This window comes from Dasypus novemcinctus, chromosome 18 (assembly GCF_030445035.2).
Source record: "Dasypus novemcinctus isolate mDasNov1 chromosome 18, mDasNov1.1.hap2, whole genome shotgun sequence".
NCBI lineage: Eukaryota > Metazoa > Chordata > Mammalia > Cingulata > Dasypodidae > Dasypus > Dasypus novemcinctus.
Genome location: NC_080690.1, coordinates 55,019,282 through 55,082,608, shown reverse-complemented (window position 1 = coordinate 55,082,608; position 63,327 = coordinate 55,019,282). Strand labels below are relative to the sequence as shown.

The 63,327-nt window shown below is 50.9% G+C and overlaps 3 protein-coding genes and 1 pseudogene across 8 annotated transcripts; 2 read left to right on the top strand and 2 right to left on the bottom strand.

Moving 5' to 3' along the window:
• Positions 1-3,155: 3,155 nt before the first annotated feature.
• APLP1 (amyloid beta precursor like protein 1) lies at positions 3,156-12,122 on the bottom strand. 4 transcript variants are annotated; one of them, XM_058279270.2, is made up of 17 exons: positions 11,892-12,122; positions 10,873-11,016; positions 9,981-10,113; positions 9,707-9,819; positions 9,223-9,356; positions 8,938-9,122; positions 8,413-8,591; positions 7,971-8,045; positions 7,202-7,360; positions 6,995-7,123; positions 6,343-6,442; positions 5,435-5,542; positions 5,148-5,171; positions 4,884-4,954; positions 4,631-4,693; positions 4,358-4,501; positions 3,156-4,242 (listed from the first exon to the last, which is right to left on the bottom strand). In XM_058279270.2, the coding sequence occupies exons 1-17, from the start codon at positions 12,036-12,038 to the stop codon at positions 4,144-4,146; spliced, it is 2,007 nt and encodes a 668-aa protein (XP_058135253.1). In that variant the 5' UTR covers positions 12,039-12,122; the 3' UTR covers positions 3,156-4,143. The 4 variants fall into 4 exon arrangements, with proteins under 4 accessions (XP_058135253.1, XP_058135255.1, XP_058135254.1 ...); XM_058279272.2 differs by having other exon boundaries at positions 8,413-8,519; positions 11,892-12,083; XM_058279271.2 differs by lacking the exon at positions 5,148-5,171 and having other exon boundaries at positions 11,892-12,083.
• A 993-nt stretch (positions 12,123-13,115) lies between these two features.
• On the bottom strand, positions 13,116-24,208 carry KIRREL2 (kirre like nephrin family adhesion molecule 2). The gene is given in 18 exon segments (XM_071208990.1): positions 13,116-13,655; positions 13,658-13,694; positions 13,964-14,002; positions 16,915-16,980; positions 17,298-17,401; positions 17,641-17,751; positions 18,261-18,480; positions 18,648-18,748; positions 19,607-19,739; positions 19,824-19,951; positions 20,247-20,395; positions 20,537-20,642; positions 20,861-21,011; positions 21,363-21,523; positions 21,696-21,845; positions 22,404-22,553; positions 22,773-23,022; positions 24,200-24,208. Coding segments are annotated over 18 exon segments (2,094 nt in total). The 3' UTR covers positions 13,116-13,626.
• Positions 24,209-26,554: 2,346 nt separating this feature from the next.
• NPHS1 (NPHS1 adhesion molecule, nephrin) lies at positions 26,555-48,879 on the top strand. Of its 3 annotated transcripts, XM_058279268.1 has the most exons (29): positions 26,555-27,024; positions 27,117-27,332; positions 27,409-27,531; positions 27,738-27,866; positions 28,369-28,450; positions 28,816-28,919; positions 29,099-29,226; positions 29,311-29,482; positions 29,663-29,820; positions 29,983-30,127; positions 30,215-30,339; positions 31,729-31,915; positions 32,096-32,225; positions 32,314-32,486; positions 32,931-33,071; positions 33,152-33,292; positions 33,793-33,914; positions 34,800-34,971; positions 35,067-35,223; positions 35,319-35,470; positions 37,328-37,439; positions 37,523-37,704; positions 40,196-40,252; positions 44,740-44,859; positions 44,999-45,023; positions 45,132-45,207; positions 45,355-45,448; positions 45,546-45,661; positions 48,166-48,879. In XM_058279268.1, the coding sequence occupies exons 1-29, from the start codon at positions 26,922-26,924 to the stop codon at positions 48,295-48,297; spliced, it is 3,774 nt and encodes a 1,257-aa protein (XP_058135251.1). In that variant the 5' UTR covers positions 26,555-26,921; the 3' UTR covers positions 48,298-48,879. The 3 variants fall into 3 exon arrangements, with proteins under 3 accessions (XP_058135251.1, XP_058135250.1, XP_058135252.1); XM_058279267.1 differs by having other exon boundaries at positions 29,663-30,127; XM_058279269.1 differs by lacking the exons at positions 45,546-45,661; positions 48,166-48,879 and having other exon boundaries at positions 29,663-30,127; positions 45,132-45,267; positions 45,355-45,425.
• Positions 48,880-59,102: 10,223 nt separating this feature from the next.
• On the top strand, positions 59,103-59,224 carry LOC111765692 (small nucleolar RNA SNORA70; annotated as a pseudogene).
• The last annotated feature ends 4,103 nt before the right edge of the window (positions 59,225-63,327 follow it).

The window sequence follows — 63,327 nt, the reverse complement described above, 5'->3', positions numbered from 1 at the left end:
GAGAGGGAGCTTTGATCCCACAGGGCTGGTGGATGGAACTCTCATGCCCGCAGGTGTAGACTCCCTCGGTTCCTTGGTGTGGTGGTTGTCCCTCCTCACCTCCCTGTCAGCTGACCTGGTTAAGTCCAACAAACTGGAGAGTAGGTGCTGCAACACTGTTGAGACTCAAAGGCCAGGTGGCACATGGACAACCCAGAGATTCAAATCTCCTGGGCATCCAACAACCCCAGCGCCAACCACAGGTTCAATAAAAGGGACAGAAGAGGCATGTGTAGAGAAGTCACATCTGAGTCCAACTCTATCACACTCAGAAGAACAAATTCCAAATCAGGGCCCACTGGCAAGGCACTGAACTCTGGCGCCATCTGCCATGACCATAGGACCTGGGTGTCTCCGTAGCCCTCAGGAGCACCACTACAATTTAGTTTCAATAGTATACAAAAACCCTGCTCCTATACATCCATCCTTCCTCCTTATATTGTCATAGATTACATATGTGCCTGTTAGCATATATTTGTAATTATTATTTTGTGCATTTGCCTTAGAAATCGTATAAAAAATAAAGATTTACAAACCAAAAAATACAGTAATACTGGTGTTTATATTTGCCTATTAGTTACCTTTATCAGTGTTCTTTATTGCTTCATGTAGTTTTGAGTTACTGCCTAGTCCTTTCATTTCAACCTGAAGGACTCCCTTTAGCATTTTATGTAGAGTACATCTTCCAGCATTGAATTCCTTTAGCTTTTGCTTGTCTGGGAATATCTTAATTTCTTCTCAATTCTTGAAGGATAATTTTGCCAGATATAGAATTTGTGTGTGCTCTTATATGTACTCACTTTGTGGCAGGTGGCCATAGTGAATTTGGTAGGTACATGGTGAGGCAGGATAGAATAAGGACCAAAGCAGGAGAGGTGGAAAACTTAATAAATTTCCACACTAACATCACTCAGTAGAAGAAAAAAAAACTGAAGCAGCATCCTGCTGGACTCATGCAGGCATGTTATCAGGAGGCAGCTTATAGCATTCACCCATCAGCAGCAGAAGCAGCCCTGGCAGCTTGTGCCTGCTGACATGTACAAACAAGGTATGGGAATGCAGCTTGCAGTGTCCACTCAGCAGAAAAAAAGAGAAAAGAAATTCCCACACCACCCACCTATTTTCATAAGCCTCTCATACAGAAAACTCCAGCAGGGCTCAAGAGAATTAACCAGGAGCCAATCACTGGACAGCAACCCCTAATGCCCTAAGATAATCAAATCACCCAATAGAGTTTCCCTGCTTTATCTCAAATATGTCAATCAGTATATTGGAGTCCTGGAGCCCTGGAGTCCTGTACTTGCATAAAACAGGGGACCCCAGGGCATAACTTAGCATTTCTCTCCTTGAGAATGCCCACCTTCCACTCTGAAGGTGAACTTCTATTCTCTTGCTTCCCCCCGCCTCCAATAAATTTTCTGCTTGCTTGATTAATTTGTGGCTCATCTTTGAATTCTTTCTCACAATGAAGCCAAGAACCTAGACACTGTCTCCTATAGCAATGGCGTATTTAAAAGATTCCGAGAAAAGCTTGTTTGGTCTTCTTTTTTTTAAAGATTTTTAAACATTTTTTATCCTCTCCCCCCTTGTTATTTGTGCTCACTGTCTGCTCTCTGTGTCCATTCACTGTGTGCTCTCTGTTTCTGCTTGTCTTCTCTTTTGGAGGCACCAGGAACCGAACCTGGGACCTCCCATGTGGGAGAGAGGTGCTCAATCACTTGAGCCACCTCCACTTTCTGCTTTGTGGTCTCTCTCATTGTGTTTCCTTGCTGTGTAATCTTGTTGTATCAGCTTGCTGTGCTAACCCATCGTGCCAGCTCATTGTCTTGCTCATCTTCTCCAGGAGGCACCGGGAACTGAACCCAGGACTCCCATGTGGTAGGTGGGAGTTCAATCACTTGAAGAACATCTGCTTCCCTGGACTACATCTGGCAGTCAATTGTGTGGCATAGTTTAATTTCAGTATTTTTCCTTTATGTTACATAAAATAATAGTATAACTTATTGATGGCATCTTAGATTCTGTTGAAATATGAGGTGTACACATACACAGCACCATCATGGTACTAACAGGATAGAATGTTTTTAAAATTATTTTGAATTATTAAAAGAATTAACAAAATCAGTTTTAATGGGAAAAGAAGGGTGGCTTAAGAGTACAAGAGCCTCAAATGAGCAATAGCAAAGTTATTTTTCCTGCTACAATTTCAATAATAACAGTGCTTTTATAAATTACACTCTATTTCTACTAAAATGTAAGCACTATTAAGGAATTATCCACTGAGCATGTTGAGCAAAATGGCCTTTCATTTCCTGTCCCACCTGCTTGGAGTTCCTTACCCAAGTGTTAGCCTGTTAATTACCCTATGTGGAGAAAACACAAAAAGGCGTTTTCCCCCCTGCCTGTGTTAGTGAATGAATTCTGCTAGGGTCATCTTAGTGTAAATGAAGTTATAACCAGTATGAAAATAGTGCAACCTGGGTTTTCTAATGAGGCTGCAGCATTGTATCCAACTCGCATCATGAATGCATCTTCCTCCTCACATCTACCAGATGTATATTTAACATACACAAATGTATTACATGTATACATTATGAAGAGCCACTGCGTGTTCATAAGGCTCTTTGGGAGAATCAGTGCTCCTTCTATAAACAACCTGTCAGAAAATCGAGTGGGATATTGATGACATTAGAACATGGCACACTACTGCCATCTGCTGGGAAGTTATGGTAAAAATACAAATGTACAATTTCTGGGAGAAAGGAGTCACCTGGAATTTTGCAGTGCATAACCTGAACACGATATGGGACAGCCTGGAGTTATTAAACAGCAGGTTAGCAGAGTGGACAAGGGTATGGACATTGGAGTCAGGCCTCCTGGGTTGAATTTCCAGCTCCAAGCCTTCCTAAATGGTGACCTTGTGAATCTGTGATGTAACTTCTTTCTGCCTCCATATCCTAACTTTCATGGGGGCGGACATGATGATTAAGTGTTCCAGTGCATGTAAAGAACTCAGAGCAGTGCCTGGCACAGGGTGAGTGCCATATGGGTGTTTGCAGCCAGATCGGTTTTTTCTTTTTAATTTATTTAACAAACATTTGCTAAGTGATACCATATTGTTTTAAAATTTATTTAACAAAGACTTGCTAAGTGGCAGGCACAGTTCTAACATCTCCACAAATCCTCATACCAACTCTTGGGACAGGTAACAGCTGTTTGTAGGGGGCTAACACCAACACATCACAAAATGGGACACGTGAGGGTATAAGTTCCAACAGATGTTTGCAGACATCATATCCCCCTCTCCAGGATATGTGACAGGAATTTCTATGCCCCAGGATATTCCACCACTTCCCTAAAAGATGGAGACTTTGGGAAATGAGAAACACATGTTCAAGATTCCCACACCCGCATCGGACTCAAAGGTTAGGGTGTGTGACTGCGTGGGAGGGCGGGGAGGGACAACTTGCCACAGGCCAGCCTCTCTGGGCTCCACCCTGGAACCAGCAGGTGGAGGCCTAGAAGTCCCGGCCGTTCAGCACCACGGAAAGCTCCTCAGTGACGCCGGGAGCGCAACGCCCGATCTCTGGGTCCTTGCCCTGCGCTCCAGCCCTGGCTCTTCCCATAGGACCCGCCCAGATCTAAAGATCCCTCATCCAGTTTCCAGGGGTGAAGGAGGCCTGGGCAGGGATGGGTTAGCGCTAAGGGCGCCCAGAGCTGCGATTACACCCTGATTCCCCACAGAGACACAGTCTGACCTGGTGGGGGAAGAGGACTTTATTGGGACGTTTAGTAGGGGAAATGTGTGAGGGTGAAGTCCAGGGAACAAGAGACACTAGGACCAAGGTGCGGTCACCTTAAAGAATCATAAATTAACCTACAAAATAAATTAAGGTGAGGAGGTCCCAAGGGGTGGGGGATGGCTAGGGATGCAAGGGGATTTCTTAGGGATGGAATTCGGATCGGCAAGTGGAAGTGAGAATTTCCAGCCCCCACCCAAGGGTCTGAAATGAACTTGTCAAGCCCTGCAGGCTGGGAGTTGGGGTTCTGGGGCTCCATGGAAAGGGAGGGTCTGGGTTCAGTCAAAGGGGTGAAGGAACTGCTTCAGGGTCGTTCCTCCAGGAAGCGGTAGGTGGGGTTCTCATAGCCATGACGCTGTAGTTCGCGGAGCTGCTGCTCCTCCAGGGTCAGCATGGGGTCCACCTGCAACAGGGGCAAGGGAGGTGCAGTGGGGCATGGAGACTTGACCCACTGATATCAAAGCCCATCCCTGCTAGGCCCTGGAACCTTCCCTTTCCCACCGCGTGGCGTGCCTCACCTCCACCACGCCATGGCTAATAGCCCCATAGGGCTTCTTCCTGCGCAGGAGCAGCATGGCGAGAAGGACCAGGGAGCCCCCTCCTGCTGCCATTATCAGCAGCCCGGACACAGCCTCCCGGGACACGCCTGCCCCAGCCGGTGCCTGTGGGGAGAGATGGGGCAGAGGTCAGCTTGCAGGTTCCTCCAGGGTCCTGTGTGGCCTTGGGAGTCACAGCCTGGCCACTGACCTCTGACCTTTCCCCTTTGATACCCGAGATATCCCCCCTCTTACCAGCTCATCTCTCTGAATCTCCGATGAGTGGAAAGGAAACCCCCTTGGAACAGAAGCATTCACCTGGGGGAGCAGGAGGTTTCAGGGACCCAGGAGTCTGGGCCCCAGATCCCTCCTCTCCAAGGCCCCAAGAATGCATCCCCCCAGCCCTGTCCTTCCCTAGGACCCCAGAGTCCATGACCCCAGACCCCTCTCAGACCCTGGAGTCCAGGCTCTCAGCCTGCCGCTCAGGACTCAGGTCTGATGAACTTACCTTTCGTTCATACTGCTCCAGGGGGGACAGCTTCTCACTCCCAGCAGATGCAGCATCTTTTTCTGTGGACTCTGACCCCCCCCCCAAGTCCGATGTCATTCTTGAGTGTCCAGAGGGGTGCTACCCCAGCACATGAAGAGGGGGTCAGAAAGGGCCCCGGGCTCCACCAAGATCTGGGGTTCCCAACGTATGGACCATTTTCCATTCTAGGTACAGGGGTTCAGTGAGATTCAGTGCCTGGGGTCTAGTCGGTGGGGCACTCACCTTTCGGAAGGGCCATGGGGGTATCTGGTAGCAGCCAGAAGGGGCAAAGCAGGTGGAACAGTGAAGACAGGAGGGTGTCAGCAAAGAAAGGGTGGGGAATCCCCAAAGCCACCCTTCCAGGGACCATGGAAGATCAGGGGTCCTATAGAAGCATCTCACCCCAACCTTAGACATTCCTCCCCATCCTCCCGTACTCACTGTAGTGGGTAGACAGGCTCAGATGTTAAAATGAGGCTGGGGGGGGCATATCCCCCAGGCTGGGGTTGTCTATATCTGGACTCACTCACCATCCTTGGCATCCGGAGACTGTAGCCCACCCTTGTCCTCACTGCTGCCCCCAGGGGCAGGGGCTTCCAACTCGTTAGGACCCAGGTGTTCAGAGTGGAGGAGTTCCTCTGAGGGGAACAGGCAGAAAGGTGGCTGAGGTGATGCACATGGGGACGCCACCAAACAAAAGTGGGTGAACAAAGAGCACCCTAACAGTGGAGTGAATGGGAGATGACACAGACAGCAGAGCCAGTCCCAAGTGGGGGGTAGCCATAAGTGGGATCTGAGGAAGTGGGAAACTGGATGGAGGCACTCCTGGCAGGGTGGCTGGAGGTTGAAGTTTCAAGAGAATGGATTCCTCAAAGAGCTGGAGAATCAGGGTTACGTGTGGCTATCCAGCGGGAAGTCAGAATAGATCTGCAGGATGTGGGAGGTCCCACTTCCTGGTACTGAGACTTTTGTGGAGACCCCTCCCCTTGGATCTGGACTGGGTTTGCAACTTGCTTTAACCAACAGAATGTAGGCCCAAGCCTTAAGAAGACCTGGCAGCTGCCACTTATGTGCTTTGGTACATAAGCAAAAAGTCCAGTTTCCCTGCTGGAGAGACCATGTGGAGAGTTTCCTTGAGAGAAAAGGCCCTGAGCCTACTTGGAGAGGGAGAGAGGCCCATCTGTGCCAGGGCCCCAGCTCCCAGCTGAGCAGCTGGCGGATGGCAGTTGCACGGTCAACTATTGGCAAGAGCAGCAGAAGAAACGTCCAGCTGAGTCCAGATCAGACTGCAGAATTGTGAGCAAAGAAAATGGTTTTTATTTGAGCCACTAAATTTAGGGGCATGTGTGTATGTATGTGTGATACAGTAATAGATAGGTTGGGGGTTCGGGTCTACCCTCAGGTACCTGGAATGGGGGCAGGAGTCCTAGACACTCACGGATCTGGGGCCGCAGCTCCTGGGCCAGGCGGGGATTCTGGTCCAGCAGGCCCAGGCTCTGGTTCATTCGTTCCTCGATCACCTGCAGGTGGGTCTGCACCTGTGGGGGGTGTGGGTGGAAAGGATGAACTGAGCAGGGAAGGGAAGATGGGGAAACTGAGGCAGGAGGAAGGAGAAAGGAAAAGTGGAGTCCAAGGAAAAGTAGCACATACAATGGACAGGATGTAGGTACAAAGTTCAGGAATAGGGCCCCTGGAGGAAAAAAACTGAAGGAGAAGAAGCAGGATACAAAGAAAAGGAAAAGGTCTACAGAAAAACATGATATGAGAGGCTTGGGGAAGGAAATAAGGAAGAAGGAAAAGGAGTGGTCACTAGGATAAGTGGGGCACAGAAGACAGGTGAATATAGGATACAGGGAATGTGGTAGAGACAGGAAGAGGACATAAGCAGGGTGGGAGGGGCAGGAAGTATGGAGCCAAGAGACAGGAAGTAGGGAAAGAGGGTTCTGGTGATAGAAGTTGGAGTCTAGGAACAGGAAGGGGTCCAGGGACAGAAGGGGATCTGAGGGACAGGAGAAGAGTCTGAGGGACGGGGTCGCAGGGACTGGGTCTGAGGCTAGCAGGACATTTGGGAGCTGGAAGGATCGGGGTACCTGGAAGCGCATCTGCTGGGCCTTCTCGGGGTCCACGGCTGCCACATGCTGGTAGTGGCGCAGTGTGTGTCTTTGCTCCTTCTGCTCTGCACGCAGGTAGCGCCGCAGGGCCAGCAGGACGCGCTCCGCCTGGGGAAGGGATGCAGGCTGCCCGGGCCCGCCCCGGCCCTTCTCACCCTCTGCCCTCTGCCCCCAGCGCCCGCACACCTGAGGTGGGTCCCCCTGCAGCGCGGCCAGGAAGCCCTCCAGGGCGGCCCGGCGCTGGTCGTTGATAAGGGCGATGACTCGGGTGGCGTGGGTCTCCACCAGGCGTTGCCGCTCGCCGGACACCTGCTCCTCCAGGGTCTGCAGAATGGACTGGAAGTGCTGGTGAGGGGGGTGGGCATGGGGTCGGGAGAGGTGAAGATGGGTGACAGCCTGGTTAAAAAGGGAGTCAGGAAAGGGCGGGGCTCCCGGGCCAAGTGGGGTGGGCTCTTCGGGTGCAGGCCAGGGCGAGACCAGCTCAGAGGAGGCTGACTGGAAGGGGAGGAGCTACGGGGGTCAGGTAGTAGGGGCCGGGCTAGCCCTAACTGGGAGCCAATCTGTGGGTATAAATTATATCAGGAACAAGTCCTTTAGGGAAGGTATCCCCTGGCCTGGGTGGGACCGAACTGGGGACAGGCTGTGCCCAAATGAGACTGAGAAGGGTGGGAGTAGGAGCCAGGGAATGACCACTAACGTGTATATGAGATAGGACTGCACCAAGGTGAGGGTGAGAGAGGTGGGAGCAGGAGTCACGAGGCTGGACCTACTGAGGTGGGACTGAGTGACAATCCCAGACCAGACTCGGGGCCAGACTTAACGGTGTGAGTGCATCGCAGAGGCAGAGAAGGGCCTGACTGGCCCGCCGCGGTCAGGGTGGAAGCCAAATATAGGGGTGTGGCCAAGAGAGGAGGAGCTAAGTAGGGAGGGGTGCAGCTAGATGGGGTGGGCCTACCTCGTTTAGAGCCTGTCTGTCCGCTTTCGGCAGGTTCTTGGACTGGTTGTCGGCCATGGCCCATTCACGCATCACCTGGAAGAGAGGGGGAGCCTCAGGATCCTAGAACGAACCCTGCTTCTCCTAGTGATCCTCCCAACCCCTCTTGAGGACCCTGGAGGCCCCAGACCCCTTAAGTCCCCCTGGCTCAGGGTTCCCTGGAGGAAAGACCCAGAGGAGTTTAAAGTGGGAAAGTACCATGGACCAGAGGTCCCCCAGAACAGGACAGCATCCCAGTGGGTGCTAGTGGTAGGGCTCTCTGGTGGTCTTGAGGGATGGTGTTGAGGGCCAGGAGTCAAAGGGGGCCTGAGGAGACTTTGGAGGTGCTTTTGATGGGTCCCTGGGGAGTTTTCTGGGATTTAGGGAGCTCTGCGGGGAGTCCTGGGGGCCCCAGCATCCTCACCTCATTAATCTGGCGCATCCTCCGCTCCTCCAGGTCCATCTTGGCCCGCAGGAACCCCTCGTGCTCGCTGATTTCCCCAGGCATGCCGAAATACACATCCACACCATCTGTGGGTCTCGGGGTGGGAGTCACTGCAAGGCCTATGGCCCACCTCTGGGTCCTCTTTCCTACCTGGAAAACTACATTTCCCAGAGTGCACTGGAGACAGCCATAGCTGTTGCATGGCATCATGGGAGATGTAGTCCTGGACTGGGCCAGTTCTTGCAAAATTCTGGAATCCATTACATCATCTTCTAAACTTTCCCCAAGTGACCCCTAGAACCTACCAAATGATCTCTCCACCTCCAGGTACCCCTGAAAACCCTTTTCCTTTGCATTCTTCAAAGGCTGGCCCTTTTACCTCTACTTTCTCAAAAGCTAGTCTTATTCCTCCCATTTTCCCCAAATGGGCCTTTCCCCTACACCTATCCCGACACCAAAACTTGTCCAGGGTGGAGGGAACCAGAGGTCCAGAGACTGCCTCACCTTTGCTGACCCCTGCAGGCGTGTGGGTGCTTGGGGGTGGCGCTCTCTCCTCCTCCTCTTCCTCCTCAGCCCGTGGGGGCTCCACGAAGTAATCATCTACCGGCTGCAGGAAAGATTCTTCCTCTTCCTCATCCTCACTTCCCTCCGCTCGGCCCCCCAGGGGCCAGGCCCGGGTGGAGGGGTCACTGAGGGAGCAGAAGACCTGAGGCAGTAAGAACCCGTGACCAGGCCTCCGGACTCCCATCCTCTGCCCAGGAACCTTGTGGGGGGCTTCCTCCCACTCACCCAACTGCTGGCCTAGATGGGCTGGCGGTCGTTGGAGGAGGGCAGCACACGTACTCCACACCCCGAAACCGGTCAGCTCCACAGGGCAAAAGCATGCCCGAGCCTCGAAGGACGAGGCCCTGGGAGCTGCAGGCCTGAGGGAAGAGTGGGCCCAGACACTAGGATCGTGAGGGAGCAGGGGGCACCTGTGGGGCTGGGAGCCTGGGTGCCTGGTTCTCGAGGAAGGGGATGGGGAATGGAATTCCTAAGTTCTGGTGGCAAGAGGGAGCTGGAAACCCAGAATCCTGACTCCTGGGTGAGGAGGGACTCTTGGTTGTGGCAGAGAAGGTGTATGGGACTTGCATCCCCCCGCTTTGAGCTCCTGAGGGAAGAGAGAGCTGGGGACCTGACTGTTCGGTCCTGAGGGAAGAGGGGTTGGGGGAGAGGTGCCAAGCGCATTCGGTTGTTAGAGGTCTGGAGGTGGGGGGTGGTCCAGGGTCCTGACCTCCTGCGCCTCCTGATGCCTCCGGGTGGAGCTCTCACACTGGTCCATGCGCTCCTGGTGCAAGAACCGGCAGCCTTCCGGCACCAGCAGGGCTTCGCTCACGAATTCTCCCGCTGGGGAAGGGGAGGCCTGGGTGAGACCCTCCCCCAGCCTACAACCCATCCCCACAGAGTCCACATATTCTCCTCAGAGGCTTCTCTGCCCCCCTCCCAACCCAGGCATCCAGCCACTGGGAGAACCCACCTCGGTCCCCCTACCCCAGCCTGGGACTCACGCAGGCAGCGGAAGGGCACGACTGGGTGGTGGGGGTGGGCACAACGGCCGCTCCGGGCACCCCCGCACCAACGCTCCATGGGGATGGCCTGCGTCGCCTGCTCCACTCGTGCAATCTGCAGCTCCGGGTACATCTGGGGGCACCAGTGGGGGGCAATCAACCCACTGCCCCGCCCCTGCCAGCCGCGCCTCTGGCCACGCCCCCTTTCAAGGCTCGGGTGTTCAGAAGGCTTTCTCCATCCTGGACCTCGCTTTTCTCCACAGAAATCGCCTTCCCTATCTCAGTCCCTCCCGCCCATTGGCCACGCCCCCTCGTAGCTTTCTCGGGTCTAAAGGCCGGGCCACAACTGCCTGCAAGCGCCACCCTTTAAGCCCCACCTCTCCCCTGGCCACTCCCCTACCAGGTCCCACTCCCCGTAGAGCTCCCCTTCTTTAAGCCCCACCTCTATCTCTGTTTGGCCCCGCAGTAAGTGTCCCTTCTCTTCTTCCCAGGCCTTTTCATAGCCACGCCTCCTGCCTCTGCACTCCCTCCTTGGCCGCCACCCCTTTCCCACCTTGCAGGTCCGTCAGGTCTCTTTTTGTTTTAGACCTACTTCTCCTTTGCCATGCCCACCTACAGGGCCCACCACAGATTGCTAAGCACCGCCTCTTCTTCTTCACTCGCCCCCCAGCTTAGCGGGCCGTCTTGCACGGATTTCCCCCCTGTCCTGACCTAGTTTCTCAAAACAGGTCCTGCCCTCTGTCAGCTTCGCCTCTTTATTGGCCACGTCCCCTAGCTTCCCGTGCCTCTTTAGATGCTGCTTGTTCCCCTGCCACGCCTTTTGCACGTCTAGCTTCTTAGGGGCGACCCCGCGTCCCCGCTGACCACGTCCCTCCCAGCAGGTCCCGCCCACCTGTCTGCAGTACTCCAGCACGCGCTGCGGGTCCCGGAGACAGCGTCGCGAGCGCTGTGGGTCTGGCTCCCAGCGGCCGGTGCGCAGGTCCCGGTGAAGGGTCAGGCGCCCGCATAGTCCGGCCACCTGGGCCGACCCCGGGGCCTGGGAGTGGGGTCAGCGAGGTCAGTAAGGGCCCGTAGGACGTTGGCATGTGGGTCTCCCGGCCCTTCGCTCGCCAGGCCCCAGAGGTTTGGACCCCCAGCACCAGCCCCCTCCCCCAGGCACCGCGCACCCGCCTCCGTGGAGGCACCGTTCCCCTGGAAACAGCTCCTGCAGGGCGGGGGCGCCCCAGCTCTGCCGTTGCTATGGCGACCCGGGTCCCCTGGGATTCTCGCAGCCTTGTTGCCGCGGAGACAGGCTCGGTTCCCACCCCGCCGCAGCCGCGCTGGAGCCCGAAGGGGTTAAACCTGGACGGCGGGGGAGGAGGCCAGAACCCAGGCGTTCTGGCCCCTCCTCCCGCCATCCCAGGCTCAGGCTCTCATTCTGGGTGCAAAGACGACAGGGCCTGTCTTCAGGGCCCTGCAGGCCTGGACACCAAGTCCTTGAGGACCGGAGCTACATCCTGGATCGGGATGGGGGGCTGGAGGCCTGGACTCCCAGGTCCTGGGGTCCTCATATGGGTCCAGAGCATGCCAGGGGCCTGGATCTTGAACCCAGGTGCCTCGATGTCTTGTGGGTCCTATGTTTAGGTGGGAAGGGGCTGGGGCTTCGGGGGACTGGACTTCTGGGTTCAGGGGCTCGGGGAAAGCCAGTGCCTCTGACTGGGGGAGGGGGAGAATGGGACGTCAGATGGTGGGGGAGCTGGGACCAGGGTTTCTGGTCCAGGGTTCATGCACGCCTCGGGCTGCTGGGGGGCGCCTGGAGGCTGGCCATCCGGCTGGAAAGGCTGCGTTTTCTGCCCTGGACATGTCCGCATCGGGGTCCAGAGGACCCGTCCCGCCCCTTCCCCCACTCCCCAGGACCCGGCCCGGCCTCACCTCGGCCGCGCCGGGGCTCCCACCGGCCAAGCTCCCGGCGGCGAGCTGCGCGCGCAGAAGCAGCAGCGATAGTGGCAGCAGCAGCGGCAGCGGCGGCGGGCCCCGGTGGCGGCCCAGACCGCGAGCGGCGGGGCTAGCGGGCCCCATGTCCCGGCCCTCGCGCCCTCACGTCCCCTGCGCGCCCGCCCGGCCGGCCCGGCCCCAGCGGTGACAGGAGCTCCCAGTGCCGCCGCCGCCGCCTCCTCCCGCCGCCCCCGGGCTGCGCCGGCGCCGCCAGCCCCGCCCCGCGCCGGCCCCGCCTTCGCGGCCAGGACAATAGCGCGGCGGCTCTGCGCAGCGGGGAGCAGCTCCCGAACCCCGCGTGGGGACGCGCGCCGGGCCGCCGCCCCTCGAGATTCCAGGCGTTCCGCCCCCTCGCCAGGGCCCAGCCAGGAGTCTGCTTATGGGTTTTGAGTCTTCCCAGGAATTCTCTCCCCCAGCCCTCTCCTTCCTCAGACCCAGACGCCCCCGATCAGCCTCGTCCTCCTCCAGGGATGCCAGCCTCGGAGAACACCTCCATCCTACCCCCCTCAAAAAAAAAAAGTCCTCTCTTGAAATACCAGGAATGCAGGCCTCCAAAATGTCTCCATCAAGAACATGCCAGTTGTTCCATCCCGCCCTTCCCTCAGGTCCAGGAGTCTGGGCTCCAGGTGGTGAATCCATCGGAACCAGAGACCAAGGCCCGGCCCCTCCTCCCTGGGACCCAGGTGTCCAAAGGTCCCAGGTGTCCGCACCTCTGAATGCCTTCTAGCTCAAGGATCCAGGGAAACAAAGCCCCCAGTCCTTTTCTTTAAGGATTGTCTAAGTCCAGGCCCTAGTGCCTCAGGGCAGCGGGCTCCCTCCCCACCCCTGCTCTAAGGACCCGCCTCCCCATCGCCCTCAGGACTCCTGCTTTGTCTTCTGAGTGTCCCAGGCTGATTGGGGCAGCATTGTCAGGTGTGTGCACCTGTGCGAGAGTCTGGGCATATGCCCACGTGTGTATGCTTCTATGTATGTGGCTATGTGTGTGTACCTGCATGTGTGTGGCTTGGGAGAGGTATGTAGAGTTAAGAGAGCACTGAGCAGTAGGAAGGTGCTAGAGGGTGGCTCACCTCACAGCAGGGGAATGGACGGGCCTTGGGGCAGGTTCAGGAGACCTTTTCCTTGATGGAGGGGAATGTTCCTAAGATGTATTTACTCCTTTGACCTTTTTTTATTAAACATAAATAATCTCATCCCCAGATTCTCCTTCTTCCCACAACTTCTCCTGCCCCCATGAGAATTCTCCACCCAATCCATTCTTTGGGTCCAGTTCTTTCTGGGCCTTTAAGGAAGGTAGGAGTGAAGACAGTGCATCCAGGCCGTACTTCCAATGGCCAAGCAAAGTGCCCCTCAGGGAGAGCTAGAATAGGGGTGGGGCCTGGTCTGCCCGGTGCTATCTTCCTTCTCAATGCAGGTGGTCATCTTGAAATAGCTGGTCTTTCAGTGGCTGAGGACCCCTGCCATTCCTGCCCATCTGCCATTCTGAATCTCTTACCCAGGGGAACAGGTGGGGATAAGGGCCATCTTGCTTCCTCTGGGGGCATCCCTCTTGGCTGAGCTGACTGTCCACCAGTGACCCAGACAACTGTAATGGCTTTTCCCTCCTTCCAATGTTCAGTTTCGGAAGAGTAAAGTCACCAATTTGTTCTGGTTCCTCAGAAGCCAGGACGATCCATTATGGCAAGTTGAAGATCCCAGGACTCGTCGGAGAGGTGTCACACATGAGTCTGGAGACGTGGGTGGCTGGGTGTGGGGAAGGCAGCATATGGAAACGGGGGAGTCCCGGGGGCCAGGTCTGGGGGTCCAAAGGATGTGGGTTTGATGTAGTTGGTGAACGCACGGGGATGGGGTGTGGTGAGGTAACCTGCCCGGGCTCTATAAAGTCTGCAGGGGGGCGCCATGCCCAGGTGGGGGCTGAAGTCGTAGAAGCTGGGAGTCCCTGGGTGTCCAACGGGAGAGGTGGGTGGCAGGAAGAGGCCTCCTCCAGGCGCTTCGCCAAGGCTCAGGCTCACACTGACCCCTCGGACTTTGTAGTAGCCATTGGTTGGGTCCTGAGGGGACAGATGGGACTTGGTAAGGAATGTGTGTGGTACAGAGGGGTAAGGGTCCCTGCTGGAGAGACACACTGAAATAGAGTCAGACCTAGAGAGAGACAAAAGAAACTGGAGCAGGCAGAAACCCAGAGACAGACGGACACACAGACTGGCAGAGAGGCAAAGAGAAACCAAGACAATGACAAAGGGTCAGAAGGAGACAGGCATGAGACAGACAAAAACAGAGCAAGACAGACGCAGCCTGCTGAGGAGTGGCAGTGTGGAAGGAGATGCAGAGGGAATGAGACAGAACTTGAGACCAAGACATTCTTCGTTCATTCATCTGCCTAACAGCTTTGATTCTGTCATGCCCTGTGCCACTGCTGGAGACATCTGTCACTAGGATAGACCTGGACCCTGTTCTCCTGGATATTACAGGCCATGGGAGAAATGGCAAAGCACTAGAGAGAGCCCAGAAGGGTCAGGGTTGTGCTGGGGGAAGCACAGGCCAGAGTGAGTAGAGCTGGGATGGGGGACCGTCAGCACAGAGGTGACGCTGGGATAGGGATGCTGGGGCAGAGTCATCAGGTCAGAGTGCTCATGGCTGTCAAGGGGGAAACACAGGCAGAGACAGGTCACCACGTGAGAAGGGAAGCGTCGGCTTTCTAGAACAAGAAGTATCTGAGCTTCTTCAAGAATGAATCTTAATATATTACCAAATTCAATTAATAGGAAATTGAAATATAGTGATGGGTTTGGTGAAGCAACTAGAAAGGGACCTTGAATAAAAGGGTCAACTTAGACCAGCAGAATATCTCAGCCTACATGTTGGATCAAGTATTAAAATCTGCTTTTTGACCTTGAATAAAAGGGGGAAATGGCAAAGACAAATGAGTTTATATGGCTAAGAGTCTTCCAAAAAGAGCCAGGAGGTCATCAGAGGGGTCATGTTTACACACACCTCAGCAGGACCCCAGAAAAAGCCAAAGTAGTTACAACCCTAGGTACTTTGTTCTCCTGAAGGCTACAGAGATCCACAGGGTATATAGTCATGGGCAGATGGATTTGGAGTTCTGTGCCATGGCAGAGGGCCCTACTTTGGAATTTGTGCTCCTGAGGGTGATGGAGCCGGACTCAGAGGTGAAATGCCTCTTCTGTCACTTTTACTGAACCTGTGGTTGGCGCTAGGGATGGTGCATACTCAGGAGACTTGAATCTCTGGACTGCCCATGTACCAGCTGGGCCCTGAGCCTCACCAGAGTGGCAACTCCTACTCTCTGCTTTGTTGGTCTTACTAAAATCAGCTAACAGGGAGGTGAAGATGGTCAACCACCACACCAGGGACTCAAGAGTGCCTACAACTGCAAGCAGAGGAATTGCATCCATTATCCGTGTGGAATCTAAGCCCCCTCTTGATCTAGAGGTGGAGAGGGCATCACAGAATGAAGGAATAAAATATGGACTAGAGGGGACTTACTAATATTCTACTCTAAAACTATTGTGACCAGTAATAGAAGAAATTTTAGCAACGAGGTGGAGAAAGTGGCCACAGTATTTGCTGAGAGCAGGGAGAGGGAAGTAGAGATGTGATGTGGGGGCATTTTTGGGATTTTGAGTTGTTCTAAATGATATTGCAGGGTCAGGTGCTGGACTTTATATATCCTGCCATAACCCACTGAATGTACTGGGGGAGAGTGTGAACTACAGGGTAAACTATTATCTATGTAGTGTAGCAGTGCCCTAAAATGTGTTCGCCGAGTGCAATGAGTGTGCCACAATGATGGGGTAGGTTGTTGGTGTGGGAGGAGTGGGGTGGGGATGGGTATACGGGAACCTTTTATATTTTTTAATGTAACCTTTTTTTTGTGATGTTAATATCTTAAAAAAAATACAATTTCCAAAAATGTTGAGGTGGGGAGGTGGGGGGTGGGTTATATGGGAACCTCTTATATTTTGTTTTTTTTTTTAAATGTTTTTTAATGTAACGTTCCTTGGGATCTACTAACTTTAATTAAAAAAATAACATAGAAAAAAAAAAGTATCTGAGCTGAGACCAGAGGAATGAAGGAGGAATTAAGTAGGTAAGAGAAGGTAGGAATGGTTCAGTCCAGGGGAATAGCATGCGCTGGGGGCAAGGAAAGAGAGAAGGGCTCTGGGCTGTGGACTGGGGTCAGGAGGGCTGCTCTGAGATGGAACCCCAGAAGAGCGGCAGATCTGGGGAGATTTGAGACCAGTGTGGAACCCAATGAGTGTAAGGGGCCCCGGGATGTCTTTTTTTTTTTTTTTTGGCAAACATGTATTGCTTTATTTAGTGTTTCTCTGCATTGCAGAAGTGTCAGCAGTGGGCCAAAACCCCCAGCAGGACACAAAGGTGACAGGGCAGCCCCCAGGCCCTCTAGAGGGAAGCAGCAGAAAGAGGTGATGCCCCTGCAGCTCCTCCCAAGGCCAGCCCCTTCCCCGGGCTCCCAGGCCAGGGAGGGGGGTCTGAGGCCAGCAAAGGCCCTACTCCCTTGAACCGGGGCCAAGGTTCACGGGTAGGATGTGTCACCCTAAAACATAGTACTCAGGCAGAAGTGCTCTTCCCGCCTAGCAGCACCCCAAGGGTGATCGCTGGTCAAGGAGCCAGAGGCACACTTAAGACATCATCCATCTGGAGTGTCTTAAATATGACAGAGATGGAGAAAGTGCAGACAGAATCACCCCTGGTCTAGGGCTCAGGAAGGAGGCCAGGGCTGGGACAGCTATGTGGCACAGTCCGCAGATGTGCAAACTGAGCGGGAAAGATGGGGGAGATGGCCCAGGAGGCAGGAGGATAGAGACCTGGAGGGGGTTAGGCCCAATTCTGGGGATACCAGATGGAGGAGGAGGGGACCAAGCAGGGAGAGAGCTGGAGACACAGTGACGGGAGCCCCTCCTCTCCCAACGCTCACCTTGGCCTCCAGAGCCCCCTCCTCATCCAAGTCCAGGTCGCTCTGGTCTGTATGCACGATGGGGCCCTGGCATGATGGTTAGTGAGAGGAAGTGGTCAGAGGAGCTTCTTGCCCCAGCACCAGGCCATGAAGAGCCTCAGCTGCCTGGTGGAGGCCAGGTAGGAGGGTCCAAGGGCATGTGGGAGCTGGGCCTGGAGGCAGGAGCAAGGGGAGCCTGGGCGCATCCTGGGTCTAGGGAATAATTGGGTCAGGGACATATTTGGACTTGGGGGGCTTTGGGATCTGGGGTCACTGTTGGGACTGGGAGTTTGGGAGCCCTGTGGGGTCTGGCAGTACAGTTGGGACTGGATCATGATTTGGGTCTGGGGAGCCTGGCATCCTACCCTGTCCTCGCCACTGCCTGTTGTCTCCTCCTCCCGGCCACGTGAACTGGAGCCGTTGCTGCTCCCTGGGACCCGCACCAGGTTCTTTTGCTTGGAGAAAGAGGCTGAGACCCAGCACAGTGAGGGGCGGAGATAAGTGATGGGGCAGGGTCACAGTTTATGAAGACCAATGAGAGGGAAGAGAGCGGATGCGGGCGGGCCAGGTGGGGTGCTGAGAACCAGTGAGAACCCTGCGTGACCCTGAGGGTACCTTAGGGAGGGTTCTCCCTAAGAGAGGCGGACTGGGCCAGATCCCAAAGTGGGGCAGGTTCAGTGGGCAGGGCAGGGGGCAGAGGGCTGGGGCACTGACCTTTGCTATGGCGCCAGCAGCAGAGGGCCAGCCCAGTGATGACCACGAGGAGAGTCATGGCCGCTGCAGCCACCCCGGCCACAATCCGCACAGTGGGCAGCAAGTCTGCAGGGAGAAGTGGGGGCGTCCTGAGGGGGCTTGGCAGGGGACTGAGGAGGCAACAGTGAAATAGAGGCCCAGAGATTGGGTTTAGAATCCCTAATTCAAAAGGTTGCCAAGTTTGGGGATCCTTAAGGATTGAATTCCCTAGTTTGGGGTCCCTTGGTTTAGATGCCTATGAATTAGGGGTTCCCCAAGCTTGGAAATATCAGTTTAAACTCTCTGGCTATAGGGAGTCTCAGAGTTTAAGGAGTCTTTCACTGTGCAAGTCTCAATATTTAGAGGTTCCTGTCTTAGGAGCTCCTAAAAATGCGGGGTCTTTCAGGTTAGGATTCTTTATTTGAGGGTATTTGTTTTGGAGTCTTGAGATTCAAGGAGCCCATAGTTTTGAGGCTCCCAGGGTTTGGGGGTCTGTGCATGAGAGATCCTAGTTTGGGCATTCCTAAGTTTGGGGATCCCTGAGTTTGTGGGGTTTGAGTCCTCAGATTTGGAGTCTTCAGGGCCCGGGGTCTCACCTCTACGGCCCAAGCTGACCCGGGTACCTCCCTCGCCCAGTCGGTTCCGGGCACTGCAGTTGAAGCCTCGGCTGAAGTCGGACTCCTGGGTGTCGGCGATATGGAGCACGGAGATCAGGCCCGGACCCTGTACTCCGTGAAGTTCCGGGGCTGGGAATGTCTCCACCAGGAATCGGCCCCGCGATCCCGCCGCAAGGAAGCCCTCATCCCAAGACCAGAACTGGGGACACAAAGGAAGGAGGTCACTGAAGAGACTGGGGAGGGCAGGGGAGAAGCGGGCGGGCTCTCAGGAAAGTCGGAGGTGGTCACAGCAGTTTGGGGAGTCCGAGTCGGAGGTCAGGCACCTGGCTGGTGGGTCATGGTGTGTGGGGGGGTGCATTTCCTTACCACGGCTTCTGGGGCGGGGGAGGCAAAAACTAGACACTGGAGGCGGGCGGTGCCCCTCAGGAAGGCAGGCGTAGAGTGCAGGGCGGTCACCACCGGGGGAGCTGGGATGGATATGGAGGACCAATCAGAGGAGAGGCCCCGCCCCCAAACGCTGTTCGCACCCTTGTCCCTCTTCACTAACCCCACCCAACCAGGTCCCACTCACAGCAAACTCCGAATCAATCTTCTCTGGCCTTCAGTAAGGCCCGCTGGCCTCCCCAGGCCCGCGTCTAGAAAGCGCTCCCAAGGCCACACCCACTCCCACACCTACACGCCCCTCCCTGCTCCACGCCCCACCCGCTCCCACTACGCCCCGCCCCTCCCCATCCCCCGCCACACCCGCTCCCGCTAGGCCCCGCCCCCACCCCTACCCACGCCCCACCCACTCCCGCTAGGCCCCGCCCCTCCCAACCACACGCCCCGCCCGCTCCAGCTGGGCCCCGCCCCTACCTACCCCGCGCCCCGCCCGCTCCCGCTAGGCCCCGCCCCTCCCCTCCTCCCTACCTCACGCCCCCACTCCCGCTAGGCCCCGCCCCTACCTACCCCACGCCCCACCCACTCCCACTAGGCCCCTACCTACCTACCACGCACCCCCCACTCCCGCTAGGCCCCGCCCCTCCCTACCACACGCCCCCCCACTCCCGCTAGGCCCCGCCCCTCCCAACCACACGCCCCGCCCGCTCCAGCTGGGCCCCGCCCCTACCTACCCCACGCCCCGCCCACTCCCACTAGGCCCCGCCCCTACCTACCACGCACCCCCCACTCCCGCTAGGCCCCGCCCCTACCTACCACACGCCCCCCACTCCCGCTAGGCCCCGCCCCTACCTACCCCACGCCCCGCCCCCTCCCGCTAGGCCCCGCCCCTCCGCCCCTCCCCATCCCCCACGCCCCGGGCGCCGCGGGCAGCCCCGCTTCCTCACCGTTCACCGTCAACCTCGCCTCTGCAGCGCCGCCCCCCCGGCCCGAGCGTCCCGGCTCAGCCCTGCACACGTAGTCGCCAGCATCCGCCGGCTCCACCGACCGAAGACGTAGCGTGGGCCCGGAGCCCAGCACCTGGGACCGGAGGGCGATCAGGGCGGGCCCTGGGGCGGAGCCCCGCCCGCCGCCGGCCGACCCCCGCCCCCGATCGGGCCTCACGTGCGCGCTCCCGCGGCGCGTCCAGGTGACCCGTGGGGGCGGGTTCCCGCGCCAGGCGCAGCTGAAGGACGCGTCTTCCCCGACGTCCACCGACGCGGGCTCGGGCTTTCGCTGCAGGATCGGCCCGACTGGAGGACCGAGGGGCGGGGTCACGGCCGGGGAGGGACGCGAACCGGGATCGGAACCTCAGAAACACGACGCCCTCAGGGCGAGGGGTCCCCGACGACCCCGCCCACGGGTCGCCCCGCCCACGGACCCCGCCCCGCCCCTGCCCCCAGGGCCCTGCCCAGGCGCAAACCCCGCCTACATCCTATTCCGGCCCCACCCCCTCATGGGCTGGGCCGACCCCCCGCAGACCCCCAGCTCCCGGCCCCTTTCAGCCCACCCCGCCGTGGCCACACCCACGGCCCCGCCGCGGCTCACACAGCACGTCCAGCGCGGTGCTGCGGTTGGCGCTGCCCACTGCGTTGCTGACCTCGCAGGACACGGGCTCGGTCAGAAACGAGGCGTCCGCCACGACCTCCAACCTGGGCCCGCGGGCCCCGAGCACCGGGGCGCCCCCCTTTGCCCACCTGCGGAGGTGGTAGGGCTGTTAGTGTGGGCCCCGTCCCCACTCCCCACCCCGCCTCCTCCGATGCCAACCCCAGCCCTCCCCAGCCATCTGTCCCAACCTTCCCAAGCGCCTGCTGGGGACAGGTGGCCTTCGTCCTCACCTGTAGCCGGTGACAGGGGGCTGGGCCGTGGCCTGGCACAGGAACATAACCTTTCCTCCCTCCTGTATGGTTTGTGGTTCTGCAGATAGAGACACCACTGGGGGGTCTGTGGGATGGGGGCAACAGTCAGCGTGGGTAAGGACCTGGCACACCTCCACTGCAGGCCTAGGAGTCCAGTCCAAAGCCCTTCCTCCTTCAGACACCTCAGGAGACCAGGGCCCCATCCCCTCTTGCTCCAGGCTCTTTCAGACTGAGGAGTTCCAGCACCAGCCCCCTCTTTCCCTGGGACTTCCAGCTCAGGGCCCCGCATCCAGCTGCACTCACACTGCAGAGTAAGTGTGACAGCTGTGTCTCTTCCCGCAGGTAGGGCCTGGCTTCGGGCGCGGCAGACCAAGGTGGCTCCATCATCATGGCTGGAAGGGGTCAGGGATAAGGTGCTCTCCACTGGCCCAGCTATGCCTTCCTTCAGCATGGTCTGGAGGTTTGGGATAATATTATTGATTTTATCTATCGCTTCTATAGTGCTTACTACATATCCTGCACTCTTATGGGCACTTACAAGTATTACTTTATTTAATCCTCACAATAACCTTATGAAGTGCATACAACTATTAATCCTAATATACAGATAAGGAAACTGAGGCACAAAGAGGCTACATAACTTACTGAAGACCAATCAGCTAGCAAATAACCACATACAAGGGTTAAGGAGTTCTAATCCTTGAACCCCTGCCCTCCCATATTCTCCTCTTCTTCGGCTGAGCCTAAAGTCAGACCCCAAGTTTCCTTGAGTGGGCAAGGACTGGTACAGGGACTTGAATCTGACCTGGCGAAAGGTGGCCCTATTCAACCGGACTCCATCTCGGAACCACAGCAGCTCAGGGGTGGGGTGGGCATTCCCGCGGCTCTGACAGGTCAGGTTTGCAGGAACCCCAACAACTAGAGAAAGAGTGGGGCCGCCCAGCACCTGGGGGGCTTCTGGGGGCACTGCGGGATGAGTCAGGAGTCAGAGCCAAACCTGGATCCAGGGACCCTGATCTTCCCAGCTCTTCTCGACCCCCTCCCCCGCCCCCCACCCAGGCTCCCTGGGCTCTGATCCTCCCAGTCAGCACTTGCTGCCTCCCTGGGACCCCCGGGGGCAGGTAGGCTGGGTGCTCACCCAGCACGTGCAGTTGCGCAGGTCGCGAGCGGAGACCTGCCTGTGTGGCCTGACATTCATACGACGCTTCGTCCTCCAGCTCCACAGGCCTAATGTGGAGGTTGTGCTGGCCGTTGGCTGCATCCCCTGATATCCAGTACCGGGACCACCCTGGCGTCAGGGAAGAGGCTGTCACACCGTGGTTCTGACTTCCTGGCCCCAGCTCCCATCCCCAGACACCTCTCACCTGAACACTGGCCGGATACTCCCTGGTAGGACACTACTAAAAAGTGGGCACTGGGCCCAGAGAGACTCTAACTCTCTCCCAGCCTAGAGTCACTGGAAACTTGGGAGTGGTAAAACCAGAAAGTAAAGCAAGAAAACGATCGCTATAAAAGATAGGTTCTAGACATTACCTCTGGGATGAGGAGGGAGAGCGCTATGATGGGGAAGGGGATAAGGGGGGCTTCTGAGGAGCTGGCAATGGATCTGACATGGGTGTTAATTATTTGTCAAATCTTTCACTTATGTTTTATGCACTTTCCTGCATTTTGCAATATTTACAGTCAAAATAAAAACCCTCAAACCCTATAGGTTATCCCCAAAGAAGGATTTCAAAAATCAGACTCCCAAATCTGTTGACCCGAGCCCATCAATTTCCCAAACTGCAAATACAAACTTCAGAGGCAGCGCCCGCCCAGCACCCCCTCCCTAATAGAACGGCCTCACCTGGCAGGTCCCTTTCGCCCCCTAGAGCCAGCCCGTCCTTGGTCCACTGAACCAGTCCCTGGTATGCGCCCAGGGCGCAGGGCAGCCGAGCCTCCTCCCCCAGCAGCGCCACCAGGTCCTCTGGCTGTTGCAGGAAATGGGGTGATGGGCCTAGGAGAATGGGGGCCAGGAGGGTAGCAGACCTGAGCTGAACACATTCAAGAGTTCCCTCCTTCTGGAGCCAGGAGGTGGGGCCCCAAGCTCTCTTCCCCCAGGACCCAGGAATCCAGCCCGAGTTCTCCCGCAGGCCATGAGTTTGGACCATCAGACCCTTCCTCCCGCACACAGCACGCCCCCGCGCACGCATGGGTGCCGCTCCGCACGCGGTACCTGCACGCCCTCTGAGGCAGAAGAGGAGGGCGAGGAGGGCGGGGACCCGCATCCTGAGCGGATCTAGGTGACTTGCCAGCGCGCTGACTTCGCGGTCAACTCGTCCCCGGCAGCCCACCTCCAAGCCCCCTTCCCGCCCGACTCTTCGTCCCGGGCTAGAGGCGCTCCTGCTCCTGGGCTGGAGCTCCCCAAGTCCGCTCGTCCGCCGCCTCCGACGCTCTGGACCGCGGGCGGGCTGCTCGCGCTGGGTCTGCGGGAGTCCGCGGGAGGGTCCAGGCCGCTCGCCCCGCCCCGGCCCGCCCCTGGGGGACCCGCCCTCTTCCCATTGAGAAACTCCCGCCGCCCGGGCCCGCAGCGCGCGGGGCGGGGCCGGGGATGCGCGGCGGCTCCCGCCCAAGCGGGGTCTGGGAGCAGGAGCACCTGGATGGAAAGGGGGGCGGGCCTGGGGGCGCAGAACACCTGCGCTCTGCGGAGAGGAGGAGGCTCGGGGCGAAGAGCAGCGAAGGGAGGGAATGGAAGAAACTTGCTCAGCCCAGCTCCTGCAGGGACCGCGCCGAGTGGAAACAGAGTTATAAATGGGAGCCCCTGGGGCCTCACCAGTTTCCGCGCCCCGGGGAGGCGGGCCCTGGGGCTCCTCGGGGCCTGCGGGTCAGGGAGAGGGCACTGTGGTGCCCGGGGGGGGGGGGGGCGGTGGGACCCCTGAGAAGAGGGGCTCCTCAGCTTCGCTCTCCTCAAAACCCTCCCCCAAATATCCCGCTGCCTGCTTGGTTCCCGCTGCAAACCAAAGCCTATCCTAAGCCCCAGGAAGCCAGGCGCCTAACCCCTCCTTTCCCAGAACCCCGCAGTCGGGGCCCAGCCCCTCGCCCCTCTCGGTCGGGCCCCTCGGTCACGGTTGCCGGGCGACGGCTGGGAGACGGCGGTGCCCGGGCCGGGGCAGGCAGGGAGGCTGGGAACCGCGCAGCTTGTCCTGACGGCTCCCGGCAGCCCAGCTGCGGTGTTCCCACGCTGCACGCCGGCCCCGCGCTGCGCAGCTGGTGGGGCAGGTGGGCGGATCCCTAGCAGGCTGAGGGAGGTCTTGGGGGGTCTGAGACCCTGGATCGGACGTTACTGGGCCTGTAGGGACTGGGGGGGGGGGGTCCACATTCAGGTCCCTGGTTGTTCTTGGGCACAGACTTTTTATTTTTATTTATTTATTTTTAGGAAGTACCTAAAACAACCTAAAAGCGAGACCTCATATATGCGAGGCAGGCGCTCAACCACTGAACTCTACATCCCCCGGGGCTCAGACTCTTGCGTCTCTGAATGGCAGGAAGTTGGACTCCTGGGACTCGAAGAGACTGAGGTTTCAGACCTCTTCCTGCTGAGAAGCTAAGGGCGTGGACCCCCGGTTTCTGTGGGGCTGGGGGTTGAGCTCCTAGATCCTCTACCTGCACCATGGTGCACTTGGGAGAGGGAGACGGGTGTCAGAAACTTTGGTCTTAAGCCTCAGAGTCAGCGGATTTAACCACCCTTCTCTCTCTCACCCCCACACAGGCGCAGGGGGATTTGAAAATCAGCAGACAGTGAACATCTGTCCTAGTTCCTGGGGGGATGGGAGGCGGCTGGACTCCTGGGTGCTGGAGGAGAAGGGTCTGGGGGTCTGGGCTCTGGGTTCCAGAACTTCAGCACTTGTTTTTTTATTTTTTTGTCTTTTTAAAAAATTAACCATCAATTTTACTGGTACATATTAATAAAGCATACAATTCACCCAAGAGTACAATCAGTAGTATTTGGAATAATCACATGGTTGTGCATTCATCACCTCAGTCATCATGAGAGCATTTCCACTATTTCGATAACAGTACTTGGGTTTTGAAACAAGGTGGACTTGAGATTGGGAGTCCTGAGCCCTGGGGAGGAAGTCAGGAAGTGAGGCTGTTTTTCCAGACCCTTGACTTCGCTTCCCCTCTGGGCTCTCTGCGGCCGCAGGCATGGAAAGATGGAGAGCCCGAGGTCCCAGGAGCACCCAGAGAAGGAAAACGGCCAAGGAGGAAGGTGGAACGTCTGTGCTAATTAAAGGCCACAGCAACCGACAGCCCTGTGCCCTGGCCTCCAGGGGCACCATCTGGTGAGGGCTCCTATGACAGGCACCCCAATTCTGCATCCGGCCCATTCTCCAGAAGGTGTGTGTGTGGGGGGGCAGCTGGGACAGGGAGTGTGGGAGGAGGACGAAGAGTCAATGATGTGAGGGAAGAAGAAAGACTAGAGGGGGCCTCGAGGATGTGGGGGTTCAGGCCAGAGGCCTCCTATTGTTCCTAGGGGAGGACCGAATGGAAAAGGTGGGGGGTTTCCAATTTCCGCTGGAGATAAGCAGGTAGAGGAAGCATATCCCACGTGGAGGGGGGAGGTGCGCCTACCGGGGTGGGGAGGGCAGGCCGACCGGCATGTGGCCAGAATTCCAGGATGTGGTAGGAGGGCTCAGAGATAGAAAATAAGAGAAAGAGGCACGGCCAAAAGCTGGTGGAACAAATCGTATGGAGCTCCTGGTGTGTGGGAGATTCAGAGAGTAGGTAGGGTGGACAGGAAACTGAGGTAAGGATGCAGGCAGAAAGAAAAGCCAAGAGACAAAGAGGCATATAGAGAGAAGCATTGAAAAAAGACAGTGAAATAATTAAAGGCTGACAGAAGAAATGTTGATCTCATGAGAGAGAGAGAAAAAGCAAAGACATTGAGACAGAGAGGGAGGGTCTTTAAGAGACGGGGAGAGCCAAAAAGATAAAAGCCAAGTGGAGAGAGACAGACGAACAGGGGAGGAAAGAAGAAATGGGGGAGACATGGCAAGAGAGAGTTCGAGAAACACTCCTGCACCATCACATGCACTCTTCGCAAATCACAGTTCACTCTCTCACCCTCCCTTACTCTCACATGCATGCCACACACTCACACACAATGCCCTCAGATACACTCACTCACACACTCATGCCCTCACACTCACACACACCCCTCACACTCTTACACACTCCCTCACACCCTCACACACATGCTCTCACACACACCACCACACACTCACATCCTCACACTCACACACTCCCTCATACAACCTCACACTCTCACACACATGCCCTCACACACACTCATGCCCCACACTCCCTCACACACACTCACACCCTCACACACACGCCCTCACACCCACACACATTCATGCCCTCACACACACTCTCACACACTCACTCCCTCACACACTCTCTCACACCCTCACACTCACACACTCAAACACACTCCCTCACACACTCACCCTCACACTCATACACATCACTCATATACCCTCACACTCTCACACACACTCCCTCACACACCCTCACACCCTCACACTCCCTCACACACACACACACTCCCTCATACACACTCACACCCTCACACATACACAGACTCTTACACTCTTTCTCACACATCCTGTCTCTCACACACACCCTTGCACACTCCCCAGCAGAGATCCCTGATGTCACTGAGAGGCTGATGTCTGCTCAGGGAGGAAGGGACTTGTTCAGGTCGCCTACAAGGGCAGGGACGAGCCCGGAAGTCCTACCCGCCCCCCAGGCCAGGCCCAGCTCTCTGCTCCTACGCGGAGCTGGGACCACCCTGGTCTGACTTGCCTCCTTCCTTGTCACTAACCCGAGCCAGGCCCTTGGGGTCACAGGGGCTGGGGAGGCGCCGAGGAATGTGCCTGGCATGTGCTGACGGGGAATTTCACGCTCCAGCTGGGCTGGGAGGAGCCTGCTGGGCAGAGGTCTGGAACTGGAGACTCGAAGGGACCCCGGGAAGGCAGTGGGGTGGGGACGAGCTCCAGCTGGTTGGAATGCTGGGCCCGCTCTGCTGCTGACCATGTCGGCCTCATAGCTCTCCTGGGCTCCTGGGGCCTGCTGGACTCTGAGCAACTGATCCTCCCTGAGGGTCTGTGGGGAGATCAGCGGTGGGGTGGGGGGTGGGGGGAGAGGAGAAAGAGAACCAGAGAGAGGCTGACAGGGGGTGAGATATTCAGAGACAGAGAGACTGCCTTAGACAGGGAGAGAGAGGCAGAGACAAGAGGCACGGGGAGAGAGGAAAACAGAAAGGGACAGAAAAGAGAGGAAAAAGAAGAGGAAGAAACAGAGAAATAGAGAGGCAGGGGCAATGAGCACTGCGGCAGCCACAGGCAGAGGGCCCGGGAGGGGATGCAGAGCCCTGAGGACCCCCGTCAGGGCTGCCCTCCTGCTGGCAGGGTTGCTGATCACAGGTGAGTGGCACCCAGTCCCAAGCGGCCCTCGTCTCCCACCCACCCTCCCGGGCAGTTCCCCGCCCTCTCTGCTGTCTGCCCTCTATCCCCAGGCCTGGCCCAGTCGCCGGTCCCCGCCTTGCCCCGCCGAGGCTTCTGGGCTCTGCCTGAAAATGTGACGGTCCTGGAGGGGGCCAGGGCCATTCTGCAGTGCGGGGTCCACGCCCCTGGCAGTGCAGTGCAGTGGGCCAAGGATGGGCTCCTCCTGGGCCCCGACCCTAGGATCCCCAGCTTCCCGCGGTACCACCTGGAGGGGGACCCTGCCAGAGGTAAGGGAGCAGAGCCTGAGACCCTGGGCCACCAACTGAGGCGATGACCTTGACCTTGGGCCCCGCCCCCTCACAGGTGAATTCCACCTGCACATCGAAGATTGTGACCTCAGCGACGACGCAGAGTATGAGTGCCAGGTCGGCCGCTCAGAGACGGGTCCTGAGCTCCTGGCTCCCGGAGTGATCCTCTCTGTCCTGGGTATGGGTGAGAGACCTCCAGGACCCAGGGGTCTCGCCTCCCCTAGGGACCCAGGAGTCCCAACCCCTAGCCCCCTCCTTCTCCACACCCAGGAGTCTGGACTTCCAGCCCTCGCCTTCCCCAGGACCTAGGGGCAAGGAGACTCAAAGCCCAAATCCTCATTTCCTTCTCCGTGGTGAGGCTTACCCCCAGCCCTTTCTCACCAGTGCCCCCCAAGGTGCTTCAGCTGACCCCCGAAGCAGGGAGCACGGTCACCTGGGTAGCTGGGCAGGAGTACGAGGTCAAATGTGTGTCTGGGGATGCTAAGCCAGCACCGGATATCACCTTCCTCCAGAGTGAGTGCAGGTGAACTTGTGGGGCAGTGTGAAGCCCCCAAGTGGGAAAGGGGTGTGGTCTTGCCTATTGCCCTCTTAGGGCTCCCAGAAAATATACCATACCTGCCTTGAGGACCCAGGAGGAAGGGCAGGCTTGGGGAGGCACTGGGGCCAGTGTGGGACCTGGTGGTCGGGAGGGGGCTAGGGTCATCCAGGAGACCACAGGGCCTTGTCATCTGGGCCTCAGGAGAGGGACCAAGGCCAGGGACAGAGATGTGGGCATTGTCAGGAAATAAATGGGAAACTGAGGCGTGGGGGTGGAAGATGACCAAGCAAGGGAGAAAGGGGAGGGGAGGGCCCAGGACGCAGCCCGAGGACTCCAGCATTTGGGGCATGTGGAGGGAATGGAGCTGGCACACCAGGTCCATTTCCTCCAGACTGGGAGGGAGGGGCGTCCACTGGGTGCCCCAAGCTCCACCTTGCTGGGAACCCAGCAACCCTCCAGCCCTCTCTTCACCCCAAGGTGGACAAACAATTTCCGGTATCTCTGCTAATGTGAATGCAGGGTCCCAAGAGAAACTCTACACCACAGAGGCCGTAGCCAGGTGTGGCAGCTGGGACACCCATTCCCAACCCTGAGCCCCAAATTTCCCCATGAGACCCCCGAAGCCTAGGGATTCAAACATGGAAACTTGGGTCAGGTGTGGGCTTCTGAGACCCAGTTCTTCACCGTGACCCTCCAAAACCTCTTCATGGGAATTCCAGTACCTGGGATTTCAAACACAAAGATTTTGGCCAGGCATGGACCCCAGTTCTTACTGTTGACCCTTCAGATCTTGTCCTCCAGAGGGAGTCCACATGGAGACTTAGACCAGGTGTGGGGACTTGAAATCCCCAACTCTGCACGCTTCCCCTCCTCCCCAATTTCAGATGATGACTCTGACCCCTGAACCTCAACTTCCCATCCTAGGGTGACACCCCACAGTTTGGACAATGGGCAGTTACTGGTCTGTGAGGGGTCCAGCCCAGCTTTGGACACACCCATCAGGGCGTCAGTCGTCATGAATGTTCTGTGTGAGTAGGGAACCGAGCTGGCTTGGGACTCTGGGGACGGGGAGCAGGAATTGGGGGTTCTGGGGAAGCACAGCGATGTGGAGAATGCAGGTGCTCAAAGGGAAAACATAGTGGTTTGGAGGTGGGGTGCGGAGCTAAAAAGGATGATGGGTTGCTCCTGAACAACTGCTGCTACCCAGTTCCCCCAGGACCTCCTGTCATCGAGTGGCCAGGCCTGGACAAGGGGCACGTGCGGGCAGGGCAGAGCTTGGAGCTGCCTTGCGTGGCCCGAGGGGGGAACCCGCCAGCCACACTGCAGTGGCTGAAGGTGAGGGCAGAGGCTGGGGTGGGGGTGGGAGGGTGGGGGTCAGGAGCTGGCCCTGAGTTGTCCCAGGCCTGTCCCTGTCCCCAGAACGGTCAGCCCATGTCCACCGCATGGGGCACGGAGCACATCCACGCAGTGGCCCGCAGCGTGCTGGTGATGACCGTGCGGCCGGATGACCACGGGGCACGGCTCACCTGCGAGGCGCACAACAGCGTGTCCGCGGGGACCCAGGAACACGGGGTCACGCTGCAGGTCACCTGTGAGTCCCGGTGCCAGTTGCCTATCCATCAGTCCATGCCCAAGAGAACCACGTTTGTGCCCCCAACATGCCTGTCTGATGCCAAAGACCTTGTTAGCTGTCCCCTCTCCCCTGTCTGGGCTGGGCTATGAGGAATCCAGCTCAGCCTAGTGACTCTCCCCTCTCCATCTGCCTCTGCAGTTCCCCCCAGTGCCATCACCATCCTGGGATCTGCTATCCAGTCTGAGAACAAGAACGTGACACTCTCTTGTGTCACTAAGTCCAGCCGCCCGCGGGTGCTGCTGCGATGGTGGCTGGGCTGGCGGCAGCTGCTGCCCACAGAAGAGGCGGTCACGGATGTGAGGCGGGGGCTGGCTCCTGGGTCTGAGGGAAGAGGAGTCTGGGGTCCTGGAGGCCTTGCTCCTGAGGAGGGTGGACTGAGGGGTCTGCCTGAGGAGGGGACCTGGGGTGGATGTCGGCTCTGCTGGTCTCCCAGTGTGACGTCGCTGCCTGCCTGCCAGGGGCTGCACGGCGGCTACATCTCCACGTCCAACCTGACGTTCCTGGCGCGGCGGGAGGACAACGGCCTGAGCCTCACGTGTGAGGCCTTCAGCGAGGCCTTCACCAAGGAGACTTTCAAGAAGTCGCTCACCCTTAACGTGAAATGTGAGCCCCCGCCCCAAGAAGCCCCCAGGCCTCAGGCCCCAGCCCCGAGAGAAAAGCCCTTTCTTCCTTGCTCTCCCCCCACTCCAGATCCTGCCCAGAAGCTATGGATTGAGGGGCCCCTGGAGGGGCAGCGCCTCCGAGCTGGGACCAGGGTGAGGCTGGTGTGTTTGGCCATTGGGGGCAACCCGGACCCCTTCCTCACCTGGTACAAGGTGGGTGCCACATGGGCTCTGGGGTAAGTAGCGATGGGAGAAGGGAGAGGCCCCTTCTCTGCTTCAGAGTCTTAGGGAATCTTAGAAACCTCTGGATTTCTTGAAAAGAACTGGAAATTCTGAGATTTGGCGGGGGAGAGGAAAAGACACGACATGCCATGAAAATGAAATAGAATCCTGAAAAAATGCTGGGAATTCTGGGAAAACAGTAAGGATTATAGGATAAAAGAAGGAAGATTCAAGACTGGGAAATCTAAAGAAAAGGCAATGAATTTCATTAAAAGGGAATTTCTGATGAAAATCTAGGAATTCACTTGAAATGGCAGAGATTCCAGAGAAAGATGTGAAATTCAAGGAAAAATGACAATGATATTCTAAGGAAAGGCCAGAAACTCTGGGGAAGACTAGTAATTCACAGAATTTTGAAAACTCATTAATATTAAATTGAGTTTTTGGAATTTGAGGGTGAAAAAATGGAATTCCATCAAAATTAAAGGAAATAATGACAGAATTCTAGAAAAACTGGAAATTTAGAAAGCCAGTGGGAATTCTGGGGGGAAATACTAGGAATTATAAAAATGATCATGGAATTCCATTAAAATTTTTTAAAAATCTGTAAACACTCTCCTCACCAAGCAAAAACTCCCTCTTTTCCCCTTTGGAATTCCATTTCAATTTGATGGAATTCTGGGAACATGCCAAGAATTTGTGCAATATACAGAATTCTAGTAATAAACTGGGATAATACGAGAATATTCCGGGGACTGGATGCAGCGCGGATGTAGCTCAAGTGACCGAGCGTCTGCTTCCCAGATTCTGAACTCAGGTACCTCCAATAAATAAATAAATAAATAAATAAATAAATAAATAAATAAATAAATAAATAAATAAATAAGAGAATATTCGGAAAAGTTCTGAAATCTATGGAAAGACAATGGACTAAAGGACAGGTCAAGGGAAACCTTTGAGGAAAGTGGGAATTCTAAGAAAAAGAAGTCTAGGAAAGAAAACGAACTTCTGGGCAAGCTTTGGAATCCCAAGGGAGTTTCCTGACACGCAGTGTTGGGTAAATGTACCAGGAATGGATTTTGAGGAGCGGAGTGGGACTGAGGGCGGGCGGGGGCACTAACAACTGCAGGTCTCGGGAGCAGGCGAGGGCGAAGCCGCGGGCTGCAGGCGGGTGCACAGGGATCGGGGCAGGCGGGAGACTCGGCAGGCAGGGCGGCTCAAGTCCAGTTCCCGCTCCTCCAGCCGAGCCCTGTGCCGCCGCTGGGGGCGCCTTTTCTTCGAGGGCTCAAAGGCCTTGTCTGGGCCGACCCGAGGGGGGCGTCTCGGGGCTGGTGGGGAGGCGCTCGCTGGGGAGGCCCCTCAGCCAGCGGCGGCCCGCAGGACTCGCGCACGGTGACCGAGCCCCGGCAGCCGCAGGAGCCGCGGCGGGTGCAGCTGGGAAGCCTGGAGAAGTCGGGCAGCACTTTCACCCGCGAGCTGGTGCTGGTCGCGGGGCCGTCGGACAACCAGGCCAAGTTCACGTGCAAAGCGGGCCAGCTCAGCGCGTCCCTGCGGCTCGTGGTGCAGTGTGAGGAGCGCACGACCGGGTCCCGGGGGTGGGGGTCACAGTGGGCGCCGCGGAGCCAGGACCGGGGCGGGACTCGGCAAGGGACGCGGGACCGGGGCGCCGTAGGCGTGAGCGCGGGCGTTGGCAGGCCGGGCCTCCCGCTCATCCCTGAGCCTCGATCCCCGCGACCCGCTCTCGAAGTTCCCCCAACCAACGTGACGATCCTGGCCAACGCCTCCGCGCTGCGTCCCGGGGATGCGGTGAACTTGACGTGCGTCAGCATCAGCAGCAACCCCCCGGTCAACCTGTCGTGGGACAAGGAAGGGGAGAGGTGAGGGTGCGAGCGGCCACGGCCCCGGCCCGTCCAGGGGGTGACAGGGCTCTAGCCTCACTCCTGCACCGCCTCGGCTCCCCCGCAGGCTGGAGGGCGTGGCCGCGCAGCCCCGGGGCGCCCCGTTCAAAGGTTTCGCCGCGGCTAGGAGCGTCCTTCTGCGAGTGTCATCCCGTGACCACGGCCACCGCCTCACCTGCCGCGCCCACAGCGCCGAGCTGCGTGAAACCGTGAGCGCCTTCTACCGTCTCAACGTGCTGTGTATGTGCGCCCGCCCGGAGCCCCTCTTAGTCCCCTCGTAAGACTGAACATATATGTTCTCACCTTACCCTGTCCTTGACCCCATCCTGAACCTTGAACCTCTCCTGACCTTCATCCTAATCTCTCACCCTGCACCAACTCCCATTCCACCTGTCCAACCCCCTTCTTGCCTTTTCCTCTACCCTGACTCCTGATGATGATGACCCATCCCAACCTCCTCCCTCCTTGAACCTGACTCTGACCTCTACCCTTTCCCCAAACTGGATCCTAACCTCTATCCTGAACTTTACCCCTGAGCTCAGCTTTGAACGGAACTGTGTCCTTGTCTCCAACTTTAACTTAATCCTGACCCCAACTTTGACCGTTGACCTAGTATGTTTGACTTTGAATCCATCCCTGACTCGGATAACGACTATGTTGATTCCGGCCGCGTCCCCTCCGCAGACCGTCCAGAGTTCCTGGGGGAGCAGGTGCTCGTGGTGACCGTGGTGGAGCAGCGCGAGGCCCTGCTGCCAGTGTCTGTGTCCGCCAACCCCGCCCCCGAGGCCTTCAACTGGACCTTCCGCGGCTATCGCCTCAGCCCAGGTACGGGAAGTGAGGCTAGAAACGGGTGCAGGTCCTGGGGACCGAGGGCCTGGTAGGCGCCTCACCCTGGCCTTCCACAGCTGGTGGTCCCCGGCACCGCGTCCTGTCTGGAGGGGCTCTGCAGTTATGGAATGTGACACGCGCTGACGACGGCTTCTATCAGTTGCACTGTCAGAACTCAGAGGGCATGGCCGAAGCGCTGGTGCGGCTGGACGTGCACTGTGAGCCCCCTTACCTCCCCACCTTGGGCTCTGGGAGCCCTGCCCACCATGGAAATTATGCTTGTCCTCTGAGGGGTCTCCTCACTGTGGAAGCTCCATACATCCACTCTGGAACCCTTCCCCCTCCGGAAACACTCCCTGGTGGAGCTACGCCCACCATGGAATCCCTGCCCACTAGGGCGACCCAATGTGGAACCTCTGCCAGGAAGGGGCTGACTGCTTGGGAGTTGTTCAGATCAGGAAGCCAAGCCCTCCAAGAAAGGCCCACCCCTACCCAATTCTGAAAGACCTCCCAACCTACTCTGAGCACCAAGGTAGAGGTTGAGGACAGCCTCACCAATCCTGAGAGTCTCCCTCTAAGTACTCATGATAAGGGGCCTACTGTGTCCACACCCACAACTTCTTTGGGCACCTCTAAGACACCTTTCACACCTGTGGCCCTCTCCTGCTATGGCCAATCTGGGCCCAAGTGACTTCTCCAAGCCCTGACTCCCCTCCAGATGCTCCCACAATCCGTATCCTCAAGGACCCCACTGAGGTGGACGTTGGAGGTTCTGTGGATATAGTCTGCACTGCTGATGCCAATCCCATCCTCCCAGAGATGTTCAACTGGGAGAGGCTGGTGAGGACCCAGTCTTCGGTGATGGGAGGTTGGAGCTGGGGACCATGGTTTCTTGACTTTGAGAGTGGGAGCTGCATCTGTGTAACCCTGTAAAACTATATACTTGTTGGGCATGCACCTGAAACTATTAACTGTTGAATGACAGATGAATGGGCAGATGAGTGGATGGATAGCTGGGTGAGTGCAAGGGTGGCTGGGTAGATGAGTCAATAGACAGATGGGCAGATGAACAGGTGGATGCATGAATGAGTGGATGGAAGGATAAATGGACAGATGGATAAGTAAATGGATGGATACGTGGATAGGTGGTTAATTATATGAGCGATATGAGTAGATAAATGAACTAGATTAGATTATAGATAAACTGATGCACTATCAGTGGAAAAGATGTCTGTAGAAAGATGATGGATTAATGGATGGATGGATGAATGGAAAGGTCAATGAGGAGATGGGTAAATGGGTATCTGGATAAATGGATAAACAGATGCATGTATTTATGGTTCTGCACATTTATGAATGAACGGGTGAATGTGTCGAGAACTGGAAGGATATCCATCTGGGTGGATATAAGAGAGATAAATGGTTGGATGAATGAATGGATGTATGCTTAAATGAGTGTATGGATAGTTACATGGATGGATCCATGAGTGGATGAATGGCTCCAAGTATGATAAAGTATGATAAGTATGGACAAATGGATGCATGAGTGGTTGGCTAGAATGGTGGATGAATGAATGGATCTGTGCATAAATGGTGGATAAATGGATGGTAGATGACAGGATGATTTTTTTTTGTTAGTTCTGTGGGGGGTGATTGTGGCTGTTCTGGGGATGTTGGAACTGAGAATAAAAAGTGGGGGCCACCTCCTGACTTGTGGACCTCCAGGGAGAAGAGGGAGAGAACCAGGGCCTGGATGACATGGAGATGACATCAAAGGGATCCACAGGACATCTGCGGATTCTTTCTGCCAAGCTGGACCAGGCTGGCCCTTACCAGTGCATTGTTGATAATGGGGTGGGTCCTGCAGCCCGAGGGCTGGTCCGTCTTGTTGTCAGATGTGAGTAGCCCCTAAACCCCAGACTTCAAAGCCCACCACAGAACCTGGAGCACTCATCTCCTCCTATCTCATGTTGACCTTCCAACCCTTCCCAGTCGCCCCCCAGGTGGAGCACCCCACTCCTCTAACCAAGGTGGCTGCAGCTGGAGACAGCACCAGTTCTGCCACCCTCCACTGCCGTGCTCGAGGTGTCCCCAATATCATCTTCACTTGGAACAAAAATGGGGTCCCTCTGGACCTCCAGGATCCCAGGTGAGCCCAGGCACCTCCAGACAGCAGTCCATCCCCAAACTTGGTGCTCCAGCCCTAGTTCCCCTGCCTGAGACCCTGCCCCTTCTGCTGTCCAGGTACACAGAGCACACGTACCATCAGGGTGGGGTCCACAGCAGCCTCCTGACCATTGCCAATGTGTCTGCAGCCCAGGATTATGCCCTCTTCACGTGCACAGCCACCAACCCCCTTGGCTCGGACCACACCAACATTCAACTCGTCAGCATCAGTATGGTGGGAGGGGACTGTGGGGGTGTTGGGGGAATGTTCCCTGGTTGGCCCAGATTGGTAGTGTTTTTGAGCAAGGATGGAGTTTTTCTTGTCCCGACAGCCTTCAGGGGAAATGGATGTATTAGCCCCAGAGGGGCAGTGATGCAAAGTAACAGAAATCTATTGCTTTTATAAAGGATATTTATTTGGGGTAGAAATTTACAGTTACAAAGGCCCTGAAGAGTCCAACTTAAGGTACCATTAGAGGTACTTTCTCACCCAAGGTCATTTGCCAAGTTTTGAAGCAAGATGGCAGGTGATAGCTGTGAGGGTTCAGCCTTCCCTTTCTTCTTAAGCCTCCATGGGCCCAGTTTCTTCTGATCTCAGCCTGCATGCTGGCATAGGGTTTCTTTCTTTCCTGGCTTCCTCAGCTCAGCTGCTCTTTTCTTTTCAGCTGCAAACTATCAGGCAAATGGCTCATCTCTTTTCCAGGGAGAGCAGGATCACTCTCTCCTCTTCCTCTGGCATCTATGGAGCTCTCTCTTCCTAAGTATCTACTTCCGTGTTTGTTTTTTTTTAAGATTTATTTATTTCTCTCCCCATCCACCCCACACCCCCCACCACAGTTGTCTGTTCTCTGTGTCCATTTGCTGCGTGTTCTTCTTTTTATCCACTTCTGTTGTTGTCAGCAGCACGGGTATCTGTGTTTCTTTTTTTGTTGTTGTTGCGTCATCTTGCTGCGTCAGCTCTCCATGTGCGCAGCGCCATTCCTGGGCAGGCTGCACTTTCTTTCGTGCTGGGTGACTTTCCTTACAGGGCACACTCCTTGTGCGTGGGGCTCCCCTACGCAGGGGGCACCCCTGTGTAGCAGGGCACTCCTTGTGCGCATCAGCACTGCACTTGGGTCAGCTCCACATGGGTCAAGGAGGCCCGTGGTTTGAACTGCAGACCTCCCATGTGGTAGACGGACACCCTATCCACTGGGCCAGGTCCGCTTCCCTACTTCCGTGTTCTTGATGGAGCGTCCATTTATATAGCCCACAAAGGGGGCGGGGACTCAAACTGAGTTGCCCTAATGATGTTGTCAAATCAAAGCCCGAATCTTGACATAATTTAATCAAAGGTATCTCAGCCGAATCTAATACAACAAAAAGTTATCACGCCCGGAGGAATAGACCAGTTTGCAAACATGATCTGTATCTCTTTTTGGAATTCATAAATAAATCAGACTGCCACACTGGACCTTCAGGGAAATCCAAGACAAAACAAAATGGCAACAGAATAGAACAAAGCAAAGAAACAAATGAACAAACATTTTAAGAATGAATTAGTTAGGATGCTTTTGGTCCCAAGGGTCAAACATCCAAATCAAAATGTCCCAGGCAAAAAAAAAAATTTCAGAACTCTGGATCTAGGATCAGCTGTCATCCAGAACATCTCTCCCTCTCTCAGCTCTGCTTTTCTCTATGACTGTTGGCTTTATTCTCAGGCTTCTCATGGTAGTCAGTTAGAATTTTCAAGGGAAATAAGAATTTTTTCTCTTCCTAACAGTGGTATGAAAGTCCTATAATTTTCATGGCCTGAACCAATCATGTGACAGGGCAGGGTGACACTCCGGTTGTCACATGTCTATACAGTAGAAGTCGAGTCATCTCCCTCAGGAGCATGTGGCCTGAGAATGTGTGTGTGTGTGGGGTTCTCCAAAGGAGATTCAGGGCTCTGTAGCCAGAAGAAATGAGGGGAATGGATGCGGGGAGGCACAAAAGAACCTGCCACAAGGAATAAATATATTTAAAATTGCAATTAAGGAAAACCTGGGAGGAATCTTCCAGAATCCGTTTGTATCCTCTGACCTCTTCCCTCTCCCTTTTCCAAGGCCGCCCTGACCCCCCATGGGGATTAAAGGTGGTGAGCCTGACCCCCCATTCGGTGGGGCTGGAGTGGAAGCCTGGCTTTGACGGGGGCTTGCCACAGAGGTTCCGCATCAGGTGGGTCCCAGTCAAGGCGGAAGGGGTGGCAGCCAACAGGACTGGGGCAACTCCCTGAACTGACCACCCTCCCTGTCATGCAGGTATGAGGCCTTGGGGACTCCAGGGTTCCTCTACATGGATGTCCTGCCGCCCCAGGCCACCACCTTCACACTGAGTGGGCTGCAGCCTTCTACGCGATACAGGGTCTGGTTGCTGGCCAGCAACGCCCTGGGGGACAGTGGACCAGCTGAGAAGGGGACCCAGCTCCCCATCACCACCCCAGGTGAGAAAGGACAGTCTAGGACAGGTTGGATAGGTCCTCAGAAGATGTACGTGGTAGCATAGTAAAGGCAGGACTGTTATTTTTCTGCTTTTACAGGTAAAGAAACAGAAGCCTACCCAAGGTCACACAGCTAGGAAAAGACAGAGGAGATGGTAACTCAGACAGATGATCTCAAGAGACCAGTTTTAGCCACTAAACTATACAGTCTGACTACAATTAATGAATTAAAAAGGGAAATTTATAGCATTAAGTGCTTAGATTAGATAAAAAAAGTCTTAAACCAGTGTTCAAAATTTCTCTTTTAAGAAACCAGAAAAGGAGAGTAAATTAAACTCAAAGTAGACAGAAGTAAAGAGATAATGAAGTAAGAGCAGAAATCAATGAACTAGAAAATAGTTGAAAAAATCAATGAAATCAAAAGCTGGCTCTTTAAAGAACAAATCGATACTTTTAAAAAAAGATTTATTTATTTATTTTTATTTCCCTCCCCCCCCCCCCCCCCCCCGTCTACTCTCTGAGTCCATTTGCTGTGCATTCTTCTGTGTCCACTTGTATTCTTGTCAGCAGCACTGGGAAACTTCATCTCTTTTTTGTGGCATCATCTTGCTGTGTCAGCTCTCTGTGTGTGCGGCGCCACTCCTGAATGGGCTACACTTCTTTCACGCAGGGCATCTCTCCTTATGCGTGGGGCTCTCCTTGTGCGTGGGGCTCCCCTACACAGGGGATAGTGCATCAGCACTGCATGTGGGCCAGCTCAGCACATGGATCAGGAGGCCCTGGGTTTGAACCCTGGACCTACCATGTGGCAGGCGGATGCTCTATCAGTTGAGCCAAATCTGCTTCCCCAAATCAATAATATTGATAAAGTTGATCAAGAAAAAAAAAGAGAAAACATGAATTACCAATATCAGGAATAAAAGAGGGGACATGGCTACTGATTCTATAAACGTTTAGAAAATAATTAGGATATATTATCAACAACAAATAGATGAAATGGACGAATTCCTTGACTATGACTAATGAGAACATTGTGCTTTTTTTTGAAGATTTATTTCATTTATTTATTTCTCCCCATCCCCTTGTTGTTTTGCATTTTGCTGTGTCTGTTTTGTTGTGTGCTGGTCTTTTTTTTTTTAGGAGGCACCAGGAACCAAACCCGGGACCTCCCATGTGGGAGGGAAGTGCCTAATCACTTGAGCCACCTCTGCTCCCTGCTTTGAGGTGCCTCTCATTATGTTTTTCTCCTTGTGTCATCTTGTTGCATCATCTTGTTGCACCTACTCATCACATCGGCTCACTGTCTTGCTTGTCTTCTTTAGGAGGCACAGGGAACTGAACCCAGGACCTCTTGTGTAGTAGGTGGGAGCTAAATCCCTTGAGCCATATCTGCTTCCCAATGGCGTTTTTTTTTTTTTTTGTTTTTTTTTTTAGGTTCTGGGGCCGGGGATTGAACATAGGAACCTGGTGCTCAACCACTGAGCCACATTGGCTCCCCTCATTGTGATTTTTTGTGTGTGTCTTTTTTTTTGATGTTACATTAAAAAAATATGAAGTCCCCATATACTCCCCCCACTTCTCACCCCACACCTCCCATATCAACACCTCTTTCATCATCATGGGACATTCATTGCATTTGGTGAATACATTTTTGAGCACTGCTGCACCACATGGATAATGGTTTACATTAGTGTAAACTATTGTGATTTTGATAGGGACCATCATGTAGCAGCCAATCACACAGATCCTGGCTTAGACCAGCCTGGTTCAAGTCCCAGCTCTGCCACTCCCTGGCTGTATGAGCTTAGGGAAGTTGCTTAGCATCCCTGTGCCTCAGTTTCTAAAAACAGTCTATCTCAACTGTTGTGAGATTAAATGAGTTAATATGTCTAAAGACTTTAGAGCATGGCCAAGTACAAAGTAAGTGCTCTGTATATGTTAGCTTGAAAATATGCCTTTAGGCAGGGAATGCTCAGCCTGTTTACTCTGCCTCATGAAACCCCTTCTGTCTTCCCCTTCCTGACAAAGCTGCTGTTTTCTCCCATTAAAGTAGGTCTTTTCCCCATCTCTACAATCTTCCTTCCTCTTTTTTATTTTATTTTTTCCATTCCAGTCTTCCTTTTCAGCACTAAAGCATAAAGTCCAACACTCACCTTTCTTGTTCAAGAACTCTAAAATCTCTATTAAGGGATCCTAAGAGCCCAGCTACTTTTTGGTTAACTCCAAAAATTGTTAATTCAAGTTAAAAGGGCCTTGTATACAACAAAACATTTATTAATTATAAATTATTATTATTGGCATTAGAATTGCCATTGATCTTATTGCCTTTAATATCATCAAGTCTTAGCTCTCTTTTGAAATATCCCTAGGAAGCCATGAACCAGTTCCCAGGAGTCTCTAAGTGGGCTGAAAGCTTAAAAGGAGGCTGAAAAACATTTAAGGCTTATCCCAGATTCTTGGTGTTAATCCAAAACCTGTCTCTTCTCCCCACCAGGCCTTGCTCAGCCTTCTGGAGAACCTGACCACCAGCTGCCCACAGAGCAACCTGCAGGTGAGTCTTCAATCCCCAATCCACCCGTTCCCCCCCCCCCCCATGAGAATAGAACCTTCTGGTCTCCGGCCCCATCTCATCTGCCTGTGGCCATCACACCTTTTTAAGACAGCTCTGCCATTGCAGCCCCCACCCATATCCTTAGCTCTTCCCCTTGCCTAAATTTGATATATTTGCTCCCCTCCTAATTGTTTAATTCTGAAAGAATTAGCAGATTCCATGCCCTGTGAGGAATCAATCAGCTTTTGCTGCATAAACCACCCCCAAACCTGGGAGCTACAGCAACAAATAATTATTGTCTCATGATTCTATGAGCCTGGCTGAACAGTTCTGGTCTGGACGGGCTTGAATGATCTCTACTGTCAGCTGGTGGCTTGACTGGGAAGGGTGGATCTAAGATGGCCTCCTCCTCACATGTCGGCCAATCATCTGGCTGTTAGTTGAGATGATGGAGATAACTGGGCCATAGATCTTTCATCAACCAGCTCCACTTCTCAGCTTATTCACACTGAGGTGGTTACAGGAATCCCAAGAGCAACAAGAGAGGGCAAGATCCAATTTACAAGTCCTGTTCAGTTTCTGCTTCTGTCATGTTTGCTGTTGTCCCACTGGCCAGGGCAAGTCAGTGCGGGAGGGACCTACTCAAGGGTGTGGATACAGGGAGGGGAATTATGACTGCTTTTGCAAGCAATACCCTTCAGAATCTGAGAAGGAGGTTGCAAGTGTCAGAAACTCAGCTGTTATTGGCCATAAAAAGAGTCACTTGGCTCTTGAAATAGAAAATACCAAGTGGCTGGATTCAGGTGCTCAAAATTTTCACTGGGGCTCTGTTTCTTGCCCTCTCCTGGCTTGGCCTTCATCTTGGATGACTTCTTTCTCAGGCAGATTCTTCCATCAAGAGGGCAAAGGAAACCTCCAGCACCTCCAGCTTTCATTCCACTCCTTAGGAGCTCTAAATGTTCTGGGTCATATGCCTGTCACTGGACCAACCACTATAGAAAGGGGAGCTCTTATTGGGCAGGCTGAGCCATGGGCTCACACTGGAGTCTTCTGTTAGTCTTATAGGCCAAGAGTGGGTAGTGGCTGTTTCCCCAAAGGAAAATGAGTGCAGAAGATGGAACACATGCTAGAGTGATTCAGTCTTGTCCTCAGTCAGTCTGATATTGTCTGGGATGACTTTTGTTCAAAGGAAGTCATTTGAAAAGGAGTTTGAAGGGTACCTAGAAGATTTCTAGAGAAGAAAGGGCATTTCACTTGGCCAGGCCATGGCTTGGAGGTGTGGGTTTGCCTTAGTGATTCCGGGAAAAGTCAGTGGTTTGTTTGTGTGGCCAGAGGGGCCAAAACCAGAGTCTACAGTTGGTGGGCGAGGCTGGAGTTGTGGGCAGCGGCCAGAGCACAGGAGGTCTTGAGTAAGGTAAAGAGCTGAAGAGCCCTCCTGAGTCTGTAAAGAGGGCTCAGGCCGAAGCAGGGCCTACTGCTAACGGCTGGACGTGAATGTAGCCACCCGCACTGGGACTGCAAGACGAGGTGGGGATGGCACCTCCTGCCAACCTGCATTCCTGAACTTGGAGGAGGGGTGTCTTAGTTTGCCAAAGGGCTACTAATGCAAAGTACCAGAAATGGGCTGGCTTTTTGAAAGGGGATTTATTTGAGGTAAAAAGCTTACAGTCCCAAGGCCTTGAGATGTCCAAGTCATGGCACCATCAGAGATGCCATGTGGCAAAGCAAGATGGCCGCCGATCTCTGCAGAGGTCTCTGCCTTCCCCTCCAGAATCCACCATCTCCTGGAGGTCAGCTGTGGGAAACTGGCATAGGGCTTGTCTGTTACTGGGCCTCCTATCTCAGTCTCAGTTGCTCTGCTTTATTCCCCAGTTCTACTGTGAACTATCAGACATATGGCTCATCTCCTCAGTCTTGAGCTACTCCGAGGGCCCAGTCTTTCATGGGCCTCTTCCCGTGCCTCTGTGTTCTGCTGGTTCCAGACTCCTGGGCCTCTCTCAGCCCTTGGGGTTCCTCTGTTTTCCACAGGCCTCTTTCTCACATGGCAGGAGCAGTATCATAGAGCTCCCTTTTCCTCCGTGTGTGTCTCTCAGTGTGTCCCTTTATATCAGCTCCAGTAATAGTGTGGAGACACAACCTGAGTCACTCCTCACTGATGTAGTCCAATCAAAAGGATCTCTCCTGATCTTTTCCTAGCATTTGATGCTGTTAATTGTTCTTTCCTTTTTTTTTAAAGATTTATTTATTTATCCCCGCCCCGCCCGTCTGATCTCTGTGTCCATTTGCTATGTGTTCTTCTTTGTCCGCTTCTGTTGTTGTCAGTGGCACAGGAATCTGTGTTTCTTTTTGTAGCATCATTTGTTGTATCAGTTCTTCGTGTGTGCGGTGCCATTCCTGGGCAGGCTGCACTTTCTTTCACGCTGGGCGGCTCTCCTTATGGGTGCACTCCTTGCGCGTGGGGCTCCCCTACGCGGGGGACACCCCTGTGTGGCACGGCACTCCTTGCACGCATCAGCACTGCGCATGGGCCAGCTCCACACGGGTCAAGGAGGCCCGGGGCTTGAACCGCGGGCCTCCCATGTGGTAGACGGACGCCCTAACCACTGGGCCAAAGTCCGTTTCCCACAACCTCATTCTTAAGGGGGTGCTGAGGGGTGGTGATCATTCTTCTGTGGTTACTTCCTGCTGCTTAAGGCAGTAGTCCCTGCCTGACAGGGCGTAAACCTCTCTGGCTATTCTACTGAGGTTAAGGGAAGACGGGTCCAACACTGTGGTTAGAACTGGCTGAAATCCCTGCATGATTAATATCTTTTGGAAGACATCGATTATGGAAGAAATAAACTTAGAATTTTGAAGATACGTGGTCCCACTAAAAGGATAAAGATGGTGGTAAGTGGGCCCCAAAAGGGGGCCAGCTATGACACTGGACCACGAAAATGAGAAAGGCCAGGCGCCTTCAGAGGCTGTAGCCCCCTGAAATTGGTGGGCTTCATTGTGCAGGTTTCAAATGCTGTTTAGGACTTTCTGGAGCAATTTATATAAACACAGCATTTTTCCTTGAGATATAAGCATGTCCTGTCCCCACCCCCGTGCTGCTGTTAGCACGTATAGGGCTCTAAGATTTTGAAGTAATACAGCAACAAGAGTCTGTTTGCTGTCTTAGAACTTCTAAGGCCCAGCTAGTTTCTTCTATGCTGTTAGTTAACTCTAGAGAAAGATTGTAATAGATAATGGGGTTTGGTAGAAATTGCCAATCCCAGTTTTCCATGGTGATGGTTATGTTCAAGACAGCCTTTAGCCACTTTGATCGCTTATAGGTAGTATCCCGTTTTCCTTTTTTTCAGTTTAATGTCTGAACAACCGGCAATAGAAGCATATACACCTGTGGTATCCAATATACACTGCCACATGTGGCTGCTGAGCACTTGAAAAGTGACTAGTGTGACTGAGCAACTGAATTTTTAATTAATTTAAAATTTAAAAACCGATGCTTGATTCAGTTATTGGAAAACTTTGAAGTATGTTTGGAACAACTTGAGTATGTGAATCTATTTTTTAAACCCTAAAGTTTATGAAATAGCAATACAGATCAAGCGTTACTTATGAAAATTTGGTGTCTGATTTGAGAAGTACTGCAAGTGTAAAATACACATCAGCTTTCGAAGACTTAGTACAAAAAATGTAAAATAGCTCATGAGTAATTTTTTTTTAAAAGATTTATTTATTTATTTAACCCCACCCCACCCCACCCCCCGCCCCGGTTGTCTGTTCTCTGTGTCTATTTGCTGAGTCTCCTTCTTTGTCCGCTTCTGTTGTCGTCAGTGGCACGGGAAGTGTGGGCGGTGCCATTCCTGGGCAGGCTGCACTTTCTTTCGCGCTGGGCGGCTCTCCTTATGGGTGCACTCCTTGCGTGTGGGCTCCCCTACGCGGGGGACACCCCTGCGTGGCACAGCACGCCTTGCGCGCATCAGCACTGCACATGGGCCAGCTGCACAGGGGTCAAGGAGGCCCGGGGTTTGAAACGCGGACCTCCCATGTGGTAGACAGACGCCCTAACCACTGGGCCAAGTCCGTTTCCCGAGTAATTTTTTATGTTAACTAGATGTTGAAATTTTGTTTTGAATGTATGAGGTTAAATAAAAGATTATTAAAATTTTTAAAAAAGTGCAGTGAATGTCTCATGATGATGGAGGAGGTTGTTGTTATGGGGGGAGGAGTGGGGTGAGGGGGTTGGGGGGTATGTGGGGACCTCATATTTTTTCATGTAGCATTAAAAAAATAAAGTAGCATTATGTGGAAAAAATTTGAAGAAAAAAAAAAGGATCTCACACCCACAGGAATGGATTAGTTAAGAAACATAATCTTTCTCTTTTGGGGATTCGTAATAGACCTTCAGCTGGTCACAAGGGGCTTTGCTTGGTCAGGGTCAGGCTTTCCTGGGGAGGCCCTCTGGGGCCGTGCTTACTGAGGGGTACCTTCCTGCCCAGGACCGCTGGGGCTGCCCCTGCTGCCAGTGCTGTTTGCTGTTGGGGGTCTCCTGCTGCTTTCCAATGCCACCTGTCTCGGGGGATTCCTCTGGCGGCGGAGACTGAGGCATCTTGCTGAGGGTGAGGAGGGTCCCTTCCCCTGCAAGGGTGGAGGTTTTAGGGGTGTGGGGAGCCCTAGCAGTGCTGCATGTCAAAGGTCTCCTTGGTGCCAGATGGACTGGAGGGGAATCTCTGACCTCTTCTCTCCTCTTCCCCTCAGGCATTTCAGAGAAAACAGAGGCAGGGTAAGTGGGGAAATCGCTTTGTAAGGAAGACAGTGAGGGAGGAGGTTTGGGGGTTGCAGGGAACAGAGGGTTAATCCCCAACTGTCTTCCACAACTCCACCCTTGCAGGTCGAGGGAGGACCGGGTCAGGAATGAGTACGAGGAGAGCCAGTGGACTGGAGACCCGGACACTCGAAGCTCCATGGTCGGTGGGGTGGTCCCTACCGGGAACTGACAGCCACTGAAATGGCACCTTAAGCTTCAGGTTAATTGTTGCCCTTTCCAGGAACTGTGGAGTCAAAGGACCGAAAGAGCTTTATCTCTTTGTTTTTGGGGTGCGTGTTTGTGACAGGTCAGCACGTCAGATGCAGAGCCATATTATCACTCCATGAGGGACTTCCACCCGCAGCTGCCTCCCACGATGGAGGAGGTGCCCTATCCCCAAGGTGAGTCGTGGCTGCATCAGGATTCCCCCCACCCATAGAGACCCCTGAGATCTGGACCAGGTACCCTGCTCATGCCTTCTGTTCTCTCCAACTCCAGGTTTCCCAGGTCTTGAAGAGAAGGATGTGCCCTTTTCGGAGCACCTGTACGATGAGGTGGATGGACTGTATGACCCACCTAGAGCCTGGGGAGCCCTCTATGATGAAGTGGAGATGGTGAGGAGACTTGTATCAGTCTATGCCAGAAACCCATAGCCTACTGCTTGTATGAGTTTGGGTCAGCTAGCTATTGTAACAGAGGTCCAGCCACAAGCCAGTGGCCTAAAGAAGACAGTCTATTTCTTTCTCACAGAGCGTTCAGAAAAGACATGGGCCTGCTGCACGTGTTTGTTCTGGAACCTAAGTTCTTTTCTCTGTCTTCCTCTGCTGTCTCCCAGCACGTGGTCTAAGTCTGTGCGGATGGGCCAGATCACTGGGGTTTCAGCACAACCCTGCCTTATGGCTCAGGTCCAGAAATGGTGAACATCACTTCTGCTCACATTTCACATGGTCATATGGTTACACGTAACTGCAAAGGAGGCTCAGAAATGGAATCTAGCTTGGCAGCTGTATGCTTGGCTCCAATTCTATTATTGTGGAAGAAGGGGGGACGTGGAAATGTATTTTGTTGGGTAATTAGTCATCTCCACGACACTGGTTATGCAGAGAGATAGAATGTTTTTAGCCCATTTCTTTGAAAAGTCAGGGGGTAGTGGAGGCAGAGGCTCAGGTGCCTTCAAGATGCGACTCCACCCATAGCCCACCGTTATGACCGAGGAAGGCGTTGCTGCTGCGGGTGTAATGGACATTAATTCTGCTTTAGAAGAGGTGCTGAAGACCTCCCTCGTCCACGACGGCCCAGCGCATGGAGCCTACCAAGCTGCCGAAACCTTAAACAAGGGCCATGCCCAACTTGGTGTGCTTGCATCCAACTGTCATGAGCTTATGTATCTCAAGTTGGTGGAGGACCTTTATGCTGAGCACCAACTCAACCTAATTAAGGTGGATGACGAGAAACCAGGGGAATGGGTAGGACTCTGTAAAATCAACCTAGAGGAGACCCCTTATAAAGTGGTTGGTTGCAGTTATGGGATTGTTAGAAATGATGGCAAAGAATCTCAGGCCAAAGATGCCACTGAAGACTATTCCAAATGCAAGAAATGATACAAACTTGGCTCTCAAAAAAAAAAAAAAAAAAAAAAGTCAGGGTAGCAGTGGTTAAACACCAGGTACAAGGAAGGGAAGGAAGGAGTAGAATTGTCTTTAGGCCCAGGATTTCCCTCCCTCTAAAGATTCCCCTATAAAGTCCAGGTATGTATCCTACTATCTTATAAACCCCCAAAGAAAGAGAATGCATCTTCTCCAGTAACTCCAAAGTTCTAGGGCTGATGCTTATTGGCCTAACTTGGTCACATACTCATCAATGAAACCGTGCTGAGGTAGGGGATGGAATATGCTAATTGGACAGGCCTGGGTCATTGCCAACCCATGGCATCAGGGAGAAGGGACTGGACTCTCAGTGGACTGAGAGTGGGTGAGGGACAGAGATCCCAAAGGGAATTGAAGATCGTGACTGGGCAGGCAAAATCCACAAAGAGGTCCTTCAATCACTAAGTAACACCCACCCACTACCCCACAGAAAGGGAGATGGGACAGAACACTTGACTTTCTGTGTGGCCTTGGCTAATGCTCTGGCACCTCTGGACTAAAGATTCCTCTCTGTAACATTGTCCCTGGTGGGACACCATCCTCAGATCTAAGCTCCTGACTAGCATGGAAATTAACCTCGTGAAACGCTGTCCACGGTGCTGGACCATTTGTGCCCTCTAATAATGGTATTGGCAAGCTTTTTCTGTAAAGGGCCAGATAGTAAGTATTTTGGGCTTTGCGGGACATCCAGTCTCTCTCACAACTACTCAGCTCTGCCATTCTGGTGTGAGGGTAGCCAAATACAATACATAAATGAATGAGGGTGGCTATGTTCCAATAAAACTGTCTTTGGACACTGGAATTTGATTTCATGTGCCACAAAGTACTACTCTTTTGTTTTTCACCCCAACAACTTAAAAATTTAAACCATTACTAGCTCTCTGGCAGTACAAAAACAGGTGCAAGCCAGATTTGGCCCATGGAACAATCTGTTCTGAAGATCACCAAGTTAAAACAACCATTTTCTCCCAACCCTAGGTCAAGACACATCCCAGTAAAGACCAACCTGTGTGGTCTTTGTTTCTACTCTATTTTGATGGGGACATTTTTTGGAAATTCATAGGACTAACAGAATCATACTCATATTGCGCAATTCCCATTGAAGGTTTCATCATATTTCTGACATTAAATTTTTTTCTGAGGGATGGATTGAGGTATTTATGAATGAAATGATAGGATATCTTGCACTTGGTTTAAAATAATCCAGTTAGCTGGAGTGGGGTCAGAAGATAGAGGTATAGATAAATTGAAATTGGCCATTGGTAGATATTGTTGAAGCTAGGTCATGGGCATTCATAGTGGGAGTTCATTATAATCTCTCTCTTCTTTGTAGATGTTACACATTTTCCCTAATGAAAAGTTAAAACCTTTTTTTATCTGAGAAGTTGAGCATGGATGTGTATCCCCCAGACCTATGGTGATGACCCACAGGGTATCTCTTCATGGTTCTAACTCCACCTCTTGCCTGCCAGGGACCCTATGGCTTCCACTGGCCTGAGGACAAGTACGGGGATCCAAGAGGAATCTATGACAAGGTGGCAGGAGACTTGGACACAGCAGAACCTGGTCCTCTACCCTTTGAGCTGAGGGGCCATCTGGTGTGAGGGTCTTCTCAACATCCATTTCCCACACCCCCAGGACAGAAAACGTCTATGGTCTTTTTCATTCCAGCCTGGACTGAACTTGTCAAATAAAGTGAGTTCCAAAAGAAAAAGAGGAAAGAAAGAAAGAAAGAAAAGTGAGCTCCAAAAGAAACAGAGGGACTCGACTTTTTCAAGAGAGGACACAGAAGATGATTGAAGCTGCCGTCAAAATATAAACAAGGCTCCTCATGGGGTTGGCTTCAGGAACTGTCAGGGGTACCTTTACAGCTTTTCAGACTTATCACAAACTTCCCAAAGGGGCAGTTACTTGTACTAGACATATCAAAAGTGAAAAGCTCCTTTGGAGGTTTTTATGTTTTTTAGAGTCAAATATTCAGAAGTGAGAAAAGATACTAAAACTCAATTTGTTTTGAGTTCATCTTTATCTGAAAGAGGTAACGATAAGTGAAATTTGTGAACCATTATTACGTCTTATCCATCCTTGTTTTATTATTTTCTACAGTTATCTAAAACATGGTGTATAAACTATGACACACATATAAACATAGACTATCAAAAATAAAATAAGCCAAACACAAAGAATACATACTGTATGATTTCATTTATATGAGATTATAGAGGAGACAAAGTGAATTTCTGGTGACAGGGAGCAGATGAGTGGTTATATGGGGCCTTGAGAATCAGAGGATGACTGCAAAGGAGCACGGGGAAGTTTCTGGAGTGATGTGGAAATATTCCATATCATCATAGGAGTGGTGGGTGCATGGATACATAGCTTTGTCAAAACTCATGGAATGGGTGCATTTTTTTTGGTATATAAATTAGTCCTCAATAAAGGTGATTAAAAAACAGGCTCTAGGGAAGCAGATGAGGCTCAAGTGACAAGGCCTCTGCCTACCATAATGGGAGGACCCAGATTCGATCCCTGGGACCTCCTGGTGAAAAAGAAAAAGAAAAGTGCCTGAACGGTGAACCTGTGCCCACGTGGTGAGCCAAGTGCCCGCTGAGTACCCACATGGTGTCTGAGCAAGATGATGATGCAACAAAAGAGAGACAAAGGGGAGAGTCAAGTTGAAGCACAGTAGAGACCAGGAACTGAGGTGGCACAATTGACAGGAACACCTTTCCACATCAGAGGTCCCCAGGATTTAATCCCTCTGAATCCTAAAGGAGAAAGATGAGAAGAGAAGTCAAAAAGAGAAATAGATACAGAAGATCACACAGCAAATGGATACAGACAGCAAAAAAACAGCAGAGTGTGGGAGGGGGAGGGGAAAATAAATACATCTTTTAAAAAAAACAGGCTCTGTAATAAAGCATTCCAGCAAGCGAATCATTATTTTTTATATTGAATAGCAGGAAAAGACAACTGAGAAATCTGCCTGTTTTCATGGTGTACAGAGTATAGGTAAACACAGTGATCTTTAGACCTCCACTTCTACTTAGTTAAGCATAGTATCAAAATTGTTTTGTTTAAATGTGTGTTGCACTGACTAAAACAATTTTTGCACTACAACACTTGAATACAGAGGATTTTAGGGTCCAAATGATTCCCTTTAATTAAAAACTTGTTCTATTCCTAAAGTTAGAATTCTTCCTCATTGTGTATTTTTCCTTTTCAAAGAGGAAATCTCCAACATTCTGTTTTCACACTGGCTTAAGCAGAAAAGATGAAATAAGTGGCTCTTGGAACTGCAGTACCAGGGGGGTAGTGTTGGCTTCAAGCACTGCTGGGTCCAGGTATTAAAACTAAGCCCACAGGGGTCTAACTTTCTGTATCCCTTGACTCTACTTTTCTCTGTTTTGGCCTCATTCTCAAGTAGACTCTTCATCTGGGAGACAAAGATGACTATATACAGTTCCAGGCTGATTCCCACAAACTCAGCATTCAGAGTGCCTCTTCTGCCAATAGTTCTGGAAAGTCCTGGGGCTGTTTCTAATCAGCCCAGCTTGAGTCTTGCACCCACCATTGAACCAATCCCTGTGGCTGGCGTCCTATATCAGAGTTCCCCAGAGAAACAGAACCAACCAGGATATACATTTTAAGAAATGAGTCTACATGGTTGTGGGGACTAGCAAGTCCAAATTCCACAGGTCAGTCCACTAGGAGTCCTGGTAAGAGTGGTGCTGACGTCTTGAGTCCAAATTCCTTTGGCTGGAAACTCAGGGAGAAGTGTAGGGTGTGGTCTTCTGGCAGAGTTCCTTCTGATTGGGTGAAGCCCACTCACATTATTGAGGTCTACTTTTACTTAAAGTCCACTGATTGTAAATGCTAATCCCATCTATGAAATACCTCCACATGACAACTGGGCCAATGTTTGATTAAACAATCGGATACCTTAGTCTATCCAAGCTGGCACATAAAATAACCATCTAAAATTTGCCAACACCTGTGTTGCTTAGCCCTACTGGACTCACTTTGGCAAGGCTCTCCAAAGGAACCCCAGGCTGTGGCTCTTATCACCTGCACTTCCTTTGCCATTGTCTGAATCAGATTAGCAGACAGCTATTACTTCTGTCTGCCTAGCTGCTAGTCTCCTTTAATCTATATAGATATAGATAAATTCTATATTACAGATATGCTCCTGATTATACCAAGCCTGGAGGTCTTCAGTTAAACTGATAAAGAAATGAATCATTTGCAAGGTGCAGAAATTCACTCAAACTACTTGAAGTTAAAAAATTATTTAATTAACTACTAAGGGGAAAATAGTATTTTCACAGTGGGGAGAACCCAGCAGACATACCTTAACCAAATGATCAGTGAACATCACCAGTCATGGGACAAACTGTGAAATGCCAAGAAGAATACAATAGCATGTCAGAATTATTCCTGACTAAAATGCATAACCTCAATCTAATCATGAGGAAGACACATACAAAGTGAGGGCTATTCTAAAAAATAACTGGCCTGTAATCTTCATATAGCAATGTGATTCAATACAAAAGGAGACAGAGGAACTGTTTCAGATTAAAGGAGACTAACACATGACAACTGAATGCCATACATGTAATTTCTATAAAGGACATTATGGGGACAATTGGCTAAATCTGAATAAGGTTTGTAGATTCGATATTAGTATTATATCAATGTTAATTTCATTATATGATTGTTATGTCAGAGAATGCCTTGTTCTAGGAAGTATGCACTTTCATATTTAGGGTAAAAGGATATTATGTCTTCAATTTACTCTCAAACAGCTGAGAAAAAATAAATAGGTATATATACACAGAGAGCAAAGGATTAGCAAATGGGGTAAAATATTGATATTTGGAGAATGTGGGTGAAGACTTGTATATTGGAATTCTTTGTATCAGTCTTAAAATTTTTTCTGTGAGTCCAAAAGTATGTTGGAAAAAAGTATGTTAAAATTAAAGAACAAGCATTTGTTGTAAAGGTGTGTGGAAATGCCATAGAAGCTAAGAATAGGAAGTGCAGCTGGGTCTCATGGGCCATGGAATCTATCCAGCTCCTTTTATCTTTCATTGGTCATGTGGTCTTTTGTCTTCATCCCTCAGCAGATTTCTCCATTCACTCTTTGTAGACACTTAGCTTCCTTCCTTGCCCATAATTATTACTTGTTCAGGGATTGGCTGTCCAAGTTCTTTAGTACCCTGATGCCCAGAACTTCACAGCTGCCCGACTCTGAACTTTAGTGCCCCTATTCCAGATTTCAGACAGACAAAATAAGGTCAGTCCAGGCAGGACTAAATACCTCATGGGATAAGAAAAGTAAATCACAATGAAACTTAAGAATCCCTAAAACTGGATGAAAATGAAAATACTACCTGTAAAAACTTGTGAAATGTATTACAAGTAGAATTTCAAGGGAAATTTTTAATTTTAAATGCTTATATTAGAAAAGAGGAAAACTTCTAGAGTTATTGGGAAATAGCTACAGAATAAGCCTGAAGAAAGCAGAAGGAAAGAAAAAATGAAAATAAGAATAAATTAATAAAAAATGAAAAAATTGTACAATAGAGATTTTCTTAAAAGTCAGCACTATGTTCTTTGGAAAAACTAACAAAATGACAACCTCACTGACAAAGAGGAGGTACAAGTCATCAAGATTATGAATGAAAATGATGAGATAATTACAAAAAGTAGGAATTAAAAATAGAGTAAGACACTTAATACTCGCTAGAATGGCTATTACTAAAATAATGGAAAATGACAAATGTTGGCAAGGATACAGAGATATAGGATCTTGGTGGTTCCTCAGAAAGTTAAGTATAGAATTAGATAATGATTTGGCAATCCCACTTCTAGATTGTTTTAGTTTCCTAGCTGTTAAAACAAATACCCCATTCAATGGGTTGGCTTAACAATAGAAATTTATTAGCTCATGATTTCAGAGGCTAGAAGGCTTGCTTCTCTCCTGGGTTGGTATCTTTTGGTTGGTCAGTAATCTTTGGGGTTTGTTGGGCTTCTTGACTGTGCATATTCATGTCTTTCATTAAACTTGGGGGGGGGGTGGACTGCCATTATTTCTTTGAATATTCCTTCTGTCCCTTTCTTTCTTCTCCATCTAGGTCTCTCATAATGCATATATTAGTATGCTTGATGGTGCCCCACTGGTCTTTTAGGCTTTGTTCACTTTTTTCCATTCATTTTTCTTTCTTCTCTTTAGTGTGAATCATTTCAAATGCCTTGTCTTCAAATTCACTGATTCTTTCTTCTGCCAGCTCTAATTTGCTCTTGAAACCCTCTAGGGAATTTTATATCTCTTTTATTGTGGTCATCAACTCTAATATTTCTTTTTTGTCTCTTTTAAAAATTTCCATCACTTTATTGATATTCTCATATTGTTCATAAACCATTTTCCTGAGAACCTTTAGTTTAGTTTTGTTTTTTTATCTCTTTGTGCATATTGAAGATCATTTTTTAAAAGTCTTTGTCTGGTGCGTCCAAAGTCTGGTGTTCTTTGTTGATGGTTTCTGAAGTTTCTTGTTCCCTTGGATGGGCCATCATTTTCTCTTTCTTTGCCTTGTAATCTTTTGTTGCACACTATACATTTTATTTTATTTATTTATTTCTCTCCTCTTCCCCACCCACCCCGGTTGTCTGTTCTCTGTGTCCATTTGCTGTGTCTTCTTTGTCCGCTTCTGTTGTCGTCAGCGGCACGGGAATCTGTGTTTCTTTTCGTTGCATCAGCTCTCCGTGTTAGCGGTGCCATTCCTGGGCAGGCTGCACTTTCTTTCGCGCTGGGCGGCTCTCCTCACGGGGCACACTCCCTGCACATGGGGCTCCCCTATGCGGGAGGCACCCCTGCATGGCATGGCACTCCTTGCGCGCATCAGCACCGTGCATGGGCCAGCTCCACACAGGTCAAGGAGGCCCAGAGTTTGAACCACGGACCTCCCATGTGGTAGATGGACGCCCTAACCACTGGGCCAAGTTTGCCGCCTCACACTATACATTTTAATGTTTTAGTGTGTTAATTCTGGGATTTAGTCCCTGAGCTCTCTGTTCCAACTAGTAAAATGACAGTGATCTCCTTGAGTGCCAGGAGCTAACAGAAATAAACAACACAATGCAAAAATACTCTGGTATTTTCTGAGCCTGTGCTTTGTTCTGGGTTATTCTCCTGGACTTAGGAATTCCCCTTTTACAGGAATCTGAATGTCTCCTCTATTTCCTATGAAATAGAATTGTATTTCTTAAAACTGATGATCCTTTCCCCCATGCTCCTCGATTTAATTGTTTTCTTACATTGTTTTATTTGTGTGCAAGTTGCTTCAGCCTGCAGGGCAAGTTCTAGGAGGGCAAACCCAGGAGGAATGTCCTGGTTCAGGCTTTTAGGCTGCCACCCAATAGATTGGCACAAACCTACGGGCACTCCAGTATGCACTGTTCCCTCTAGAACAGGGACAGAGACCCACAATGGGAGCACAGCCTACCTGGATAGTCTGAAAATGTTCAAAATCATCATTTTCTGGTTCCTTTTTGCTTAAGAGTTTGAGTCTCAGCTTATCCCTTTTTTCTTGGATTTCATTGTAAGCTACAAGGGGAAGCTAACCTGCACCTTCCATATTTAACTTGGAAATCTCCTCCATAAATATTCAAGTTCATAGCTTACAATTTCTACTTTTAATCCAACGTCAGAACACAATTTGCCAAGATATCTGCCATTTCCTAACAAGTTTTGCCTTTCTTCCAACTGCCAATAACACATTAATCATTTCCTTCTAAGGCTCAATGGTGGTTCCTTTAAAGTCCACATTTCTACTAACTGTCTCTCCAAAGCAATCTAGGCTTTTTCTAGCAAGCTCCTCACAATTTTTCCAACCTCTATCCCCTACCCAATTCCAAAGTTGTTTTCACATTTTTAGGAAGTAGTTATAGCAGAACCCCATTCTCTGGGTTTAGTTGCCTGGTTGCTAAAACAAATACCATAAGGAAGCAGATTTGGCTCAACTGATAGAGCATCTGCCTACCACATGGGAGGTCCAGGGTTCAAACCCATGGCCTCTTGACCCATGTGGAGCTGGCCCACATGCAATGCTGAGGGGTGCAAGGAGTGCCCTGCCATGCAGGGGTGTCCCCCATGTAGGGGAGCCCCAAGCGCAAGGAGTGTGCCCCATAAGGAGAGCTTCCCTGTGCAAAAAGTGCGGCCTGCCCAGGAGCACACACGGAGAGCTGACACAGCAAGATGACGCAACAAAAAGAGACACAGATTCCCATTGCCGCTGACAGGAATACAAGTGGTCACAGAAGAACACACAGCGAATGGACACAGAGAGCAGACAAAATGAGGGGGAGGGGACGGGAGAGAAATTAATAAAAAATAAATCTTTAAAAAAATAAAAATAAAAAATAAAACAAATATCATACAGTGGGATAGCTTAAACAATGGGAATTTATTGGTTAACAGTTTTGAGGGTAGGAGAAATCCAAAATTGAGGCACCAGCAAGGAGATGGTTTTTCCCAGAAGACTGGCATTTTGGAGCTGGCAGCAGGCAACTCCTGGTCCTTGGCTTTTCCGCCATAAGGCAATGCATATGGCTTTGTCTTCTCCTTTCTCTTCCTGGTTCCTTTGACTTCCAACTTCCGGATGATCCCCAGGACCACTCTCTCCGTGGCCTTCTCTATAAGGCCTCCAGTAATAGGATTAAGATGAGTCACACCTTAACTGAACTAACTTTATCAAAAAGTCCTATTTCCAATGGGATCACACCCAAAGGAATGGATTAAGGTTAAGAACGTATTTTTCTGGCGTGCACAACTCTAAGCTACCACATAGAGATATATCCAGTAGAATTGAAAACAGGAACTCGAACAGATTTGTACACCAATGTTTAAAGCAGCATTAATCACAATAGACAAAAAGTGGAAACAGCCCAAGCATTCATCAATTGATGAATGGATAAACAAAATGTGTCCATCCATACAATAGAATATTATTCAGCCATAACATGGAATGAAGCTCTGATACATGGAACCACATGGATGAATCTTGAAAACATGCTGAGTGAAATAAGCCAGGCACAAAAGGACAGATATTATATAATTTTGCTTATATGAAATAATTAGAATATGCAAACTTACTGAGACAGAAAGTAGATTTCAGGTTTCCATGGGTGGGCCGGGAAAAGGGGAATAGGAAATTAAATGCTTAATGGATCCAAAGTTTCTGTTTGGGGGATGGAAAAATTTAGGTAATGGACGGTGGTTAAAATGTTAGCACATTTTGAATGTAATCAATGCCACTGAATTGTGTACTTGAAAGTGGCTAAATGGGAAATTTATTTTTGCAGGTTCTTTAGGATTTTCTTTTTTTTAAAAAAGATTTATTTTTTATTTATTTTTCTCGCCCCCCCCCACCATTGTCTGCTCTCTGTGTCCATTTGCTGTGTGTTCTTCTGTGTCTGCTTGCGTTCTTGTCAGCAGCACTGGGCATCTGCATCTCTTTTTGTTGCGTCATCTTGCTGCGTCAGCTCTCTGTGTGTGTGGTGCCACTCCTGGGCAGGTTGCACTTTTTTTCCACATGGGGTGGCTCTTTTTGTGGGGCACACTCCTTGCATGTGGGGCTCCCCTAAGTGGGGGACACCCTTGTGTGGCACAGCACTCCTTGTGCATGGGGCCTCCCTACGCTGGGGACACCTCTGTGTGGCATGGCACTTGTGCACATCAGCACTGCGCATGGGGCAGCTCATTACACAGGTCAGGAGGCTCTGGGTTTGATAGGCAGATGCTCTTATCAGTTGAGCCAAATCCGCTTCCCTAAAGTGGGAAATTTTATGTTTGTATATATGTTATCACAATAAAAATGGAAAAAAATAAAAGTAAGGGCTTTCAATTCTAGAGGTATTTTGTGAGGCTAGAGCCAGCTCAGCTACAGCATGAATATGCATATAGTGGGGGGCCATGGAGGCCTGGGTGGGGTGTTGGAGGCAGAGGGGTGAGGAGGAGCCACCTCCTTGCAAGGAGTGAGAGTGCAGGCAGAGTGGGCTGGTGTGCACAACAGGGCTGCTGAGCACCGGCTGTCCAAGCCCCAGCGTGGTGAGAAGATGGGTGCTAAGGACAGGGGTAGCAGCAACAATGGTAGATTGATTCTGTAGGGAATGATCGGAGACATAAATATATTAAAGATAGTGAGAGCCAGCTTTCTCACTACCAGAGAAGGAAGTTACAAATCTGGACGGGAGAAAATATGAACCCAGTAGGGATGGATTTGAATTGGCGATATCAAGTGCAAACTCAGAGATTTCAAATTTAATAGGTACAGAAATAAATATAGTTTTAAAATATATGTGGGTAAACATGCGTGTGTGTGCATACATTTACATCCATATAGTCCTTCGTTTTTCTCCACCTAGAGGGCTAGGGAGCAGTGATGCTCCAATAACAATGAGCCTTAGCACAAAGGCCTTGGCTATTAACTAGTATCTCAACTGTAAGAAACCAGGACTCCTTGGAGTAATTACTGATTCTAAGGCTTGGGCAGAGGAAGTACAAGTTGAGCCTGGAATATCTTTTGTACCAGAAAGTAAGGAGTGCTCCGAAGAATGACGAAGGAAATCAAAAGGACTGAGAGGCCCCCTTGAAAGTCTTCCACGGGCGAAAGCAGGGACAATTTAAGTCTCAAAATACATTGGATTTTAACTCTGTTAATTTATCTAGGAAACTGAGACCACACTGTTTATAAGTACGTAAATAGATACATGATAGATCTGTAGAAAAGAGAGACACAACTTAATAAATAAAAGGGGAAAATAGTAACTTTACAGTATAGGAGGCTGACGGACAGCACCTTAATCACACGATCAAATTAAATATCATCAGTAACAGGACAGATTTCAATCATGTTACACCTGATAGGGGGCAATGAGAAGCCACAGTATCACTTCTGTGACATTCTTGCCAAAGAAACATAACCTGAATCTAATCATGATGAAAAATTAGACAATCCCAAATTGAGGAATATTCTACAAAACAGCTGATCTAGAATCTTCACCTGTCAGGATGATGAAAGTCAGTAAATGACTGAGGGCCTGAAAAGCAAGTTAGTGGGCCAGTTGGAAAATTGTGAATGGAGCTGAGAATGAGGTGACAGTAACGTATCAGCATTCAAGTCCTGATTTTCAGGGTCGAGTACTGTGGATACATAGGAGAATGTCCTTGCTTGTAGGAAAGTACATAGGATGGTTGGCACCCAGGCAGAAACTCACTCTCAAAGGGCTCAAGGGAAAAGAGCTCTGTGTACTGTACTTAAAACTTTTCAGGAAACTTGAGAATGTATAAAAATAAAATTTTATATGAAAAAGAAGAGAACACCATCAACAACTCTATGGCAACAATTTTTTTAAAAAAAACAGGCGAAATTGGCATATTCTTAGAAAAATAAAACTCATTAAAACCGACTACATAAAAAACTCAGTACAAAGACTAAATAATAAAATTAAAATTTAGGTCTGATTCACTAATAAATATAGATGCAACAATCCATAAATGAAATACTAGTGACAGAATCTAAGATGGTGTATAAAAAGGATAATAAACCATGACCAAGTTGGATTTATTCCGAGTATATAAAAGGATGGCTTAATATTTTAAAATCTATAAATAAATCACATATGTAGAATAAAAGTTATGACCACCTCAAAAATTCATTAAAATATTAGATGAAGCTCAACATTCATGATTTTTAAAAAGAAACTGCTTATACTTAGTACATTAGAAATAAAGGCAAGTTTCTTAACCAAATAAAGTATCAATTGAAAAAACTGACAGCAAACCTTATCCTAAATGGAAAAATATTAAAAACATTCAGTTTAAAATTAGAAACAAGCCAAGAAGGCATCATTTCTATTAAAATTGTATTAGAGGGAAGTGGACTTGGCCCAGTGGATAGGGCATCCGTCTACCACAAGGGAGGTCCGCGATTCAAACCCCGGGCCTCCTTGACCCGTGTGGAGCTGGCCTATGTGCAGTGCTGATGCACGCAAGGAGTGCCCTGCCACGTAGGGGTGTCCCCGACGTAGGGGAGCCCCACGTGCAAGGAGCGCGCCCCATAAGGAGAGCCACCCAGCGCGAAAGGAAGTGCAGCCTGCTCAGGAATGGTGCCGCACACATGGAGAGCTGACACAACAAGATGACGCAACAAAAAGAAACACAGATTCCCGTGCTGCTGACAACAACAGAAGCAGACAAAAGAAGACCCAGCAAATAGACACAGAGAACAGACAACCAGGGTAGGGGTGGGGTGGGGGGAGGGGAGAGAAATAAATAATAAATAAATAAATAAATAAATCTTTTTAGAAAAAGACTATTTCCCCATTATATGATCATTTTCAGAAAAAAATCCAGAAGACTTTTCAAATGAATTATTAAAACTGATTGGAGTGGCTGCGGACGGCAGCATCCTTGGTAGTGCAGTGGCCTGTTGCTTGTATGGGTTGCCGTAAGGGACCTTGGAGACAGCCCTTGCCTGTTGATGATCCTGTCTGTGACCTCGTGCTATCCCCAATCCAGACTCCAGACGGGTATGTGAGTTGCCTTTGGAAAGAAAAGCCTCAGGGGATGGTGGCCCAGGTCTTCGTGTCCATCTGCCCCAAGCTTCAGAACAAGGAGCTTGTGACTGAGGCGCTGCGCGGCTCCACATTCATATTCCCTGGTCGCCAGAAAATCCACATCTCCAAGAAGAGGGGCTTCACCAAGTTCAGTGCTGACGGATCTGAAGACACAATGGCCACGAAGTGCCTCCTCCTGGAAGGCTGTGGGGTGAAATACATCCCCAACCATGGCCCGTTGGACAAGTGGCGGGCCCTGCACCCGTGAGGGCTTTGCCAGACTGCCCTCACCCGACCTGTGCCCTCCAATAAATGACTTCCTGGCGGCTAAAAAAAAAAATTGGAGAGATAGAAAGGTGGTTGGAAATTGGTCAACTGCATTTATACACAACAAACAACTAGAAAACAAAATTAAAGATAATATACCGTTTTCAACAGTATCCCAGAATATCAAATATCTCGGAATAAACCACACAAAAGATGAGCAATTATAAATGATAACACTTTATTAAGGGATATTAAATACCTACATAAATGGAGAGGTAGTCCATGTTTGTAGACAGGAAAAGTTAATATAGTGAGGATATCAGTTCTTTCCTAAATTGATCTGTTGATTCAATGCAATTCCAGTAGAATTTTTCATGGTACTTGTTAAGATGATTCTAAAAGTTAATTTTAAGAATAGAGGTCAAGCATAATGGGGGTGCTTTTGAAATGAAAGAGCAGATTGGGGGGACTTGCCCAACCAGATTTCAGGACTTAGAATAAAGATATAACGAGGATTTGAAAAAATATTTTTATTGTGTGGTAAAATACATATAAGGGAAGAGGATGTGGCTCAAGTGATTGAGCTCCTGCCCACCACATGGGAGGTGTTGGTTTTGGTTGCCAGTGCCTCCTGGAGAAGATGAGCAAGACAGCGAGCTGACACAATGGGCAGGTGTGGAGAGCTAACACAACATGATGATGGCAACAAAGAGACACAAAGAGGAAAGACAATGAGAGACCCTACAAACCAGGGAATTGACGTGGCTCAAGTGATTGAGTGCCTCTCTCCCACATGGGAAGTCTCAGGTTTGGTTCTCCAAGCTTCCTAAAGAGAAGATGAGCAGACACAGAGAGCACACAGCAAATGGACACAGAGAGTAGACAGCAAGTGCAAACAATGGGGGTGGGGAGAATAAGTAAAATAAATATTTTAAAAAATACATATAAAATTGACCATTCTACCCATTTAAAATTTATGATTCAGTGACATTAAATACATTGACAAGGTTGTGTAATCATCACCACTATATATTTCTAGAACACTTTCATCAGTCCAAACTCTACCCATTAAGCAATAACTCTCCATTCCCCGTTCTCCTAGTAACCAGTATTCTATTTTCTGTCTTTATGAATTTGCCTATTCTAGATATCTCGTTTAAGAGGAATCATAAATATGTGTCCTCTTGAGTCTGGCTTATGGCACTTAGCATAATGTTTTCAAGGTTCATCCATGTCGTAGCACGTATCAGAATTTCATTCCTTTTTACAGCTAAATAATAGTCCATTATAGGGATATACTACATTTTGCATATATATTTACCTGTTGATGAGCACTTACTTGGGTTGTTTCCACCTTTTTGGCTATTGTGAATAACTGAAGCTACAAAAGTTAAGACGGTATGATATTGGCCCAGGGATAGACAGATTGTCTAATGGAATAACATAGTAAGCCTAAATTCAGATTATGCATATATGGAACTTTGGTATATAGCAAAAGCGAGGTATCAGATCTGTGGGAAAGGAGAGACTGTAACTGGAGCTTGAAAAAGAGTCACCCTTTAAAAAGATGAAACTGAATATAAAAATAATCTCCGCATGAATTAAGGATTTAAATATAAAAAGGAAAACTTTAAAATTTTTAGTTTAAATTTTAGGTGGATATCTTTTGGACCTTTTGGGAGGGAAAGATTCTTAAAACGAGACACAAAGAACATTGATTATTCAAAAGAGATGAAATTGACTATATTAACATTAAGATCTATCCCCCACCGATGGCTCCCTTGTCTGTTTTTGCTCGTTGTTTGTGCTTGTTGTTTTTTTGCTTGTTGTCTGTTTCTTTCGCTCATTGTCCACGTGTTGTCTTGCTCGTTGTCTGCTCATCATCTTGCTCATTCTCTGCTTATTGGGTTTTTTTTTGGCTTGTTGCCTGCACGTTGTTTTGCCTGATGTCTGCTCATTGTTTTTATTTGATGTCTGCTTGTTGTTTTTGCTTGATGTCTGCTCATTATCTGTTTGTCTTTCTTTAGGAGTTACCAGGAACCGAACCTGGGGCCTCCTATGTGGGAGGCAGGCACTCAACTATTTGAGCCACATCAGCTCCCCCTTTAAGAACTTATGATCATCGAAAAGATATCATTAAGCAGGAGACCAGATTTTCAGGAAATACTAAAGGGTGTGCTAGAGCCTGAAAAAAAAAAGACAGGAGAGAGTCTAGAAATGAAGATTATATCAATAAAAGTAATTACAAGTGCCGAAAGAGTGGGGAAAATAAAATATGACAGATAAAACTTAAATAGTTAGGAACAAACTTAACCAATGATGTAAAGGACTTGTATTCAGAAAACTGCAACTCAATGTTAAAAGAAATTTAAAAAGGCCTAAATAACTGGAAGAACATTCCATGCTCATGGATTAAAAGACTAAATACCATGAAGATGTCAATTCTACTCAAATTGATATGCAGATTCAATGCAATCCTGATAAAATTCCACCAGCATTTTAAAAAAATTGAAAACACGATTATCAAATTTATTTGAAAGGGTAAGGAGTCCTGAATAGCCAGAAACACCATAAAAAGGAAAAGCAAACCCTCATCTCCAGACTTTAAATCATATTACCTAGCTGTAGTGGTAAAAACAGCATGGTACTGGCCTAAAGACAGACACATAGACCAATGGAACCAATTGTTGGTTTAGAAATAGACCCTCATGGGTATGGGCAAGTGATTTTTGACTAGCATGTCAAACCCACACAGCTCGGGCAGAACAGCCCATTCAACAAATGGTGCCAAAAGAACTGGATATCCAAAGTCGAAAGGAGAGAGGACTCCTATTTTACCCCTTATCCAAAAATTAATTCAAAATGGACCAAAAACCTAAAAATAAAAGCAAGAACCATAAAACTAGAAGAAATTGTAGGAAAATATCTTCAAGACCTGGTGGTAGGTGATGGATTCTTGAAGGAGGACTGAGTGGACTACTGATATTTAATGTATGTAGAAGTCTTAATTACCTTTACTGTAAAAGTGTGGAAATGTATATAGAGTGGATGGTAACACATTGTGAGTAACAGCTACTTTATAAATGGGGATGTGGCTGAAAAATGTAGTCTAGGGATGTAAATGCCAATTGACAGAATGCTAGAGAATAATCTAGGAACTGAATAGCACAGTAAACCAAGCGGTGGATGAGAATTGTGGTTGATGGTACAGATTCAAGAGTACCCTTTGTGAGCTAGAGCAAATGTGCGTCACTACTGGAGGATGGTGGGAATGTGGAGAAGCATGAGAAAAATACAGCTGGAGTGACTTATGGACTGTGTTTAGCAGTAATAATATAATATTCTCGCATTTATGTGAAAGATGCCCTGTGTTGATAATGAGGCAGTATGGAAAATGTGAGCCAAATGTACACTATGGACATGGTAACAATCAGATGATATTATCTTATCTGTAGCAAATGTTCCACCACAGTGTGGTGTATTGATGGAGGAGTATTGTTTGGGAATTCTACACATGTGCGTGATTGTTTTATAACAACTTCTGTCATAAAAAATATATTTAAAAAATAATAATAGGGTGTGTTGGGGAAAAAACACACCAAATGTAAGGACTATAATTAGTAGTAAGATTTTGACAATATTCTTTCATAATTTGTAACAAACATCTCATGACAATGCAAGGTGTTGGTGGAGGGTTGATGTATGGGACCCCTGTATGATATTATGCATGTTTGCTTTGAAGTTAACTG

Excerpts from the sequence above, each read along its gene's own strand:
- APLP1 (XM_058279270.2), bottom strand. The coding sequence starts at position 12,038 with ATGGGGCCCGCTAGCCCCGCCGCTCGCGGTCTGGGCCGCCACCGGGGC. Across the intron at positions 10,114-10,872 it reads TGCTGGAGTACTGCAGACAG|ATGTACCCGGAGCTGCAGAT; the intron begins GTGGGCGGGACC and ends TGGTGCCCCCAG. Across the intron at positions 7,361-7,970 it reads ACAGACAGGCTCTAAACGAG|CACTTCCAGTCCATTCTGCA; the intron begins GTAGGCCCACCC and ends CCCCCTCACCAG.
- NPHS1 (XM_058279267.1), top strand. The coding sequence starts at position 26,922 with ATGAGCACTGCGGCAGCCACAGGCAGAGGGCCCGGGAGGGGATGCAGA. Across the intron at positions 29,483-29,662 it reads GGTCACGCTGCAGGTCACCT|TTCCCCCCAGTGCCATCACC; the intron begins GTGAGTCCCGGT and ends CTGCCTCTGCAG. Across the intron at positions 33,915-34,799 it reads TGTTCAACTGGGAGAGGCTG|GGAGAAGAGGGAGAGAACCA; the intron begins GTGAGGACCCAG and ends GTGGACCTCCAG.